This window comes from Vicia villosa, unplaced genomic scaffold (assembly GCF_029867415.1).
Source record: "Vicia villosa cultivar HV-30 ecotype Madison, WI unplaced genomic scaffold, Vvil1.0 ctg.002530F_1_1, whole genome shotgun sequence".
Classification (NCBI taxonomy): domain Eukaryota; kingdom Viridiplantae; phylum Streptophyta; class Magnoliopsida; order Fabales; family Fabaceae; genus Vicia; species Vicia villosa.
Window position 1 is genome coordinate 15,475 of NW_026705959.1, and position 72,089 is coordinate 87,563.

The 72,089-nt window shown below is 36.9% G+C and overlaps 2 protein-coding genes and 1 long non-coding RNA gene across 3 annotated transcripts; 2 read left to right on the forward strand and 1 right to left on the reverse strand.

Moving 5' to 3' along the window:
- Nucleotides 1-6,390: 6,390 nt before the first annotated feature.
- Nucleotides 6,391-7,623, reverse strand: LOC131639087 (F-box/kelch-repeat protein At3g06240-like). Its single transcript, XM_058909593.1, has one exon. The coding sequence runs from the start codon at nucleotides 7,621-7,623 to the stop codon at nucleotides 6,391-6,393; it is 1,233 nt and encodes a 410-aa protein (XP_058765576.1).
- A 27,373-nt stretch (nucleotides 7,624-34,996) lies between these two features.
- Nucleotides 34,997-35,998, forward strand: LOC131639093 (uncharacterized). Its single transcript, XM_058909601.1, has one exon. The coding sequence runs from the start codon at nucleotides 34,997-34,999 to the stop codon at nucleotides 35,996-35,998; it is 1,002 nt and encodes a 333-aa protein (XP_058765584.1).
- A 382-nt stretch (nucleotides 35,999-36,380) lies between these two features.
- LOC131639096 (uncharacterized) lies at nucleotides 36,381-38,783 on the forward strand. Its single transcript, XR_009294865.1, has 2 exons — nucleotides 36,381-36,550; nucleotides 38,562-38,783. It is a non-coding gene; the product is annotated as an uncharacterized LOC131639096 (long non-coding RNA).
- The last annotated feature ends 33,306 nt before the right edge of the window (nucleotides 38,784-72,089 follow it).

The window sequence follows — 72,089 nt, forward strand, 5'->3', positions numbered from 1 at the left end:
GGCTCAGTAGTCCGGTGCGTGCTATCTGGCCTTATTCGAGATCTCATTTTTTCGTGTGTGTACTGATGCACACAAGAAACCCTAATTTATAGAGGGACAATTAGGGTTTCATTTACAAGGGAAAAACATAAACAATAATTTTGAAGAATAAAAATTAGGGCCCCACATGGTGCCCATCTGTTTTCTGTCCCTAGCATGCGTCCGAAACGAGTTCCTGTACCCTAGCATGCGCCTGTAATGATTCCTGAAGCGATTCCTGATAGATTCCTGCAACGATTCCCCCTATCTTCATGCATGCAGCCCTATCTTTTGTGGCATGCATTAGTCATGTCAAAGTTACTATCTTGTGCAGAATTATTGCTTCATTTCTTGCATGCATTACCCTTGTGTAAGAGGTGGGGACGAGATTCTCTTGTGGCATGCATTAGTCATGTCAAAGTTACTATCTTGTGCAGAATTATTGCTTCATTTCTTGCATGCATTACCCTTGTGTAAGATTTCTTGCATGATATATAGGAACTACTTCACATACTATTTTTTACAACCATCACAACTTTCCCAAACATTTCTTCCTTTTACAACACAACACAATTCTCACATTTCTTCTTTCACAAACACATATCAAAATTATGGCATCCACCTCGCAGTTCAAAGTTCGTGTTCATATGAATGGTGAGACATACCACTGCGACACAAACGGTTTTCTATTTAGAAACACAAACTCAACACGTTTTGCTCTAAATAGACAATCAGATTTCTCTTATCTAAAAAGGAAAATCGAATCCAAAATAAGAGAACAAGTGTCTCAGATATTTTACCGACAACCCCTTCTTCAACCTAACAACTCAGTCATATTTTGTCAATCACAGATAACAACTGACTTAGAGGTTCAAAACATGTTCCTCACCCATGAGCATTTTGGTTATGATTATCTGGAACTGTACATAGTGGTTGAACAAAATGCTCCTTCGCAAAATATTCAGTCACAAGTTATTGATCCTGTTGTTGATGACGAACAACAACCCGAGCATGTCATTGACGAAGAAACTGATATAGAAGATGTTGTTGATGAGTTGGTGAATCGTGAATCCGAAGATGAAGGTGACGAAGAAGTTCCAGTACCGGATCGAGTACCGGATACACATGCATATTCACCTCCGGCACATTTCACAACGCTTAATTTAGGAGAGGACGAGCCATCGTTCGATATGTTCTACAATCCATACATGAGGTCAAGCGAGGAGTTAAAAGAGGGTGACACGTTTTGTTCGAAGGATGATTGTCTGTTGGCTATAAAAAATTGGCACTTAGCAAATTGTGTTGATTTTAAAGCCGATCGATCAAATCCAGAGAGAGTCACTATTGCATGCAAAAACCCGGAATGTGGATACATGCTGAAGGCATCGTTCAGAAAGAAGTTTAACGCGTGGGTGATACGTTCGATATCTCAAGCCCACACCTGTGTCACCACTAACATGGCGCAAGATCATCGAAAACTCAGTCATGACATGATATGTCATACCATCATTCCTCTGGTCGAAACTGACCCATCCCTGAAGGTGAAGACAATTATTTCTCATTGCGTTTCTGTGTTCAAATACAGACCTTCGTACAGAAAGGCTTGGTTGGCGAAACAGAAAGCAATTGAAAGAGTCTACGGCAACTGGGAGGAATCATACCAACAACTTCCTCGCTACCTGGCTGCACTGCAATTGTATTCACCTGGGACTGTTAGTATATTGGAGACACTGCCGGCACAGTCCCAGGACGGAACCCCTCTCGAAGGTAATGGAATCTTCCATAGACTATTCTGGGCGTTTCAACCATGCATCGTCGGTTTTGGTTTTTGCAAGCCGATTATTCAAATTGATGGAACGTGGCTGTATGGGAAATACAAGGGAACTTTGTTGATGGCGGTCGCGCAGGATGGAAATAGCAACATTTTTCCAATAGCATTTGCTTTGGTAGAAGGCGAAACAGCTGCTGCTTGGGGTTTCTTTCTGAAGAATCTCCGAGCTAGAGTCGCTCCACAACCTAATCTTTGTTTGATTTCTGACAGGCACGCTTCTATTGACAGCGCATACAACAATCCGGCAAATGGTTGGCACAACCCTCCGTCTAAGCATGTCTACTGTATTAGGCACATAGCACAGAATTTTATGAGAGAGATCAAGGATAAATTTTTGAAGAACCACTTGGTGAACGCGGGGTATGCCTTAAACCAACCTGGATTTCAATACTACCGCCGAGAAATAGCGTTGACAAATCCAGATGCAGGGAGGTGGATTGACAGCATTGATAGAGCAAGATGGACTAGGTCATACGACGATGGGGCTAGGTGGGGCCACATGACTACAAATCTTGTGGAATCAATGAACGGGGTTTTCAAAGGCATACGAAACCTACCTGTAACTGCCATTGTTAGTGCTACGTATTTTCGGATGGCAACTTTGTTCGCCACACGAGGTAAGAGGTGGAATTCAGTGTTACAAACACAACAGGTATATAGCGATGTCTGCATGAAATATATACAACAGGAATCTGCCAAGGGTAACACTCATCGGGTGACCGAGTTCGACCGTCATGGCCACACCTTCAGTGTCAAAGAAACAATTGACCATAACCAGGGGCTTCCACGACAAGAGTATCGCGTCAATATCCCAGGTCGTTGGTGCGACTGTGGCCAATTTCAAGCATATCGCATGCCTTGCTCCCATGTCCTTGCAGCATGTTCACACACTCACTTTGATGCATTATCTTTGGTATCAGAAATTTATAAAGTATCAACGTTGCTCAACGTATACGACAACTACTTTCCGGTGGTAGCAATGGAGGCATATTGGCCTGTGTACGAGGGGGAAACAGTTTGGCATAACGATTTAATGCGTCGGAATAAAAGCGGTCGACCAAATAGCAGGCGTATTAGAACCGAGATGGACGTAACTGAAAAAATGCAGAGGAAGTGTAGTATATGTCGTGAGGTAGGACATAATAGGACCAAATGTCCCAATCGTGGATCTAGTTCCACAACATAGTTATTAGTTTCGATGATGTTTGTAATTTACTTTTTCAATGAAATGAACTTTTTTTTTAAAAATTTTATGGGTTACAACACAAAAAAAATTACTAAATAAAAAAAAGTTCATGGTACATATTGAAAGAAATTACCAAATATTACCATGGAAAAAATATTTGGAACCAATAAAATTTACAAAGATTTAAGAGAAAATAGTACCGAAAACATTAATATTGAAAGTAAAAAATTACCTAAAATATAATACCATGAAAAAAATTAAGAGGAAATAATGAAAAAAATTACATTAATATTGAAAAAAAATTAAGAGGAAATAATGAAAAAAATTACATTAATATTGAAAATTACATTAATATTGAAAAAAATAATTAAGAGGAAATAATGAAAAAAATTAAGAGGAAATAATGAAAAAAATTAAGTGGAAATAATGAAAATAAGATTGAAAAATATTGAAAATTACATTAATATTGAAAAAAAATTAAGAGGAAATAATGAAAAAAATTAAGAGGAAATAATGAAAAAAATTACATTAATATTGAAAATTACATTAATATTGAAAAAAATAATTATTTATAAAATCCATTTTGAAATAATAATTGAAAAGTATAACATAAAAAAAAAGTTAAGAGGAAATAATGTTAAAGAAAAAAAATAACAAAAAAACAAAAGAAAAAAAAAATTAAGGGGGGGTGTTGTCGCCGGGGGGGTGGCGACAACACCTAAATATTGCATGTAGGCGCCAATGGGCCTGGCGACGACGTTATGGGCCAAGTGTTGTCGCCACCCCCCCTGGCGACAACGTGTTGCAGATAGCAAAAAAGTGACATTTGGGGAATTATTTTGAAAAGTTGGTTATTTCTGAAATTTTTTTAAAAAAAATGGATATTCAAAAAAAAAATTCCCATTTTTGAGTTCTTTATGGGTCCCACCAGCCATATCATCTCAAAATAATTTATTTAATATTTATTTTATTAGTGTAATTCAAATGGGTCCCACAATTTTACCTCATAAATTAATTTGATTGGGTACCACAATTTTTTACTAGTTGCATTGCAATGCAACTCTACTATGACATGGCATTTTGATTCAATATTTAATTATTATATTGATGTCTAGTTGGAGAACTCATTGAAAAATACCACCATTGGAGATGCTCTAAGGATCCTCTTTCAAATTTCATGCATAAAATCTTCATATCATAAAGAAGTAATTGCTTTGGTTCAAGCTAATTTTAGGATTTTGAGGACAACTATAGAAGCTAAGTTGGACTATTCAAATACAACAGAACTTCATAACAGATGTAAGACAGGATTTCAAAACTTATTTGGACACACCTGAGGTGATATTGAAATAAAAGAAAACAAAACTTATTTGGTTTGCATACACCCGAGAGAAAGAGTGGGAAAAACCTTTTCCTTTTGTCTTCAATATGAAGAAATGAGAGCAAGAGCGGGGAAACTTATTAAGCGTATCAAACAGTAACAATTTTTATAAATGTAATATGTAAGATAGTTCATTTGTGACAGAATCTTGAATATTGAAATGTGGGAATAATGAAGGAGTTTTCAGTACTAGTTTCTTTATTCTAATGTAATGTTTAACCATAGCTGACCTGCATGCAGTAAGAAAAGAACAATATTGTTAAGAGTAGGACATTACTCAATCAAAGTATTCCTTCTTCAGCAAAGATCCATAACTAAGTCAAAGTGGTTGTGACATTGATGTTGCTTGCTACTAATGGAAGCAATCCTATGTTGCAACAGGAGGCATATCTGCGGAAAACTCCAAAAAAATGGAAGAAACGGAGAGATAATAGGGAGGAAAAAGAAAGAAAAAAAAAGAGACAAAAAACTTGACCTGCAAAAACTTGAGAGTACTGAGAAGAGAGGTTGTGAGACGTGAGAGAAGAGGCTGCGATTTGCAAAGAGATGAAGAGGAAAGACCTGCATCAGCTCCAACCCCCTAACATTGCATGTGAACTTAACCACTCTCACCGCATCACTCGTTTTTGCCGTTCAGACGCTACTGAAAGCAAGGATTTTTTTTCTGCGCAGTAGAGATATTGCTATGAACTGTCACAATGAAAAAGAGTTACGGACATTTTCTGTACTAACATAAAGGCTAGTAATAACCATCCTGTATAACAATCCAGACCCCTCCTGAATGGATTTGAGCTTCTTTAAAAGCTGTTTATCCTAAAATGCCTTCATTCTTGAAAAAGCAGGATGTTGTTGCTTCTGTTACAAGTGAGCATACTAATATCCTCAAAAGTTGCCATCATAACAACTACCCTAATGTACAAGAAACCAGTCAAAGATAATGGTTAAGAGATCATAGGTTCATAACCACATCCATATCCTGCATTTTCTGATTTAAAAAGAGGGATTAACATCTTTGTATTCCAAAAATAATATGCGCTCGATATTCACGTGAGAGTTAGTGACATATGCAAAAATATTATTGTTGGTCCCCCAATTAGGCTCAGTAACTAAGTATAACAAATAAATAACTTGTTGTATTGTACTAGAACAGGCCCCAAATAATTCATAGTTAAAAAACTACGAACAAGCTACTTTATACAAAACTTACAAGTTTTAACACGCTAATAGTATTATAGATTAATATTTGTTTGTAAAAAGCTATAGCTTATATTTGTGATTAAAAAGGGAGCAAATTGGTTTGATTACCATTCTTATTTTCAACAGAAATAATAAAAACCTTCCATATAAGTTCCAGCAAGGATGGTCTCTCTTCATATAAAATCAAACTAACACATAGACAATCACAATTCAAAACCTCATAACACCAGTTTCCCTAAGAAAATCAATAACTGCTTTTACATAACTGTGATACCTTTGTTCTTTCTTCAAGTGAACAAAAATAGCAGGAATGTTTTCAAGAAAAAAGAATTTTGCTACTGTCTTCCCAACTTTGCACTTGCAGCCACAATAACCTATGCACTAGCATATTTATTGGTAAAATGCATCCTCAAAACATACGGTATGAGATATTTTGTAATACTGGGATTGGGATAACCATATCTAGCTTTCAATATAATATTGGCTAAAATAATAATACACATTAAATTGTTCACTTTTTTGTATTCAATATTTGGCATATCAAATATAACTTCAGAAACAATCAAATTTATGCCGCACTGGAAAACTGTAAATCAAACATGAAGCCCAATATTTCAACGTATTCTTAAATTACAAATTTATTTGCTGGTTTAAACTACCATGTATGTATCAAGCAAATGAAACTTGATGATAATTCTAAACTATATTTGCAATTGACAAGCCACTTGGATACAAGTAAAATTCTTTCCACTTGGGTTAAAATAAGAATAAAAAAAATTAAATACTCGTTCCTTCAAACGGAATAAGGTTTTCTCTATGAATTAGTATCTTACAAATTCCCTTTGATTTAATACCAAGTTCCTCAATCGTTTGGGTCGTTAAATTGAACAAAATCAGACGACCGTCTTTTATTCTGAACACCATATCACCGTTCCTTACTGCTCCGACGAGATACACAGGGAAAGGGACGTGTCCTACAATAAACATTTTAGTCCATGATTCCGTAACACTAACTTCACCCAAAACTGAAATCTGAAATGTACCCTCCTCAGTGAAATTTGAGATCAAAGCAATAGACCCATTCAATAGCACCAAGTGTCTCCTTACTAATGGCACAAAGTTGTCATCTATGTCTAAGGGTTCGTGTGTCTGAATGAAAACTTCATTGCTCCAGTCAAATGACAACATCAGATATATTCCGTCACGTGTTTCATATTCGCACATCCAATGGGAGAGTCCATCCAAGTACAATTGTCCTCCGTTCGTAAACTTGTGATGCATACTGAGATCGAGCATTCTCCAAGACTTAGTTCTTAGACTATATATCTCCCAAACATCTTTCATACCAAATATATGACTATGACATATCACTTTATAGTCGTCTGTGAGACGGTCATAACCAAATCCACGATGAATATGAGAAAAACGTTTTTCATTAACAAAACTAGGTGGAGGCGGAATGACCTTAAACTCATTAATAGATGGATTCCACAGAACGACATTATTCAGTAGGGATGCCGGGAGAAGACAGAGGATCCCATTAACACTACCTGAACCTAAAATATTAAAATTAGGAACATAACCAAACACATGTTCAAAAACAGTATATAAAGATTTTGACGGATCATACTTGACCCTTGGCCACTCTAATTTGACCTTTTTCTCAAACCTATCGCCAGAAATAGAAAACAACTCAAATTTTCCATCTTGATATGGAACTTCTAAAGGAGTGACCTTTCCATGTAGAAGAAGAGATGTATGATCACAATCAGGGTGTTCCTTTGTTAAGAAAACTTTGCGGTACGAAATCATGAAATTAGGATTATCAATCAAGAGGGACCATGATTTGCAAACACATTCAAATCGCTTCAAAGATTTAATAGACAATTTTGATAGAATGGAAAATGCAATATCATCGTGTATGTGTAATTCTTTTGGTAACTTTACCTTTTCATTCGTCCCTGCATCCATGAACGAACCTTGCTTGCAATTCGAAACCCTATAATCCATTAACGAGCTTTGCTTGCAACTCAAAACCTAATGTCAAGAATGAAGAAATATTATTATAGTTGCCAGGTTAAGAATAGTTAATGAAGATGCAGCAAATAAATTTAGAAAATAACTAAATCAACCCTGTTATTCTTAGGCACCTACTAAAATTTTATTTATGCCTCATGTTTTGTTTTTTGAGATATACAATTTTTGTTTTTTAAATTTGGTTTTTTTAACTACATTTATGAAAACATTTTAAACTACTATACATTTGAAAAAACTTTAAATTAATTCAGGAGTTTTTCCGCAGCTATATCTACAAAACGTTTTAGCGTCATAATATTTCGTAGACGTAGCTCAGAAACTATCTGATATACTTTAAACCAGCATGATCACTCATTCATTGTTGTTTTTCTTCTTCAACACTCACATTCATCAAGCTCATTTTTCACTCTAAAACTCTAACTTTTTGGTGCATGAAATCAAAGGGAGAATATTGAATTTCAGGTAAAGGTTCAACACTTTGTCCATTACATTGATCATATTAAGCATCAAATTATTGTAAAAAAATGTAACGTTGCTTTTGTAGGTGCAGCTACGGAACATGTTGAAGATGAACATGTTCCGTAGGTACATCTCCCGCACATGTTTGTGCTGTTTTTTCTAGCAGTTTTGTAATTTTGTGTTATTTTTGTTATTATTTACCAATAGGTATGGTGCATCCCGATAATATCTCAAGAATTAGTTTCTACAAACGATGTTTCTTCGAATGTTGAAGGGGTTGTCGTAAAGGCGATAGATGTCGGCAGTGACTTTAATAACAAGCAAGAGTTTGATGATCGTGATAGTATGCTCGCGTGAATTCATAGGAATACAACTAGCATTGGTTTGGGTGTGGTAATATAGAAAGACCATATAATGTTTCGGAAAGAAGAAACGCTTTTGTAACAATGTTGTGCGAAAGAAATGGGAAATACCATACTCCTCTAAGGAAGTTTAAAAGAGACAACACGGGTAGTAGAAAATGCGAGTGTCCATTTAAAATTCGTGGTTATATGTTGGCTAGCAAATAGTGGAAATTTAGTGTTATTTGTGGTTTGCGTGACCATGAATTGTGCTCAAAGTTACAAGGTTATCCTAGTGTATGTCGGCTCAAACCTGAAGAGAAGACATGTATTAGTGACATGTCCTTGAATATTTTCCAACTGAAAAATATACTTGACACATTGAAACGGAAGGAACCCGATAATGTATCAAATATAAGGAAGTGTATACATTTGGTACCGCGGTAACAAGGCGATTATCGGAGATAGAAGTGAGATGTAACAACTATTGAAATTGTTGGATGATAACAGTTACGGTCCGAGATATTTTTTGGACTTATCCAGATTCGATAAAGTTGTTCAACACGTTCTCGACATTGCTCATTCTGGATTCTACCTATAAGACCAACAAGTATAAACTTCCATTATTTGAGATGGTTGGTGTTACATCTACCGAGAAGACATACGTTGTTGGTTTTGCTTTTTTGGAGTATGAAAAAAAGGATAATTTTACATGGGCATTATAGGTGTGTCGCTCACTTTTGAAGGAACAAGTTGAGATGCCTAAGGCGATTGTTACGAACCGCGATATCATGTTGATGAGTGTGGTGGCAAAGGTATTTCCTTCTTCTAATGCATTACTTTGTTAATAACACATAACATGTAATGTGAGAAGTAAGGTTAAAATCGCGGTAAGGACGAAACAAGTAGAGTCCGAAGGTGGAAAATTGGTGAAGTCTGGTGTGATTGTTGAACAAATAATGGATGCATGGAATCGTATTGTAAATTCTTCGACAAAATAATTAGATGTCAATTTCATTATTCAATTTTAAAAAGTGTGTGGAAAGTATCTTGATTTATTGAAATATGTTGAAAGCACCATTCTTGTTAAGGTGAATGAGAAGTTTGTTTGTGCGTGGACTGATAATGTCCGACGTCTTGGGAATACAACCCCCAACAGAGTTGAGTTGACACATGCTAGATTGAAAATTTGGTTGGTTAGTAGCAAGGGTGACTTGTGTCGAGATTGGGACTCTGTAAATCTCATGATTAAAAACCAACATAATGAGATACAAACCACATTTGATCGGAGCATTATGGTGTTGGAACATTGGTTTAAGGACAACGTTCTTTATTCTTAATTGATCGGTAATATGTCTCAGCTCAGGCAGAACTATATTTTTCACGAGGTCAAACAAGGTGAAACTGTAGGTTCTAATAGTGCAAAATGTGGTTGCACTATTTCTAAAACATATGATCTCCCGTGTGCTTGTGTTATTGCTAAAAAGATGAAACTAGGTGAGCCAATAAGAATGGACGAAGTTATCCCTCATTGGAAAAGACTTAGTTTTGATGATGATGGTTGCATGGAAGGATAAAAATCGAATATCTCTATTTCTACCGAATTAAAAGCGATACAAGAGAGGTTTTTGAAGACCGGTGATGACATGATACTCCACATCAAAGAACAATTGCGGAAGATTGGATATTCCAAAACAACCGACATGAAACTGCCTTCTCAACTGTTAAATACAAAGGCTATTCCGAAGAAATTGAAGCCTACACCGAATGACAACTCGACTACACAGTCTACTTCTTATTGTGAGTATGTTGATAAACTTTTTCTCGACTCACCGACTCCTAAATCTCAAAAATCTCAAACAAGTTCCATCAAAGAGCTTGCATAAGCAAACTTCCTCCGACACCAATTCCACCAAAAATTCCATTCATCGACGAGATACTGCTTTTTATGCACAAATACATCGAGCGGGTCGTCAATGTTGAGGGGGGCGGTAACTGCGGTTACCAGGCCATCTTGGATTTGCTTGGTAAGAGAGAAGATAGTCATACGCTTGTCCATCATCAATTTATCCAAGAGTTGAAGACGCATAAAGACTCGTACATGCGATTATATGGAGAGAAAGATAAATTTAAAGTGGTTTACGAAGCTCTAGTTCCTTGGTTGAACGGTTACGCACCAATGTCAAAATGGATGCGATTTCTGGAAATAGGGCATCGTATTGAATGTGCATATAATAGGGTGTGCACTGACATGACGCGATACGGGTTTTCAGAAACATTTTTCCCGCTCTGCATCGTACCACCTATAAATCCAAATGGTTGCATCATGTGAATTTGACGGCTTGCAAAATGGAGTCATTTTGTACAAGTTTACTTGAAATCGGGATGCCCCATACCACCTACGTCATCGGAATGGGCGATTCATTCTAACGTAAATGTCGAGACGTGGCCGAATCTTTTTGTTGATAGGATGCATGAATTTGAACGATTGAACAACATCGAAAAGGAATCGAATGCGAAAAAGTCAAAGATGGAACCACCAATATATTTACTGGCGACAATTCTTTTGATTTGTTTTTAATTTTGAAAGTGTAATATAGTCACTATTTAACATTGCAATATAATTAATTTTTGTCATTCCAATATGCTAATGTTATTTATTATTCTGTTCTGTTGAAAAAAGTAATAGGGAAAGTTCTGTACATGTATCTACGGCAGGTTCTTAATTTGCAAACTCTCGATATTTTCCATAGATATACCTACGAAATCAAAATATCTAGGTTTTTTCTGTGGATATAGCTACGAAAATTTTTGTGACAGAACATGAGTGGTTCATATTCACCTAGGTTTTCTATAAATTTGGGGTTTCTTATGTTTTATTTCACATAAACACAAAAATGTATCAATATGATATCAACATTCGTTGATATGTCTCAAGTGTCTCCTACTACGACGGCAGAACACCCGGGCAGATGTTCGAACTAAACAATTACACCTCGCTCGACGATATCATTGATGAAATCCACTATCGTCTACCTCGCGGAGATAAACAAAAGGTCATAAAGCTCGAGTATCGTTCACCTTCAGTTGACAGCGAAGGGAACGTCTTTTACGACAACTTTGAGCTCAAGAACCGAGAGGATTTATTGGCGATGTGGCGAACGTATTTCAATTTCGAAGAGAAAATCTCGCTTGAGTTTGTTGCGACGGTACAAAAAACGGTCAAGCAAATCTTAGAGATGTATAAGCGTCCACCGGAATATTGAAATGTAATATTTAATTTTTTGTTGAAATCCTCAATGTAATTTCGATTTTAATCTATAAATATTGTTTTTATCGTTGTAGAGTTGATTTCCTGATTTTCTGTCTTTGGGTTTATTCCGTAAATATACATACGGACAGATTTCGTAAATGCACCTACGGAAAATTTTCACGCTAAGTAAAAAAAAGGGCGTCTAGAGAAACATCTCTGAAAGCAGAAGAGTAATTTTAGAAGCACGCATGGTGTCTAAGAAACCCAAGGGGGGATAAGAGTTTCTCTAAATTTATAGGGAAGAAAACTATGGTACTAATTTGTAGAAATATTTTTAAGGATTAACTAGGAAAATAGATTTTATTTATATATGAAAGTAAATTTGAAATAAATTATTTGTTTATAAAATAAATAATGATAATATGAACTCGGTTGGATTAAATAAACATACAAAAAGAAAAAAAAAATTGTGAAATAGAGAAATAGAGAAAGGAACAAAAATAAAAATTGTGTGTCTCAAATTAAAATAAAATAGGTATTTTGCTGATAGTAGCCAGTAAGAAAAAGAGAAATTTTGACATTAGTTTCATGTCTCAAATAAAATCATTTATTTATTAAAAATAAAATATGTATTTTGTTGATAGCGGCTCATGAAAAAAAAAATGAAATTTAGATATTTAAAAATACGAATTTTTTTATCCAAAATAAAGACAAATGTTAATTAAAATAAAATACGTATTTTGTTGATAGTGACCCGTGAGAAAAAAAGAAATTTTGATATTTGAAAATAAGAATTTTGCGTATGAAATAAAGACAATTGTTAATTAAAATAAAATATGTATTTTGCTGATAGCGACACGTGAGAAAAAGAGAAACTTTGACATTTAAAAAAAATTGTATCTCAAATAAAAATAATTATTAATTAAAATAAAATAGATATTTTGTTGCTAGTGATTTGTGAGAAAAAGATAAATTTTAATATTTGAAAATAAGAATTTTGTATGTCAAATAATAAAAATTAGGGTTAATACCTATTTTCACCCCTGCCATATGGGCTTGGTTTGAAAAATTGCCCTGCTAAAAAAAAGTTCCAAGAATGGCCTCAACAAATTTCAAAAGTTTCATTTTGGCCATTTATCAGGCCACATCATCAAAAAGTCTGATGTGGTAACTTTTTTTTTTTAATTTTTAAAATATTTTATTGTTTAGTTCTTAAAATGTTAAATTTGAAAGTTTAAAAAATTGGTCCCATGGGGTGTTGAACCCAGGACCCAAAGCATACATGAAAAACACCCTTACCACTAGGTTGCGCTTTGGTTTTTGTTCTACAAGTGCCTTAGCTAACATATAATAGTTAGTGTTAACGGTCTACTTTGTATTACTTCTTCTTTTCACATTCTGAGAAAAACAGTGCAACAAAAATGTCACTCTTATCTCTCTCTTTTCAAAATCTCAGCCTCTTCTCTCAGATTCTAACCCTATCCTCCCAATAGAACACCTCTGTTTTCAATCCCTAAAGTCTACCCAACAAAACTCAAACAATAATAGAAATAAACAAATAAGGGAAGTGGAACTCCGATCAAGCTTCGATTCGACAACAAAACATCAACAAACTAAACGCAAGCAAAAGAAAAATAAAGTGGCAAACATCAATTGAAAATGAATCAAGGAAAATACTGTCAGTGTCGTTCCGATAGCAAGCTGAAGTTGAATTTATGTTGAATGCTTCGATCGGATGTTGTAGTTGACATTGATCGGTTCAAATGAGCATTGTTACTGTGTGTTTGTTGAAGTGGTGTTCTTACTTGTTGAATCGCTGATGGCGAGCTGCTTTTGTTGTACGTTGTTGTTGTTGCGAGTTGCGTCTTCGCGTCGGCGTTGTGGGCTAATGATGATTGTCGTTGTGTTGTTCACGTTGCAGAAGGATTGCGAGAGGTAATGATGATGTCGCACATCTCGATTAGGATTTGAAGATTGGTGGAGATGGTGTGCTTCAGTGATGTTTGCGTGATGTTGAAAATGGTGAATTTTGAGGATTTTGCAAGTTTGAATTGTTGTAGCGTTAAAGTTACAGTGATTTGTGGATCTGTGGTGATGAATTTCGAAGCTGCAGTTAATGTGGTGGTTGAACGGCGATTTGAGGACGAGTTATTGAACTGTGAAATGTAGGTTTGTGGAAGAAGGTTGAAGGTAAGCTATGCGTATGAGGTTTGAAGGATTATTCTGGGTGATGAATCTGCTACTGTGATATGATGTAGGTTTAGAGTTATAAGTTCTGAAATGGTTATGAGGTAAAGGTAAGTGGTGAGAAATCATTTTAGAGTAAATATTATATGTTAGCTAAGGCAATTGTAGAACAAAAACCAAAGTGCAGCCTAGAGGTAAGGGTGTTTTTCATGTTTGATTTGGGTCCTGGGTTCAACATCCCATGGAACCAATTTTTTAAGCTTTCAAATTTAACATTTTAAGAACCAAACAATAAAATAATAATAAATATGCCACATGAAATTAAAATAAATAAAATAATAATAAAAATGCCACCTAAGCCAACCATGTCATTAAAAATGATAATAAAATATTTAAAAAATTAAAAAAAGTTGTCACATCAGACTTTTTGATGACGTGGTCTGATAACGGGTCAAAATGAAATTTTTGAAATTTGTTGAGGCCACTCTTGCAACTTTTCTTTAGCAGGGGTTTTTCAAACCAAACATATATGGCAGGGGAAAAAATAAGTATTAATCTTAAAAATTATTAATTAAATTTAAATAGATATTTTTCTGATAGTGATTTGTGAGATAAAAAATTAGTTGTGTATATGATCATCGAGTATCATCCAATTTCAAAATATAAACTCTTAATTTTTATTAAAATTTTAAAATAGATTAATTAATATTTTTAATAGTAATAAATAAATAGAATTGATTAAATCTATCGTAAAAATAAAAACTAAATACTTACATTGTATATATTTGTACACCAATTAATATTTAATAAGATAAATTTTATATTTGAAGAAAATGGTTTTGGGAGATTGGTGAAGGGGAAAGAGACAAAAGGGAATTTAAATTTATTTTGTCACGTGTCAGACTAAGATTGAATGACAAGTTAAAATATTTTGGATATTTGTCATTTACTTGTTAGTCCTTTTTCAGGAGTAAAATTTTAAAAGAAAAAGGGTATTTTAAGATATTTAGCGGTATATTCTTTTAGAGAATAGATAGTTAATAGTTGATACCTATTTTGTCCGAGGTTAAATTGGCGATTTTTGAAAAAATCAAAATATTTTTTTGACTTTCTTCCTTCCATAAATATTCAATGGTCAATGTAACACCCCTTTTATACCCCAAAATAAATAAGCATATAATCAGAGAATAAGCATGCATGTAATTCAAAAGGGCGTCACATCGATGTTTTCAAAAACTAAAAGATTTTAAAAAACCGACAACATTTATCTACAATATACAATACACCTGGTCATTTCAAATAACACCTAAACATTTAATCACAATTCACACAGAATATGCATTCACAGCGGAAAATACTAAAATACTCATGTATTTCATAAAATGATTCATGTCCCATACCATGATCATATCTCAATAATCATCTCAACTTAAAATAAACCATAATCAGAATATTTGGCTTAAAAGCCTCTCAACAACAAGTAGCCAAATAAACAGGTACTCAAGTCATAACATAATACATAACCAAATAGAAACATGAGTTCAACACGACTAGTCTACCTAGTGTTACATGACCAGAGCATCGACTCACTACCTAATCTCCAACAAACACGAAAGAATCTCCTGCTAGATCACGCACGAGCTACTAAACTCCAGAACCTGCATGTCGCCAAACGAGGGCAACATTAAAACAGAAGGTGAGAATACGAATCATTATGAAGAAAGTATAATAAAATATAATGGTTAAATCAACAATTATAGGAATCTATCACACCTTGCTAATCATGTAAAATAATACTAATCCATATATTCACATATATTAAGCATTCAACAAGTATATAAAAGTGTGATATTCCAATTTCAATACGATATTTTCCAACTATGCACATAACTATAATTATCACATATTCACACATTAAACCAAGTATGTATCCAAACATCACCCATTTCAATTATCAAGCTCATACACGTATCACAACAACATCAATTTCACATATTCAATTATCACATAACTCTAATGTGACTCAATGCAAGATATGTGACACTATGCATGTGGTACCTCAATGTGAACCCAAAATTTCACCGCTTTCCGATTCAATATCTAGAATCCAAGCCACGCTTCCGATCCGGACAATATCAAAGCCACCACGTATGTTTCCAATTAAGGATCAACGTATTCTACGTCTATTTCTATTCAAGGATCACCGTCTATTACCATGTGAACCCACCGTTTCACCGCTTCCACAATAAAGCCGACTATGCCATGAATGAATGTACAATTATCAACCAACTACACAATTAAGATTATCTCATCAATCTTAACTTACCGCATACCAACAATAATTCATCTATATGAATTATATATCACATTGTACACAACATTCACAACACATTGATACCAAACCACATAATAGAAACAGTATTCAATTACGGTTCACAAAATACAATTAACACTAGTAAATCATATCATCTCATGTTAATTCATATGGGTCAACAATATATAAGAACACACTTCAACACCAAGTATCAATTCGTTAGCATTTGACCAAAAATACAATTACGGTCAACTTTCCGAAATACCATAAGTTACTTATTAATATTCCAATCAATTATACTTATTAATATTAATTTAATTATTAAATAAATCAACTAATTAATAAATACACTTCTTTAGTTCTAATTCTAAGTTTCTAATTCATTTTCTATTCTAAAAACCAATATTTAATATAAAAGATATTTAAATCTACACTATTTCGGTCGGTTCGTAAATATCACATTTTCAACAAAATAACACCACCATGTTAATCTACTAATTAAACTTAGCTACCACGTAGATTTTTATCAAATTCCGGACAACTAATTATACCGCTTAATTCGGCTATTTTGATCAATCGGAACTGTTTCGAATTTTTTTTTTTAAACAACCTGCTATCATCCTAGTGTTTCTATTATTCATTTCCTCTCATAATATATATTACCAACAGTAGCCTAAGAAAATAAAAATGGAACAGGGCACACATGAACATGATAAATAAGGCCATAAACAGTAACACATACACGATGCAAAATGAAGATACATGGTCTACATTCCAATTACTTCTAACAACAACAACAGAAAATTAACAAGACAGTAATTAACGGAAAACAGCATCTCAAATCATGCTATTCACGGAAGATTTTCAGTTTCTAATAACAAAACCTAATCATGTTAATCTACCCATTGACCCAATTATACTAACCCATAATAATAGGGATTCTCCCCCTTACCTCTTCAATGTCTCCTCCAAACCCTAGCTCCCCTTGTTGTTCTTCCCCTTTTTCTCTTTTTCTCTTCTCTTCTATTCTCCTCTGCCTCTCTTTCTCTCGTGACAGGAAAAAAAAAGAATAGAAATGATACCTCACTCTCTAACCCTTACCTACTATACACTTTGGGCCTAATTATAACACCCCCTATTTACTCTTAACATCTCTAAATAAGCCCAATAAAATATATACTATTTAGTATTTCTATTTTAGTTACTAAATTAAATAACACCAATAATTAAATAGACACAAATATATATACCAAATTAATTAATATTGTGGACCTCCGTTTTTTATCCCGGGCCATACCTCTGTTCTGGAGAGATACGTGAACTGACTCTTTTTTATCGCTTAATGCTTTCGCATTTTTGAAAATTCACAGAGTCGCTACCGACCTTTTATTTTATCCAATTAAGGAAAGGTTTATAAAAGAAACAGAAAAAAGACCTTTAAAAAATTCTGGGTAAGGGGGTAGGTTATACAAAGGGAAGGTGTTAGCACCCTTTGTATCCATGGTTATCCATGGGCTCTTAAGTTTGCTTAGCTCACTTGTTTTTCGATCACTTTTCAATTGCTTTAGAATGCTCATATGTGGTTTCAAATACTTTTGTAAATTGAATTTTGTAATGATCCGTGTGTGGATGTATACAAAATGCTTGTTTATCTTTCGAAAGATGTTTTGAAAAAAACGTTAACTTTGTAATAATCCGTGTTTGGATGTATACAAAGTATTGTCTTTTTTGAAAGTTTTGTTTTGAAAAAACAACAGTGTATGAGAATTTGTTTGTTTTGATTTGAGCAAGCAAACTAGGAGGTCTACCTTGAGTTGTAAGGTCTTTATCCTTATTTCCTTTAAAAATCTATCCTTTCACCGGATATAAACAAAAGGTTCGATTTTGTACTCGAAACAGTAGAATTTTGACTTTGATTTTGAAAAGAATGAGAAGGGATTACCTTAAGAGGTGCAAGTGTGATTGTGTTTGTATTCAGATATTTTATCTTTGAAGTTAGTGATCTAACGGTCCAATTTTATCTTTGACATACACGCAGTTTATATTTGCTGGAAATTAAAATGCGGAAATATAAAGTGCGGAAAGTAAATCTACGCTATTACATCGATTGTGCAGGAAATGTAAACTAGCCTATTTACATGAATTTGACATCCTATACATTTATCTAGGAATTTAAATTGCAAGAAAAATAAAAGGGCATGTTTTTGGATTTTTTATGATTTATTTTAATTATAATTAATGCATAATTAATTAAATTAAAATGAAGAAAAAAAAGATGAAAATAGATTTAAACTTAGAAATTAAGTTTAAAATATGTACAAAATATTTGTTAATTAATTTTAAAACAAAACTAATTTTTTTGGAATTTTTGGAATTTATTTGAAATTGATTTAAGCTAATTAAAACATAATTATACAAATAATTATACAAATAATTAAAACTTAAAGAGAAAATTATTCAAAATATGTACAAAATTAGTTTATAATATATAAACAATATTTAATATAAAGAACAATTTTTTATGATTTTTTTGATTGGTTAGAATAATTAATAAGCAAATATATAAATATATACTAATTAATTATGCAAAATATTGAAATTTTGAAGGAAAATAAAATATTTTTATTTCAGAAAATAATATATTATTTTAGAAGTCTAAAAATATTTTTTGTGTATTTTTTGGATTTTTAAAACTATTTTAAATTAATTTAACAAAGAAATTAAAATAAAAAATAGAAAATAAAAAGGATACTGATCAGGTGTGGTTGGATTGAGAGTCCATTGTAAGGACTGCTTTGTCTGGCGCGTTGGATGAGCTGGCAAGTGGATCAGAAGGCCCAGATGGTGAGGGACCATGGCACGTGACGTACCTGCAAAACACTGAATCAAAAATTAATTTAAAAAACACGCGCGCGCCCTCCATCCAATCAGAGGACGCCACGCATCATCTTCAACCTTCAGATGGGCTTTTACACCGTTCATTTGCAGGTGGTGTAAAAACTCCAATCTTTTACACCTGTTAATAATGGCGAATACAAGCAAACATGAGTATAAATTTGGCGCGATGCCATGGTTAAGTTCGTATTGTTCATGCGATTTTGATGGTGCTGTTTAGAACTTCTAATTTTGCCTATTTCAGAAAGCCCTAAATTTTAGGTTATGAACCCTAAAATGGTAACTTCGTGTATAAGCGTCTAAAACTTAATTAAAGTTCCAGAAATGATCTACACACCACACCAAGTCCAAATGTATGTCTACATCGTGCTAGATATGCTTGTGTTATGAGATACAAGTCAGTTTTAGTTTGGACAAATCGTGACCTGTGTAGCTCGATTCAGTGATGTTTAAGACTTGCAATTGATTGGAATAGTTTCAGTGAAGCTCAGAGATGATGTTTGAATGCTTAGTTTGTATTGAAATGGACTGAAATTAAAAACTCGAATTTGAATTTTCTTTGAATTTTTTTCAAGTGGTTACAAGTGTATTATGAGTAAGGCTTTGTTTCTGAACTTGTCTCCTTTGTTACTGAAGCATGCTAGCCTATTTATAAGCATTGAGTGCTTAGAATTGAAGCTAAGAAGCAACTAGTTGCCTTTGTGGAATTCTTGCATTTTTTATATTAAAAAAGCTTTGAATTATTGACCAAGTCTTCTTGTCTTCAATGCACCTTCCTTGCTCTTCAATTCTCTGCAGAAAGATGAAGATTCCTTGGGTGAGTCATGCTTGGAAATCAAGCTACCCATTATCCATCCATTTTCCTTTTAATTTAATCTTAAAATAAGATAAAATCATGCCAAAAATGGATAAAAAAGGTGTGGGCCTTGTCTTGGTCGTGGGAGGCCCATAATATCATGGAAATGATGTTTGAATGCTGAAAACTTGGCCCCATTTGGAAAAAATACATTTTTGAGCAATGTTGATTTCATGCATTTTCCCAAAATTTAGCCAACTTCATCAACAAGGTGTAAATTCCTCAATTTTTGTCATATGAAGGAGATCTTGCACTTTTTGGAAACCTCAAAGAGTCCTCTAACCAATGCCTTTGGTCTCATGTCAAAATGATTTTTGAAGCTCCTTGTGTGTCCTTTTGAAAAAAGTGTCTTTTTGTTGACTTTGAAAATGACCTGTAATGTCTTTGGTCATATTTTTCAAATGGTGAATCCAATGACCATGGGATCAATGGCATTTGAAAGATAATTGAATTTCCTTCAAAATAAGCTTTGGTTTGAATTTTTTGGATGAAGGATGAGAGAGTTATGATCAGTCAAAGTTGAGTTGACTTTTCAGGTAAAAACCCTAATTTTGAATCTTAGGGTTTTGTTGATTTTTGATCTTTCCTTGATGAATTATGATCATCCAATGATCAAATGATGAATCCTTTGACAAAATATGGACTTTGACAAAAAAATTCATTTTTGACTGTCTGTTGACTTTTTTGGTCAAACGGGTCGTCTGTTGACTGTTTGAGCTGCTGACGGTGCGTCTGAGCGAATTGAAGTTTGAAAATTTGTATGATGGTACTTTGAGATATATGGATGTGTATGGAATCCATTTGAGCTCTCAAAAACTTGTTTCTCCTGTAAAAACAAGAAAACCCTAGTCAGGGACTGTTTATGTAGGAGACAGTTAAGCGTACCTGATTTTTGTGCAGTGTTGAGTCTCTGCTAATCGCGTGATATTCAGAAGACTTCTAGAACAAAAATCTTGGAATTTTGAATTGTGAAAGATTGATTTGATTGATGGTACAAAACACTGAGAATTGTACTGCCAGCAGTTTGGCTGTCAACTGACTGTTCAGGTATTGACGTAGCAGTTAGAGTGAAAAATCAACAGTCAAAGTTAATTTTCTTTTTTGTTGTTTTTGTTTTATGTGAAAAATGAAAGTTATTTACATGACTTGTTAAAAACACAGACATAATAAATAACTAATATTTACGGTATGCGGGCAAAATTACCGATAATAACCCTGAAAATCATTTAATGCACAGAAATAGGAATATTTGACTGGCAGAAAACACACAAAATATTATCTTAGTAATTAAGCAATATTATGACAAATAGTACAACATTTAATACTGACAATACAAATATTACATACTATATTGAACAGTACGACGAATAAACGGTACATTTAAGAAATAAGAAATACGGCAAATTTTAAGAATGACGGTTAATGACCCATGCTATGAACAATAACATGTAGATGATTGGGAGTGCAACCATTGCAGGTCCACACTCTTCAGGACTATGCAGGCAGAAGAAAGTCATGATCACCGTAGCAATGGTGATGACTGTAAGAAACAGTGTCTCTATCCACTTTGCCATTCTTGTCAGGGAAGAAGAGAAAATAGATATGAGGTAGGAATTTGAAAGATGAGTTAGAATTTGATGTGAGATTTTATGGAAGAAAATGGGAGGTATTTATAGAATGGAAAGAAGGATAGAGACGTTGGGGAATGATGTGATTCCGTACAAAAGGAAAATTTGAGTGGAAGTAAGATTTGAAAGAAAGAGTATGATAGTGTTGGGAAAAGAGAGATTTGATTTTTGAAAAAGAGATTTGAAAAGATTTTTGAAAATAATGGAATATAGTACAAAAATTAGTGGGAAACAAAAGATAATAATAATCTACTTGTTACCAGTACAGTCTGAGTTTCCTGATTCTGCGCCTGCAAAAAGATTTAACTCTGTACCAATTGTGTCAGTACTATTTATCTGTAAATAAATAAATAGCATGTGTGAAGTAATAAACAGTATTTGGCGTTTGCGTAAGAATAAATTCAACTGCAAGCCAAATTACTGTATAAGAAAAATTCTGAAAACTAAGTGTTTCATATGTTAGGATATTTGTTGAAATAATCCATAATTATATGAGACTCTTAATTTTCAGATTGGAGTTTTCTTGAAAAAAGATGTGGGCAAATTTTGGGGTATAACAGTTGCCCCTATTCAATCTTCTTAAACCTGAAGAGATTGTCTGAAATCTGAAGGTAGAAGATGATTGAATATTTAGATGCCCTGAAAATTTGCACTTACCTTGATCAGAAGAGATGTTGGAAGTTGCATTTGAATTTCGTCTGTGAAATGTTGTTGGCAGATTGACACATTACCTGAGATGGGCTTTCTGGTGCCACCTGGTGAATGGGTTGATGGTTTGTTCATCAGAATGAATCCATTGATTATATCTTGATGAAGGATTTGAAAGTCTTTGTGTTGACTATTTCAGAACCGTCCAAGGTTACCGCTTTAAGTCTTGGAAGATAATCGTTACGGAACTTGTCCAAAGTTTTTCCGATTTAGATTTTGGAAGTTGATCATTGCGGAACCGTCTGAGGTATCGCTTTAGATCTGCAATGTTAGATCGTTTTGGAACCGTCTGAGGTATCGCTTTAGATCTGTAATGCTAGATCGTTCTGGAACCGTCTGAGGTATCGCTTTAGATCTGCAATGTTAGATCGTTTTGGAACCGTCTGAGGTATCAACTTTAGATCTGTAATGCTAGATCGTTCTGGAACCGTCTGAGGTATCGCTTTAGATCTTTGATGCTAGATCGTTCTGGAACCGTCTGAGGTATCGCTTTAGATCTGCAATGTTAGATCGTTTTTGGAACCGTCTGAGGTATCGCTTTAGATCTGCAATGTTAGATCGTTTTGGAACCGTCTGAGGTATCGCTTTAGATCTGCAATGCTAGATCGTTCTGGAACCGTCTGAGGTATCAACTTTAGATCTGCGAGGTTAGATCGTTCTGGAACCGTCTGAGGTATCAACTTTAGATCTGCGAGGTTAGATCGTTCTGGAACCGTCTGAGGTATCACTTTAGATCTGCAATGTTAGATCGTTTTGGAACCGTCTGAGGTATTGCTTTAGATCTGCAATGCTAGATCGTTCTGGAACCGTCTGAGGTATCGCTTTAGATCTGTGATGTCCTTTTTTTTTTTGAGTTGGTTAATGATCAGAATGAATCTTCGGCTTGATTATATCTGAGAGAACCGTTCATGGAATTCAGGTGAACACTGCATGTGATTGAGAACATCTTTGTCGAAGATATCCGTCCACCTGAAAAATCAAGTTAGTGATATGCAATGTTTATGATGCATGTAATGTGAGATATTCCCGGAGAAATATGCATGTGATGTTGTGTATGAATATGCGTATGATGCATGATGTATGAATGTGAATATGAATGTGTGATGTATGAATATGATGTATGAATATGAGATGTCGAGCTTCTATTTGGGAAAATAAATTTCCGCCAGTCATCTGGATATGACTATATTGTGATCGTTGATGATCTTTTGTCTTGTTTGAGTACCCTTGGCTGGGGAAATTCTTTGAGAACCCTAGTACTCTGTTGAAGGATCTTTGAATATCTCTTGGGAATGAAAGGTAGCTGGAAGTTCTGATGCTCTTTCAAATGGGAATGAGGAAGATGCATAATCCTCCGATGCACTATCTGACAAAGTCCGGGTGCGGGGATCACACCTTCTGAAGATAGTAATCTGGAACAACCCTGCTGGGGGATAAGACTTCTTTTGAAGAGAAAATCTTTTTGAGGAATTTGCTGAGAAATGCGCTTCTCTTGGGGATTTTCTTCTGATGGGATGATGTCCAGATAATTGGGACATTTCCTGAATGCTATTCCTGTTTTTCCTGGTAAACATCAATCATATTCAAATGCACATGTTCATTCAAAATTATCATTGGGACGCTTACGTATTTAAAACAGAAAAAGTGAAAATAGTGATTTTTGAGCCTAAGCTGCATTGATTTTTTTTGAAAAAGAGCCATGATAGGCTGGTTAGCACAGGGAGACAACAATCCTAGAAGTAGGAAACTGTCAGAAAGTTTTGGAAAATATTTATAGAGATAAATAGCTATGTGAAAACGATCCAGTCAAGTTTCAACTCTGCTATTGCCAATCTGTCTTCGAGCATCTCATCCCTCACTTGTTGGAAGAAAGTGATTGGACTGATCGGTGTCTTTTGAGGTGTTGAATCTTGATGGTGAGTAGGCAGCTGAACGGAACACTGTTGTATGCTTCATTCCCTAACTTTTGCCTAGGCCGCCCTTTCAGGTTTTCAGCCTACCGGGATAGTATTTGTTTAGTCTCTAATTTTTGCCTGGACCGCCCTTTCGGGTTTTCAATCCACCGAGACGCTCATTTTTTTTGCCTAAGTTGCCCTTTCAGGTTTTCAACTTAGCGAGCTGTTTTTTTTTCTTTTTAAGAGAAGTATTTTTTGACTATGTCCGCATTCACAGGGTGTGGGAAATCCTCGCCATCCATGGTGGTAAGCAACATGGCGCCGCCGGAGAATATTTTCTTGATTATGAATGGTCCCTCGTAGGTGGGAGTCCATTTGCCTCTGGGATCACCTTGTGGTAAGATGATGCGTTTGACAACCAAGCCACCAGTTTGGTATGCTTGACTTTTGACTTTTTTGTTGAAGGCTTTGATCATACGCTTTTGGTATAGCTGACCATGACAAATAGCTGGGAGCCTTTTCTCATCAATCAAGTTTATCTGGTCCAACCGTGTTTGAATCCAATCGTCTTCGTCTAGATTGGCTTCTTTCATAATCCTTAGGGAAGGAATCTGAATTTCAATTGGAAGAACTGCCTCCATACCATAGACTAAGGAGAATGGAGTTGCCCCTGTTGAAGTACGCGCAGATGTTCGATAACCATGAAGAGCAAAAGGCAACATCTCATGCCAGTCTTTGTAGGTTACTGTCATTTTTTGTATGATTTTCTTGATGTTCTTGTTGGCAGCTTCCACCGCGCCGTTCATCTTTGGTCGATATGGAGAGGAATTATGATGCTTGATCTTGAACTGTGTGCAAAGTTCAGTAATCATTCTGTTGTTTAGATTTGTGCCATTGTCCGTGATAATCCGTTCAGGGATACCGTACCGACAAATGAGATTGTATTTGATGAACCGGGCCACCACATTCTTGGTAACAGAAGCAAATGAAGCTGCTTCTACCCACTTTGTGAAGTAGTCAATAGCGACCAGGATAAAGTGATGTCCGTTGGAGGCAGTAGGTTTGATTTCTCCAATCGTATCAATACCCCACATTGCAAAAGGCCAAGGAGCCGTCAGGACGCTTAATGGAATTGGAGGTACATGTACTTTGTCAGCGTATATCTGGCATTTGTGACATGTTCGGGAGTGATGATGGCATTCTGTTTCCATGGTAGACCAGTAATAACCTGCTCTCAGGATCTTTTTAGCCATTGTATGTCCACTGGAATGAGTACCGAAGGCACCATTGTGTATTTCTTCCATGATCTGTTCTGCTTCCTTCTTGTTTACACAGCGAAGTAAAGTCGAGTCATGGTTGCGTTTGTATAGGGTTCCATTGCTTAGAAAGAATTTGGCAGCAAATCTCCTTAGAAACTTTCTGTCGTTAATGGATGCCCCTTCAGGGTACTCCTGAGCTTCGAGATATCTTTTTACTTCATGGAACCATGGTTTTTCCTCGGTTCCTTCGGTATTGATCTCATTGCAATAGGATGGTTCATCTTGCCTGTAAATGGTGATCATAGGTGCCTCGTTGTCCCATCTGACTTTGAACATGGATGACATGGTAGCTAAAGCATCAGCTAGTTGATTTTCCTCGTGTGGGATGTGTTTGAAAGTGATTTCTTCGAAGTAAGGAATCAAACTCAGCACATATTCTTTGTAAGGAATTAGATTCGGGTGCTTCGTGTCCCATTCCCCTTTGACTTGGTAGATTACCAAGGCCGAGTCTCCGTAGACTTCCAGGAATTTGATTCTTAGATCGATTGCAGCTTTGAGACCCAGAATACATGCTTCGTATTCGGCTATATTGTTAGTGCAATTGAAGCATAATCTGGCAGTAAACGGTGTGTGACTTCCTGCGGGGGAAATGATCACAGCTCTGATGCCATTGCCAAGTGCATTAGAAGCTCCGTCAAAAACCATAGTGTTAGAAAAAGATTTGTTCTGATCAATTATCTTAGTTTTGATGATAACAATAATATGAATTTTGCTTAAGATAATATGGTACTCTAATCCAATGCAATTTCCTTTTCAGGAAATATATAAAGAGTATGCATAATTCAGCGCTCAGAAGCTTTGTCTCAAAGGGTTCAGCATGCAACATCAGAACATGGTCTGGCAAGACATCAGAAGATGGTCGATGCAGAATCAGAACATGGGTCTATGGAAGCATCAGAAGAACATGAGATCAGAAGCACTGAAGTTCTGATGGTATCACGCACAGAAGCACTTCAAGGTCAGAAGATCAGAAGATGCTTTGCACCAAGCTGTTTGACTCTGATGATATTCAAACGTTGTATTCACAAACATCAGATCAGAAGGAAGTACATGTGGCAGGCTACGCTGACTGACAAAAGGAACGTTAGAAGCTATTAAAGGCAACGTCAGTAGACACAGCGTGAACAAGGCTCGAGGTAGTTGACAAAAGCGTATAACATTAAATGCGATGCTGTACGGAACACGCAAAGCATTAAATGCACTCAACGGTCATCTTCTCCAACGCTTATAAATATGAAGTTCTGATGAGAAGCAAGGTTAACGACTCTGAACAAAACAACTCATATTAACTTGCTGAAACTCTGTTCTATTCAAAGCTCAGAATCTTCATCTTCATCAAAGCTCACTACATTGCTGTTGTAATATATTAGTGAGATTAAGCTTAAACGTTAAGAGAAATATCACAGTTTGTGATTATAGCTTTTAAGAAGCAATTGTAATACTCTTAGAATTGATTACATTAAGTTGTAAGGAACTAGAGTGATCGTGTGGATCAGAATACTCTAGGAAGTCTTAGAGGTTATCTAAGCAGGTTGTAACTAGAGTGATCGTGTGGATCAGAATACTCTAGAAAGTCTTAGAGGGTATCTAAGCAGTTGTTCCTAGAGTGATCAGTGTGTGATCAGAAGACTCTGGAAGACTTAGTTGCTGACTAAGTGGAGAACCATTGTAATCCGTGCGATTAGTGGATTAAATCCTCAGTTGAGGTAAATCATCTCTGCGGGGGTGGACTGGAGTAGTTTAGTTAACAACGAACCAGGATAAAAATAACTGTGCAATTTATTTTTATCGGTCAAGTTTTTTAAAGCTACACTTATTCAAACCCCCCCTTTCTAAGTGTTTTTCTATCCTTCAATTGGCATCAGAGCGCCGGTTCTAAGGTGCAAGCACTTAACCGTGTTTAGAAAAGATTCAGGAAGAGAAAAACGCTTCAGTAAAAGATGGCTGATGAAACTGCAAAGTCTACATCTACATCTGGCTCTGCTGAGCAACACAACGGTAACAATGGTTATACTAGACCGCCGGTATTTGATGGTGAAAACTTTGAATACTGGAAAGATAAACTGGAAAGTTACTTTCTTGGTCTAGATGGTGATCTATGGGATCTTCTGATGGATGGTTACAAACATCCGGTAAATGCCAGTGGCGTAAAGCTGACAAGGCAAGAAATGAGCGATGATCAGAAGAAGCTTTTCAGGAATCATCATAAATGCAGAACTGTTTTGCTGAATGCTATCTCTCATGCTGAGTATGAGAAGATATCTAACAGGGAAACGGCCTATGACATATATGAGTCCTTGAAAATGACTCATGAAGGAAATGCTCAAGTCAAGGAGACTAAAGCTCTCGCTTTAATCCAGAAGTATGAAGCCTTCAAGATGGAGGATGATGAAGACATTGAAAAGATGTTTTCAAGATTTCAAACTCTTACTGCTGGATTGAGAGTTCTTGACAAGGGATACACAAAGGCTGATCACGTAAAGAAGATCATCAGAAGCTTACCCAGAAGATGGGGTCCTATGGTGACTGCATTTAAGATTGCGAAGAATCTAAATGAAGTCTCTTTGGAAGAGCTGATCAGTGCCCTGAGGAGTCATGAAATTGAACTGGATGCAAACGAGCCTCAAAAGAAAGGTAAGTCTATTGCATTAAAATCCAATATCAAGAAATGCACTAACGCTTTTCAGGCTAGAGAAGAAGATCCTGAAGAATCAGAATCTGAAGAAGAAAATGAACTGTCCTTGATCTCCAGAAGGCTAAATCAACTCTGGAAGAACAAGCAAAGGAAGTTCAGAGGCGTCAGAAGTTCAAAGAAATTTGAACGTGGAGAATCTTCTGATGACAGAAGATTTGACAAGAAGAAGGTCATGTGCTATGAATGCAATGAGCCTGGACACTTCAAGAATGAATGTCCAAAACTTCAGAAGGAAAATCCCAAGAAGAAGTTTCATAAGAAGAAAGGTCTTATGGCAACCTGGGATGAGTCAGAAGATGATTCAGACTCTGAAGATGAGCAGGCTAACTGTGCGCTGATGGCGACAGAAGATGACGGATCAGAATCTACATCAGAATCAGATTCTGAAGAGGTATTTTCTGAACTTACTAGAGATGAGTTAGTTTCCGGTCTAACAGAACTTCTGGAATTCAAGTCTCAGATTAGTCTCAAATACAAAAAGCTGAAAAAGCTATTTGAATTTGAAACAAAGAAGCTTGAGTTGGAAAATTCTTAATTAAAAGAAAAACTTTTAAAATTATCCAATAATTTTGGATCTCCTTCTGATTCAGAAAAATCCACTCCTAGTCTAAACCATATTCTGAAAGAATATGATTTAAGTTTCAGGAAGTTCTTATCTAGAAGTATTGGCAGAAGTCAGCTAGCTTCTATGATATATGCTGTGTCTGGAAACAAAAGAGTTGGCATTGGTTTTGAGGGTGAAACCCCATACAAACTTGAACCTGTTGATGAAATGAAATTCACATACAAGCCATTGTATGATCAGTTCAAGTATGGCCACTCCCATGATATTAGGCACACTTCACATGCTCAAAGTTTTCACATAACACACACTAAGAAGCATGTGACACAACCTAGGAAATATCATGAAACTCATATTAAGAATTATCACGCTGTTCCTCCTTCTGCTTACAATGTTAAACCCAAGTTCAATCAGAACTTGAGAAAATCTAACAAGAAAGGACCCAAGAAAATGTGGGTACCTAAGGATAAGATTATTCCTATTGCAGATATCCTTGGCTGCAAAAAGGACAAAGCACAACATGTCGTGGTACCTGGACTCTGGATGCTCACGACACATGACAGGAAGAAGGTCTATGTTCCAAGACCTGGTGCTTAAGTCTGGAGGAGAAGTCAAGTTTGGAGGAGATCAGAAGGGCAAGATAATTGGCTCTGGAACTATAAAGTCTGGTAACTCTCCTTCCATTTCTAATGTACTTCTTGTAGAAGGATTATCACATAACCTCTTATCTATCAGTCAATTGAGTGACAATGGTTATGATATAATCATTAATCAAAAGTCTTGCAAGGCTGTAAATCAGAAGGATGGCTCAATCCTATTTACAGGCAAGAGGAAGAACAACATTTATAAGACAGATCTGCAAGATCTTATGAGTCAGAAGGTGACTTGTCTTATGTCTGTTTCTGAAGAGCAGTGGGTCTGGCACAGAAGATTAGGTCATGCTAGTTTGAGAAAGATTTCTCAGATTAACAAACTGGATCTTGTCAGAGGACTCCCTAATCTGAAATTCAAATCAGATGCTCTTTGTGAAGCATGTCAGAAGGGCAAGTTCTCCAAACCTGCATTCAAGTCCAAGAATGTTGTTTCTACCTCAAGGCCATTAGAACTCTTGCACATTGATCTGTTTGGCCCAGTCAAAACAGCATCTGTCAGAGGGAAGAAATATGGATTAGTCATCGTAGATGATTATAGCCGCTGGACGTGGGTAAAATTCTTGAAACACAAGGATGAGTCTCATTCAGTGTTCTTTGATTTCTGCATTCAGATTCAATCTGAAAAAGAGTGTAAAATCATAAAGGTCAGAAGTGATCATGGTGGTGAATTTGAGAACAGATTCTTTGAAGAGTTCTTCAAAGAAAATGGTATTGCCCGTGATTTCTCTTGTCCTAGAACTCCACAGCAAAATGGAGTTGTAGAACGAAAGAATAGGACTCTGCAAGAAATGGCCAGAACCATGATCAATGAAACCAATATGGCTAAGCATTTCTGGGCAGAAGCAATAAACACTGCATGCTATATTCAGAATAGAATCTCTATCAGACCTATTCTAAATAAGACTCCTTATGAATTGTGGAAGAATATAAAGCCCAACATTTCATATTTCCATCCTTTTGGATGTGTATGCTTTATTCTGAACACTAAAGATCATCTTGGTAAGTTTGATTCCAAAGCACAAAAATGTTTCCTTCTTGGATATTCTGAACGCTCAAAAGGCTACAGAGTATACAATACTGAAACATTGATTGTAGAAGAATCAATCAATATCAGGTTTGATGATAAGCTTGGTTCTGAAAAACCAAAGCAGTTTGATAATTTTGCAGATTGTGATATTGATATATCAGAAGTTGTTGAGCCAAGAAGCAACGCATCAGAAGCAGAGCTTCTCAGAAGCAAAGAATCTGAAGATCAAGTATCAGCTTCTCTGGAGAATCTAAGCATTTCTGAAGAACCATCTGTCAGAAGATCATCCATACTCATTTCTGGTCATTCAGAAGATGTCATTCTTGGAAAGAAGGATGATCCAATCAGAACAAGAGCATTCCTTAAGAACAATGCAGACTGTCAATTAGGTCTTGTATCTTTGATCGAGCCAACTTCTGTTGATCATGCTCTAGAAGATCCAGACTGGATAATTGCTATGCAAGAAGAACTGAATCAGTTTACAAGGAATGATGTTTGGGATCTTGTTCCTAGACCAGATGGATTCAATATAATCGGTACAAAATGGGTCTTCAGAAACAAGCCCAGAATGAGAAGATGAGAAGTTCTTATGTATGAGTATCTTCTGAAATGAAATTTTTTTATAAGAAGTTCTGATTGAAATCAATTAGAAATTGTGATTCAGTTATTACTAACGTTTCATTGTCTAAGTTGATTCAGAATCTCTTTAAAAGCAAAACAGCTGTAACTGGCTATCCAGATGATAAACACGTGTTCACTATTTCTGGACAAGCGTGCGTGCAGTTGAGGGGACGTCTACTTAGGTAACTGTGCAAATCACGTCTTTTGTCATTATTATCTCTCCTCACGTCACGTAACATTAAATGCTTTTCATCATTTACTCTCTTTCAGTTTTCTTTTTATATTCTTCAAACGTTTCTTTTCCCTCTTATATTTCTCTCACTTTGCATTCAGTTTCTTTTTCGTTCTCTCTTTGCATTCATATCATAAACCCTAGCAGTTTCCAATATCTGCAACTTCATCATGAATTCATCGTCAAGCTCTGGGAATCAAGATAATGATCGGAAACAAAAGAGAAAGGCAACTGCTGAACCAGAAACCAAACCAAAAAGAGTAAGGATCACCTATGACCCTCTCAAAGTGAACCCGTTTGAAGCTATGATGTCTAGAAATTACTCTAGACGTGTGTATCAACCCCTTGACGGTACCCCTCAATCACCTCCCTCTTCACAGACCTCCATCACCTCTTCCTCCTCATTCATCCTCTCGGAACCACCTTCTTCACCATCTGATATCTCCTCTCCTTCAACCCATCCATCAGATATTTCTTCATCTCTCTCACACCCTTTTCCCATCAGAACACCTAACCCCTATAGTGTTGTTTTTCCCGACTCCAGGTTCACTGTCAACCCTCCAACCCCTACCACTCAATCATTTCTGGAGCTTTTACATTCTGATGTAAATGGCTGGTTGGAGATTCTGGGTGCTGCTCACCTTAACCATCTGGATGAGTATGCTACAAGCAACCTTTGGGATACCTTTCGTCAGGATTTTCTGGTTAGGGCTACAGACACTCAGAGAAGGATCATGTCTGAAGCTCCTGGTGTTCGTGGTCTTCGGTTGGAAGTTGGTGAAAGCAGCTATCACCATCTCATCAGGAACAGAAGTGTTCTTGAGGAGAAGATACCTGCAGATGAGTTGGAAGAAGAAAATCTCTGCAGAGACATCGTGGTGTGGAGACCATGGTTTCCTGTGCTGACTGGAGATTTTCAGTGGCTGTTTAACTGGTTCAGAATGAACCCTTCTGAAAAAGCACCTCACATGGTCTTTCCAGTAGTGGTTTATCCTGCTGAAGTTGCTGGTCCTACTCCTCCAACAAACCTAGCAGCTATTCTTCAAGCGTTGGAAGTTGGAACTTCTGAGCTGCCTGAACCAGAATATGCTAAGGCTACTTCTGAGTCAGACTCAGATGAGGAAATGGAAGATGCACAAGCTGAAGATCTTCCAGAAGATCACCCTGCTGAGATTGCTGTCCCTTTTGGCAGAAATACTGGTGCCTCTTCTTCTGGTGAAACCTCAGCTCTGATGGAGACCTTGGAAGCTCTTCATCAGAATCAAGCTATGCTGGCTTCTCGTTTGGACGCGCAAGAAGTAGCCAATGCTGAGTTTCGCTCCTTCATGGCAAGGCAAGCTACAAGCACTGACGGGATTCATGATGTTCTGGGATTTTGCGTAGGCTAGGATCTTAGTCCTTTGGTCTTTGTAGTTTTCTTTCCTTGTTGCATCTGTTTTCCTGCATTCCTCTCTTGTAATCTTTCTTGTTGAAATCAATGAAAAGTTATTTGTGTTTCTTTCCTTTTGTCTCTTGCTTTGCATCTGAATCTTTTGAAATATTCTTTTTGATGTTATGACAAAAAGGGGGAGAAGATAAATGGTAAATGATTTGATTAATCTATCAGTTGCTGGGTAAAGCTCCCACACATTTACTAACAAGAACTGCAAGTTCTATATGGTTTAAGTGTTTTTGCAGGTATAAAGAAGTGAAGAGAATCTTCAAAGCAAACACAAGAAGCAAAACCATAAGAAGTGTTATTCTGTAAAAAGAATAAGCTCATGGAAACTGAAGCAAGCTGAGTGCTGTCAAGCTTCAGAAATCAGAAGCAAGAAAGAAGAATGAATCAGAAGCACTGATAATAGAATTTGATCCATATTTGTCTATTTGCTCTGACAACATTCTATTTGCTCTGATACATTATTTTAGCCTATATGGCTCTGATACATATTTTGTGTTCTGATACACATCTTATGTTCTAACTCGTTCATGCTGACTTTTGTCGTTTAGTTTTTGTTCTGTAACATTTCAGGATGTAGAGATGCTCTGATGATGCTCTGGTACATTCAACAATGTTCTGATACAAATCTAGCATGAAGTGATGTTGGTAGAAATTCAAAGCTCTGAAGCTATCCGAGGGAAGCAGAAATCAGAAGCTGTGAATGTTCTAAAGATCCAGAAAACTCAAGCTCTGAAGCTGTCCTAAATGGAAGCAGAAATCAGAAGCTGTGAATGTTCTGAAGATCAAAGAAATTCAAGTTCTGAAGCTGTCCTAAATGGAAGCAGAAATCAGAAGCTGTGAATGTTCTGAAGATCAAAGAAATTCAAGTTCTGAATTAATGAAAATATTCTGTTGAGATGTTTTGAATTCATAAAAATGTTATTTTTTATTCTTTTGAATTTTTGAGACTGTTGGCTACTCTTGGACATCGTTAAGGGTTGCTTGGAATGATTTAAAGGATTAAAATCAATTTTGATTAATTTTATTAATTTTGACGAGAGATGAATATGTATAGAAAAATGTTGATGTTGTGCATGATTATTATGTTTTCTAATTGAATACTTGTTGATTTTATAAGTATATTATGGTGGTTGACCGATGGTGAGTATGTGATGTCGAATGATATTAAAGTTGCTGTTGTGTTGTTGGATAATAGTTCGAGTAGGGTGAACTATTATCGTGGGTCAATGCATGTTGTTTATTGTCGGGAGAAGACTTTAAATCTTATGTTGTTATTGCATTGATGTGTTTTGACATGCATTCATGACGTCGTTGTTGTTGTTGGTGAAAGAGGCGAGTTGCAATCCGAGCAGGGTGGATTGGTGACTTGTCACGAATCCGAGCAGGGTGGATTCGGGGTTCGAGCAGGGTGAACCCGGTTCCCAAGTGAACCAATTTTTGATGATATGGTACCACATATGCATATGCATAGAGTTGCATAGACGAGTTTAATTACATAACGAGTCATGTGTATATTTGTTGAATTATAATTATTGAGTTGGGATTGATTGGTGTGTTGGGTGCAAGAGTGTAATTGATACATATGATTAAGATTATGTAGAATATATTATGTGTTGATATCCTACCTTGTAGTATTTGCCTTTGATTATTGATTGTGATTTCTCACCCCTTCTGTTTGAATGTTACCTCTACGTGGGTAACGTGCAGGTGACAAGGAATCGAGTAGCTGAGGTATGGAGCGATGCCTAGTATTGCGTAGTTCGAGTCGGGTTCTGCTCTGATATGTAACACTCGGGGATGAACGCTTGTTTTTGCAATTCTTTTATTATGATTCGTTTTTGGGAAGTTTTTGAGATGATTATGAACTCCTTGATTGTGTTGAAACTGTTGGTACTTTCCGTCCTTTTTAAAGACGATAATTACTATGCATTAGTTATTTCCGTTGTGTTAATAAAGTGAAGTTGAACAATAATATAATTTTGATGTCGGTTCATCCGTGCTAATGTGTTATGTATCTTTATTTAAACATCTGAGCATAAGTTTGTGAAAAGTTGATGATGTAGCATCCCATTATTTGTTTGATTAAATTTTTACTCACTCTGATTATTTATTTAAATTTATGATGGGGAAATGGGGTGTTACAATTGGTATCAGAGCAGGTCGGTCCGTCCGGCCAGTTGTCGAGTCGTAGTTAGTTAACAATCGAGTGTTGTTAATTACTTTTATCTGACTGTTGTTTATGTTGTAGTGCTTAGTTGAGATGGCTGGTAGAAACGATGCTGCGATTGCTGCTGCTTTGGAGGCTATGGCGCAGGCTTTGGCAAATCAGCCAAATGCTGATGAGAATGCAGGATCTCGCAGTTTAGCAACCTTTCAGAGAGAGAATCCGCCGGTCTTCAAAGGCAAGTATGACCCTGATGGTGCATTGGAGTGGTTGAAGGAGATTGAGAGGATATTCCGTGTGATGGACTGCACTCAGGCGCAAAAGGTTCGGTATGGAACTCATATGCTGGCAGTCGAAGCTGATGACTGGTGGTTAGAGACTCGTCAGAGATTGGAGGTTGCTGGTGAAGAGATCACTTGGATTGTTTTCCGCAGAGAGTTTCTGAGGAAGTATTATCCTGAAGATGTTCGGGGTAAGAAGGAGATTGAGTTCCTTGAGCTGAAACAGGGGAATATGTCAGTGACAGAGTATGCTGCAAAGTTCACTGAGTTGGCTAAGTTCTACCCGTACTATGAAGGAGCAGGTGCTGAATTTTCAAAGTGCATCAAGTTTGAGAATGGGTTGCGCTCAGAGATCAAGAAAGCTGTTGGATATCAGAAGATCCGTATCTTTGTTGATTTGGTTGATAGTTGCCGGATTTATGAGGAGGATAGTAAGGCTCACTACAAGATCATAAGTGAGAGAAGAGGTAAGCAACATCAGAACCGTGGGAAGCCTTACAACGCCCCAACTGATAAGGGAAAGAATAACGCAGTTGATGCAAAGAAGCCAAGTGGGGGAGGAGCTCCTACCTCGGTCCAATGCTACAGGTGTGGTGTGATTGGTCATCGTGCCAATGAGTGTCTTAGTGTTGAAAAGAAATGTTACAAGTGTGGAAAAATGGGACATCTCCTGGCTGACTGTAAAAGTAATACCGTGACTTGCTACAACTGTGGGGAGGAAGGCCATATTAGCCCTAATTGTCAAAAATCTAAGAAGGCTAAGTTTGGAGGAAAAGTCTTTGCTTTGACTGGTTCGCAGACCAACCAAGAGGGATGATTGATTCGAGGTATGCATTTCATTATTAGCCACCCTTGTAGTGATAATATTATCGACTTGAAAGATTGTTAGTTAGAGTGTGGAATGAATATCCGAACCTGAAATTTTCGAGGACGAAAATATTCTAAGTGGGGGAGAGTTGTAACGCCCCGATATTTACTTATTTTATTTAATTAAATACTTTTGAATTATTTTTGGGATTTGTTGGAAATATTTATTTAAGTTGGCATGTTGAATTAATCGGATTAATTTAGTTGAGTAAGTGGTAGAAAATAATATTAGAAATAAGACTAGATATAGAATTGGCTTATTCTATGGTGTCATGAAGTAAAAGTGGGGTGTAGGTATTAGGTCCAATTGGTTTATTAGAAAAATAGAATAATAGAGTTATTATAAGAGAATGGGAAAAATAGAATTAGGTTTTTAGTGCTGTCAGAAGAAAGAAACATAAAAGGTTGGAGAAGAGAAAAGAAGAACGTAGAATTTGGGAAAGAGAGAAAGCTGAGTGAGGTGGAATTTCAACGGCAAGAAAACTCAACGAACGATTTCGAGGTAAGGGGGAGAATAGCTTTTAATAAAAGGGCTCATGCATGTCGGGTAGGGTAGAGGAGTCCTTAACCTCCAATAGAAATTTGGTTAATTGATTTGAATTCTTTAATTGATGATTGAATTACTATCATGTGATGAATTTTATGTTGAAATCTGTGAATTGATGATTGGTATATTATTTTGTTAAATTGTGTTGTATTATGTTCACCAATCGATGGTTTATTCTTGATGATAAAATATATGACTCCTTGTACATAAAAGCTTTTACCTTTAATTTTTGAATTTTATTAGTTTAAATGTGGTTTAATTTGATGAAGGGAAACTGAGTCGTAGAGATTAATTATATTTAACTTGTTTCAGTTGAGGTCGAATTCAAAGGGGTAGATGAGTGAACTGTATTTTTATTTGAATTGATATGCAGGTATTAGTTTTTCTGAATTTCATATGGCTGCATGTTCGGTCTAAAAGTTCTACTAAAATTGCATATGATTATCCGACTCTGATGTACTGTGCCTATATTAAAAAGTTTAGTTACTATGAAATATCCATGAATTAAGTATAATAATCAGCACAAAGGCTTGGCATGGAATTGATTTTACTTCTTTTGTTTATTGACTTGTAGCTGCTACGAGATTGCGATATTTATGGCTTACAATTTTCATAAAATAAACTTTTACATATAAATTTTTATGAAATAACACTTTTTAATGAACTTGGTTCTCTTATTAAAATTTGTTGCTTTTCCTTGAGATCCTATATTAATAGATGGAACTGTTATCACCGTTATTTGAAAATTATAAATTAAGTCTTTTTGGATCTACTGAGTATTATTGTATTTGTAGTTGGGATTTTGAGTTTGGGTTTTACTTGATTTTATATGTTTAGAGTTGTCAGATATATTTTCGAGTTGTTTAGAGTTAAATCTGGCGAGTAGGAAAATTAAAGGTATTTGACCCTTTAGAGTTGTTTTATTATTACTTGAGTCAGACCATTAGCCAATTAAGCTCATAGGAGTTATTTTTATATGCAAGAGTTGTCAGTAGAGTAATTTTGAGCACTTTAGAAGTATTTTAGAGTTGTAGGAATTATTCTAGAATTGTTTAGAGCTCTTCGGGAACTCTGTTGAGTTATAATTATATATTGTTATAACTTTTTTTTATGAGTTAATAATATAGAATAAATTAATGAAAATATTCTGTTGAGATGTTTTGAATTCATAAAAATGTTATTTTTTATTCTTTTGAATTTTTGAGACTGTTGGCTACTCTTGGACAGCGTTAAGGGTTGCTTGGAATGATTTAAAGGATTAAAATTAATTTTGATTAATTTTATTAATTTTGACGAGAGATGAATATGTATAGAAAAATGTTGATGTTGTGCATGATTATTATGTTTTCTAATTGAATACTTGTTGATTTTATAAGTATATTATGGTGGTTGACCGATGGTGAGTATGTGATGTCGAATGATATTAAAGTTGCTGTTGTGTGGTTGGATAATAGTTCGAGTAGGGTGAACTATTATCGTGGGTCAATGCATGTTGTTTATTGTCGGGAGAAGACTTTAAATCTTATGTTGTTATTGCATTGATGTGTTTTGACATGCATTCATGATGTCGTTGTTGTTGTTGGTGAAAGAGGCGAGTTGCAATCCGAGCAGGGTGGATTGGTGACTTGTCACGAATCCGAGCAGGGTGGATTCGGGGTTCGAGCAGGGTGAACCCGGTTCCCAAGTGAACCAATTTTTGATGATATGGTACCACATATGCATATGCATAGAGTTGCATAGACGAGTTTAATTACATAACGAGTCATGTGTATATTTGTTGAATTATAATTATTGAGTTGGGATTGATTGGTGTGTTGGGTGCAAGAGTGTAATTGATACATATGATTAAGATTATGTAGAATATATTATGTGTTGATATCCTACCTTGTAGTATTTGCCTTTGATTATTGATTGTGATTTCTCACCCCTTCTGTTTGAATGTTACCTCTACGTGGGTAACGCGCAGGTGACAAGGAATCGAGTAGCTGAGGTATGGAGCGATGCCTAGTATTGCGTAGTTCGAGTCGGGTTCTGCTCTGATATGTAACACTCGGGGATGAACGCTTGTTTTTGCAATTCTTTTATTATGATTCGTTTTTGGGAAGTTTTTGAGATGATTATGAACTCCTTGATTGTGTTGAAACTGTTGGTACTTTCCGTCCTTTTTAAAGACGATAATTACTATGCATTAGTTATTTCCGTTGTGTTAATAAAGTGAAGTTGAACAATAATATAATTTTGATGTCGGTTCATCCGTGCTAATGTGTTATGTATCTTTATTTAAACATCTGAGCATAAGTTTGTGAAAAGTTGATGATGTAGCATCCCATTATTTGTTTGATTAAATTTTTACTCACTCTGATTATTTATTTAAATTTATGATGGGGAAATGGGGTGTTACAGAGATTATTTATCTCAGGGGGAGATTGTTAATCTCAGGGGGAGACTGTCGCTACCGCGAAAAATGGAATCAGAGTCGCCACTAATATATTTATCCCATCAAGGGAAAGGAATACCAGGAAACCTAACTCAGAACAAGAACAAGGTCTTTCGACCAGAGAATAGGGCACGGGAGTCGGTTACGCAAGGGGAAGGTGTTAGCACCCCTCACGCCCATCGTACTCGATGGTATCCACCTATGTTTGTTTCTATTTAAAGGGTGTATCTATGTCTAAACCTAAATGCGAATGAATGCAAAAGAAATACGGGGAAAAGAAGGAATTATTTACAAGTGTGCTCGCTTAGGCCCCGCGACCCAATGCCTACGTATCCCTTACAAGGAATCAGAGCTACCGTAGTTCGGCTCCATAGTTTCCATTTGTTTTGTGTTTTTTAGTTGAACAGCGGTTAAGGTCACAATCCACGATGCTCGACCTTTGGAGACTTATACGCCTACTTTTGGAAAGGACTTAACTTGTTCTTAGGCGCCTAACAAGGCAAAAGAGTGAACTTGGGTTTGTGTTTTTTATGTAACTACATGATGAACAAAACCCAATACAAGGTTTCGCACCACTTCGTCACTTTGTTTTAATTCGAGCCTTTATTAAATGTTTTAAGTGTTTTTGGTTGAGTATTTTTTAAGGGGAATTTACTTTGCGATTTGAATCACATAAAATGTATAATGATCGAGAAGCAGATTAGGGAATGAATCCCACTCACTTCTATCCCATTATATAATGTTCAAGAAATAGATTAGGGAATGAATCCCACTCATTTCCATCTCATTAATTAATGTTTGAGAAACAGATTAGGGAATGAATCCCACTCATTTCTCTCCCATTAAGTAGTGACCGAGAAACAGATTAGGGAATAAATCCCACTCATTTCTATGCCACTAAGTGATTGAGAAACAGATTAGGGAATGAATCCCACTCATTTCTCTATCACTTTCTTGATGTGATTCGCATCTTTATTTATTAGTGTTTTAATGTTGAAAAGAAAAGGAATGAACAAAGGGGAACTAACCTATTCTCTAGTCTAAGTTATTCTAATCTACAAATGGCCCTAAGGTCAAGGATAAGGGATCTCTACCTATGTTATCATGCATAGATTACAACCTAAGTTGTTCTATGTGACTAATCTTAAGGAAGATTGAAGTCACCGCCCTAAGGGAACATGGTAAGCATATAGTAAGAGATAAGAAAAAGCAACAAGCAAGGTGGGTGACTTAATGAAGTCCCTAATCAAGTCTACTCCTAAGAGAGACTACACACAATGAATCCCAAGAGAAAAAAAATCCATAAAAGGTGGAGGAAGAACAAACAATCGTCGCCTCTTAAACTAACAACAATCAAAGCATATAAGAAGAGGCAAAGCATGAGAAAGAGGGAAGAAAGCCCTAGGGCAGTAGCAAACCAAGGAAATTAGTGTCCTAAATCAAACACAAAAGCATCGTGGCATTACACGAAAATATTCACAAGAAGTTACCAAAGTATCGCATGAATCGTTACTTAACAATTAGCAAATGTGTATCAATTAGTCAAAACAAAAAGCGGATGAAAACGTGAGCTAAACTTGAGGTCAGTAGCATATTATATCATTTATAGATCTAAGGCTTTGTACCAATCTATGTTAGTCAATTAGCTTGAAACAACACAAAGTTCTAACAAAAACTAGACAAAACTAGGTCAAAACTAGTTAGTAAGTTCAAATGGTGAATGAAGTTAGAAAAATGCAGTCAATTGATGGAAGTCAGTAGCTAATATCCTCTAATAGGTGTTTAAACAACCATAAAATCATGCCAAGAAGTCTCATACAAAATTCTAGGTCGTTTGGACAAGTTATGATACAATCGTTAGCCAAAAGCGAGTTATGTACATGTAAGAAAGGAAAATTCAAGTAAAAAGAGAAGACATGATTTAAAAATCTAATTCCAGGTCCTAAAACCTCTTAAACAAACCTAGGGATGTCCTCAAAAAGTATTAAAAGCATTGTACAATTACATCATCATTTACGGGCAAAAACAAACAACAAACGTACACAAACGCACACTAATCAAACGCTAAAGGAACTAGCCTAAAAATCATACCAAAATTTAGAATCAAGACTTCCTCTTTGATACATGACATTCTACATACCTCTACTGAATGTACACAAAAAGAAGTGGAAAAAATCAGTTTGCAAGTCATTCAACCAAGCCTAAACGCACAAGGTACCTAGACCGAAACAAAATCGACTACACTTTAGAAAATAGTCCATTAAAAATACTAAGATAAGTCCTAAAATTCTTAGAAAAATATTAAAATTATCTACACACATTAAACTATCTAAAATATATTTTTTCACATTTTTATTCGAGTTAAGACTGGTTAATGAGTAAAAAATTAGAAGGGAAACAACTTTAAAACACAAAAAGAAATCTGTCTAACAGGGGTGCAAAAGTAATAACATTTGAACTGGAGTTAAACTCATGTCATTGTTGGACCACGAATTGGGGGTGCGGGAAGCATCTAATTGCTAAGCCCAATTATCATATCATTCTATTATCCAAGGCTCTTCTCCTTAAATCCACATTCCATTTTATTTACTTCATTATTTCTATTTCATTACAGCATGTTACATTACTATTATGTCATTCATTTCCTTATAAAATGTAACGTGACACTCCAATGCCCATACATATATCAATTAGTCAATGGTGCAATTAAGTTAGATAAGACAAAAGAAAAGTTTCAACCAATCAGATCCCTCCACCACGTTTTGTAACCATTTCAATAAAACAAAAGAAAAAGATAATAATAAAGATGGAGAAAGCATGCTGACGTGAACAGTACCATGAGGGTACTGTTCATCGTCTCCCCCAACGAACTACCGCCCCCTGCGGCGGCGCCGGCGGCGTCCGGTTCCCAGAAACGATGAACGAGGCCACCGTTCTCCTTGTTCTTTCGCGTAGAACCTGAATATGACCTTAGATTTCTGTTTTGAAACTTCTAACATCCTAACCGAACAAATCTAAAAAAGCTCTAACTTTGTAACTCTTCGCAAAGCACACGCTAATGACGACGAAATGATCCGCACGCCATACACACCTCAAATATACCATCAATCATTCAGTCATACATCGTTCAAAGCACAAACGAGAATCAATTTCAAAACTCTATAAGCTTCACATAGATGCAACACACACAATATGAATACATGGTGGTTCTAATTGTCCTAACCCAATCCCTGATGACGGGTTCCAGGCCTATACATGCTTCTAAGTGCAAGGAAAAGAAAGCTTACTTGTTTAAGAATCTTGATTCAAAGAACTGAGAGAGAACTCCAAGAATCTTGAAGTTTCTTGGCGGTGATGGCGACGTCGACGATAGCTTCTTGATGTATGATTCTTCCACTGAGAAATAAACTCAGTGTGCAATGGTTCTTGAAACTTGTAGCAAAATGATGGTGATGAAGTTCCTTGAAGTATTGAAGATGTGGATCCAGGTTTGTGTGAGTTGTTGGGGTTGATGAAGATGGTGGAGGTGAAGGTTTATGATGGTGGTTGAAGGTGATGAAGAAGTTGGTTATGGTGGTGGTGGAAACCGTTAGAGTTTGTTAGAGAGAAAATGAAGAGAGCATCTGAGAGCAATGGGAGTGTGGAAGAGAGGAGAGAATCAGAAAAATGGAAAAAATGAATCCCCTTTGAAAGAGTGAGATGAAAGTTTTTATAATGAGGGGTGAGTGTGTATCATGATTATGGTGTGCAGCTTCCCAGTGTAATATTTTCTTCCCTAAACTTAGTGAACAAGTGTTTCCTCTAATAGCAAAGTTTGCCCTCTCTTTTATTCTTGCATGAATGGCATGGTTTAATGAAGTAATGATAGTGATGGCTATTAAAAATGCTGCTAGTTCTGCCTTGAATCTTACTGCATGCATGACTATACTTGCTTGCAACAAACAGTCAATGCCCTCACTTTTCATGCCAAGACCTCCCACTACCATTCATCATTTGTTTCGATTTTACTTCGGCGTCGTAGAGGACCTGGAAATGAACAAGACTCGTGTTGAAACTGTAAGGTGGAAACACTTGTAGCTCATACAAGATTGCTTAAAACATGATACCATGCAACTTTGTAGGGTTCACGCACGCATGCCCAGGATATTGGCTTGTGCTTAGGTCAACATTCATCTTTCTCGACAAGTGACTTAGGAGCTTCGTATCTTATGCAATAGGTCATCAATTTCCATGAATCTTGGACAATTGAAAAGAGGTTATGGGATGGAATAGCTTGGCATTGGTAACAATTCAAAGAGTTATCCACAATTCTCTAAAATTGACCTCACATCTAGCGTGCCACCTGTTCGAAGAAATGCTCGCGTATGACTTGGATCCTGGCCCTTATCTTTGGTCAGGAGTATCTTGGCAAGGTTATGACTTTAAGACCATTTATCTTGACAACCACTTAACAAAAACCCAAGGTCCCTAGTTTATTGGATGAAGGACATGGAGAAGAGTATTTTGATACCAAACTTGAATTCATGAAATGCTTATAACTCTCTAGAACTCATCTTGAAAGTGGTACGCCATGTGCTTGATCAATTGCCTACTGCTGCCCAGAAAACTTGCCCAGCTTTTTGCTTCGTATACAGTGAGATTTTGCCAACTTCTCCCTTCAATAACTCTCAATCCATATGTCATATGAAAAAACTCCCAACTACAACATTGTAGAGGGCCATGAGATGGACACTTTTGGTGTTGAGCTTGTTTTGATTTGAGGCTTGTATCCACGTGTAAATTAGGCTCAAAGTCAGCTGCTTGACTATTTTCAAATCCTCAAATATTTTTCTAAGTGTTTTTTCTTTCTATTTATGGAAGTTTCACATTTCATCTAACTTTCCATATTTGGCAACTTTGGTTATTTTCTTGATTTTATTTATTTCTTTGACTTTCTTTGACCGATTTTCCACCAAAAGTCAACATTTAACCGTTGACTTTGACTTTGACCAAAAAGTCAACATTTTCTGATTTTTCTGATTTCAGATGAATTTCCCGATTAATCCGTTTCGGAACCAATTCTCAATCAACTTCCAACCAAATAAACTCCAGTGAATGATATTTCTTCAAGACAGCCATATCTCACGTCCACAAACATCTCCTGATTAAATCCTGACCAGAAAGTCAACAGGGTTGAATTTGGTCAAAAACCCTAATCTGAAAGCCCTGATGAACCTACAATTTGTATCTTTTAACCAGAGCTTTGACTCGGAGAGAATGAAACCCTGATTTTAGGAGTATGCCAATGGAGATGATCCTCTTCAATAAGGCCTCAGATCTGATTCTTCTTAACCAAGAATTTCCCCAACCTCGGCCTCTTTTTGTCAATTTTCTTGAGCAATAACTGTGATATGGATGAATGTGTTAGATGAATGACCTACATGCGGTATGTACATGAATGTGATATGAAAGCCAATTGGATATAAATAAATGGGAAAATTTTGGGGTGCAACAGCTGCCCCTATTCAATCTTCTTGAACCTGAATGTACGAACGACACAAGTTCTGGACATGAGAGGTGTAAGTGGATTGAATACCCGAAAGTACCATCAAAATTTGCATTCTGCGGTAAATCAAAGAGTGTTGAATGTTATCAAAGGATACCAGCCAAAGGTGGACCTTAAACAGGTTGCTAACCTCAGTTAGACTTCAAAAAGAGACACAGCCGAAGGGTGACTCGATAAAGGATGAAACCAGCCGAAGGGGAATCCGATCCTAGTTTGCTAACCTCAGTTAGACTTCAAAAAGAGACACAACCGAAGGGTGACTCGATAAAGGATGTAACCAGCCGAAGGGGAAACCGATCCTTGTTTGCTAACCTCAGCTAGACTTCAAACAGAGACACAGTCGAAGGGTGACTCGATAAAGGATGTAACCAGCCGAAGGGGAAACCGATCCTAGTTTGCTAACCTCGGTTAGACTTCAAAAAGAGACACAGCCGAAGGGTGACTCGATAAAGGATGTAACCAGCCGAAGGGGAAACCGATCCTAGTTTGCTAACCTCGGTTAGACTTGAATAAGGAGACGTAGCCGAAGGACGACTCCAAAAGGAAGAAACCAACCGAAGGGGAATCTTACCAAATTGCTAACCTCAATTAGACTTCAAAGAGAGACACAGCCGAAGGGTGACTCGATAAAGGATGTAACCAGCCGAAGGGGAATCCGATCCTATTTGCTAACCTTAGTTAGACTTGAACAAAGAGACGTAGCCGAAGGACGACTCTAAAAGGAAGAAACCAGCCGTAGGGGAATCTACCAAACTGCTAACCTTAGTTAGACTTTGAAACAGAAGACACAACCGTAGCGTGACTCCACAGGGAAGAACCATCCGTAGATGAATCTACCAAATTGCTAACCTTAGTTAGACTTTGAAAAAGAAGACACAACCGTAGCGTGACTCCACAGGGAAGAAACCATCCGTAGATGAATCTACCAAATTGCTAACCTTAGTTAGACTTTGAAAAAGAGAAGACACAACCGTAGCGTGACTCCACAAGGAAGAACCATCCTTGGACGACTCTACCAAACTGCTAACCTTAGTTAGACTTTGAAAATGATTGCTAACCTTAGTTAGACTTTGAAAAAGAGACACAACCGTAGCGTGACTCCACAAGGAAGAACCATCCTTAGACAACTCTACCAAACTGCTAACCTTAGTTAGACTTTGAAAATGATTGCTAACCTTAGTTAGACTTTGAAAAAGAGACACAACCGTAGCGTGGCTCTGGATCTAAAGAGGTATGCCAATAGTTATTGGACTTTATTGAACTCGGCAAGTGGAAAATAACCAAAGAGACCATGATCTTGATGAAGACTAACGTGGTATCCAATCCACATTGGGGAGGGAAAGTGAGACTTCTTCTGGGGATGTATTACCTTGTGCCTTCGAAGCACATACAAACTTGGCTTATGCATTGATGCATGTTTGAATTTTTCCATGGCGTAATGCTCCATATTCATGGAAATGCAACGCGTTTTTTATAGATGCAATGTGAATGCAATGATTACTATATGCAGAGATAACGAGGGCCCTTTAGAGAATATTCCCCTGAATTGTCGATTGAGCTTCATCTTTGACCTCGGGAGAGGTAAACACCGGGGAGAATCCCCTTAGTGTTAAGAATTCTGTGGGGGTGCCAATAGACGTTGGACTTTAACTTTGCAAGATACACTTCTCTTTTGACTTGAAGAATACTTCTGACTTCTCACCATGTGCCATTGCTTGGATAATTTTCAGCTTGATGAGATTCCCTCGACTCACCTTTTTGGGGATGAGAAATCCGGATAAGGAACTCTTTATGGGATGAATGGAACAACTCCGAGGAGAAATAAACTCCTATACTTGGGGAGAGAATGCATTCTCAAGAGAAATAAACTCCTATGCTTGGGGAGAGACTTATTCCAGGAGAAATAAACTCCTATGCTCGAGGAATGGAACCAACTCTCAGGAGAAATAAACTCCTATGCTTGGGGAGAGAATAACTTTAGGCATCTTGCTGGGGGAAGTATTATGATACTCATCCATTTTGTGATGGCTAACTGCACTTTACAAGTGAATAGCGGTTCCTTCAATACAAACCAAAATATTGTGCCCCAGGTTGCCTAACTTACGAAGATATTTCTCTCAAAAGGATCTTTACACCACGCTTACTTGACATAATTTGCCCCAGCATATTCAATTATTTGAAATGGTCCTTCTTGATCAACGGGTCCTTGAAGAGATTTGTCGAATCTCGACGTAATTGTCCAGATTGAGTGAGCTTGAGAGATTCCTCGACGTCACTACTTCAGATTGATTGAAATCAAGAGAGAGATTCCTCGACTTGATTAACCCTGATTGGTCGAATTTGAGATGTCAAACCTTGATTTGCTTGCCCCAGGTACGCTGAACTCACGAGAGAGATTCCTCGTCGTGACTGCCCCTGATTGCGTACATCTTATTAGAATCTTCAAGTTTACTTCCCTTGAAGTCAACCAAACTGTGGAAGCAACTTTATCATACTCGATGGAGTCTTCAAACTCTTCCCCTCAGGGTACTTAATCAAAATGCATCTACTCAACAGAGTATTCAGACTTCTCCCCCCGAGGTAACCAATAAAAAAACATTCTCAAACTGATCAGGCTCAATGGAGTCTTCAGGCACTTGTCCTTTAATGATCAAACAACAAGGGCATCAAACTGCACATGCTAAATGGAGTATTCAGACAACTTGCTATGATAATCAGTCTCTGAAATGATTACTTTTTACTCTACGGAGTCCTCAAGTCTCTTTACTTTGACATGATCAATCTCTTCATGGATTCTCATCATGGAAACTTCCTTGATGTTTAAGCAAATGTTTTGTATGTAAAAGAATGTTAATTCTAAGAATGATAATTCTAATGCAAAGCCTATGCTAGTCTTGAAGTTTACAACTTTTTATGCAATGAGGTGGCCACCTCTTGTGAATGAAATATAAAGCGGGCATACAATACCAACATAGACATATGTGTTACGCTTCATTGGGAGTCAGCTAAACGCTATCTCATCGGAGTGCGTTTTTGAAATAAACCCTACTTCAATTAGGACTTTTGAGGGTTGTAACTTGGCCAGGTTCATGGTTTTTCAGAAACAAAGGGTTTTTTGGCTCAAAATTATTTGGTGCCCACCCCCTTCGTGATGTTCTCCACTCCTAAGTTCAATTAACTCAACAAGAGTTTTCATACCTCACAAGGAATTTTGAAACGGTCGAGGAATCAATAAGGTTTTTCGGACATGGCAGACGCTCATCTTTTATTCTTCTGATTCATTATCACACGACTTCGTTCTTGCTTTACTTTCACTATCATTTTTCTTTTTATTGATATATTCTTTTCTTTCATCACTTTTTTCTTCCCTTTTTTCATTTTTTTTCATTTTTTTTCTCTTCTTTTTTTTGAACAAGTCGTGTGACCTCGTATTGTCTTTGATTCGTTGGAAGTGATTGCGACTGCCTCATTCCATGATTGATGAAGAATTACCATTATGGTATCGTCATCTTTTGACCTCTTGGTAGGTGAAGGATAACCATTACGGTTTTGACTTTCCTCAACCTTTTGAAGGATAACCATTGTTGTATCCTTGGATGCATATCCTTTATGAGTTTTGAACACTTGGTCAGATTAACTGAACACTGCCCTACCCCAGGGTAAAAAATAAAGGGTTTTTTTTTATCAGGAAAGAAACTCCTACTTCAAGGCTCAAAGGGGTTAACGAGGGTCTATCTCCCTTATATCTCCGGTGTTTGGGGATTTGAAACAATGCCTGTACGTCATCAGCAGGGTTTTATTCAAAAACACACAATTAAGGATTTTACATTTTTTGTCGTCATTCTCCCTCCGCTCCTTGCCTAAGCAAGTGATTAGTAAAGTTGGTATCGTAATGCCAAAACCTTTTTATGAGTGAAAACGAATGGATTACTTCAAGACAAACATAAACAATGCATTATGATTTTCATTCAGAAATTAACAAATTTTTACATGCTAGAAATGCTTAAATAAACAATGAAATATTACAAATGAGAATGCAATAAAGAACTAAATGAATGCCATTGTTGAGGAGACTTGACTCCGTATGGACTTATTGCTCTCGAATGCCTTTTGTAGTTTTAATACCTCATTGAGACTTCAATTTGTGCATAAAACCTCTTGGAGTGGATGTGGTTGTTCTGAAGTAAGCGAGGACCTGACTTTTGCCTTTGAATGTCCTACCACCTTCAGTTGAACGGCTAGGTGCCCCAATATGGTAGCCACTTAACATTATCATATGTTCCTTCCACACACTTTAGATTACTTCCCAAAAGAAAATTCCAACAAAGGCGTACAAGAGTGGTGCAATTTGCCTTACTTTAGGGATTCGAGCAATGCAAATGATGCAATACTCAAGATAGACAATGTCTTGCTTATCCCTCGGTCGGGAGCCCCAAATATAGATGCTAAAACTGTAATCACCATCGTAAATGGAAGAAGCTAGTATGATCATCAAACTCAGGAGAACTATATGCGGTAAGTAAGACCCATAACGCCAACTGAAATACCAACCATTAGGGATATAACTGAGCACAAGGCACTTGCATTACATTGTTATGTTTCTCATATTCTTTTTATCTATGTTGACAAGCAAAGGATTCTGAGAAGAGAATTCCAGGAAGAGATGGCACATGATATGAAGCAACAGCTTGAAAATGAGGAATGCCTTTGCAGAACACTCTTGATTACCACATGGCAAAAGATTCTGACCGAGTCACATAAGAATTTGTAGTGCATTAGGGATTCGAACAATGCGAATGGCGCAATGCTCAAGATAGACAGGGTCTTGCTTATCCCTCGGTCGGGAGCCCCAAGCAACTTCCACATATGTACAAGAGATGATTATCACTTTAGCTTCAATATCCAAACCATTCGGAGTGAGAGTAAATGATCCTTGCAGTTTTTTTTTTTTAATATCAGGCACTAGGTACAAACACACAATGTCTAACTCAACGGAGTCACGACCTTTTATGATTTTCAACCTTTTCTCCAAGAGGTGGAACCTTTTTTCATTTCAATGATCGAAAACTTGAAGACTTCAATTTCTAAATTATTCTCATGATGTGTTTCCTCCTTACCAAGAATAGGAATCTCAACATTATTTCAGACATTCTGATTCGTAAGACCTTCTCATGGGGTGAGATTAACATTCGCATTTGGCCTCTAAGGAACCTGTCTCAATTCTTCTTGTCAAAGAGAAAAGGCTTGAATAACCTCCATACACTGATTCATGTTAATCCCCATTTCTGTTCTCATCTCAGTCAGAAACCTCACGGAGTCATTCCAATACCAACTTTCGAGCACATAACGGTGAGAAGTCAGATTTTGTTGTTGAAGTCAGAATTTGAATGGGAAGGGCCCCCATAAGCTTCTGATAGAACCATGAAATGCATGATAGTATGAATGCATGTTTCATTTCTAAGGGATCCTAAAGTCTTTTCATCAACTTTTATTTCTCTTTTATTCTCCTTTTTTTTGCATATAGTATCTTTTCTTTTTTCTTTTCCATCTTTTCTGTTTTTCTACTTTTTCCGTTTCCTTTTTTTTTTGGAAATAGACTTTAGAATCCCCCACAAATGAAGTGAATAAAGTGATAATGTTATGCAATGCAAAAGCATGGGATCAAGGTCCATATAATCTTAGTAACCACTGTACAATCCTCTGAATAACTGATGTAAAGCCTCGGTAGGTCAAATGTCATGAGATCAAAGGTTCGACACCTTTTTGAATACCAGGAGAACCAATAGTCACCAACAGAATAGAATAGTCACCAATGGTACCTGTCATGTATATCCCACCCCACTCACAGGTGAATCTAGGTCAAGGTAGGTCAAAAGGTCTCCAGCGTTAACAACTCTCCTGAAACACCATCATTGTTGCAAATACATGCCAACAACGGTATCCCATTCGAGTCTCGGCTGGTCGTGGGTCTCATGATCGCAATCAACAGAACCTGACATTCTGTTGGCGTCATGACTATCCACTCTATCCTAGGTATCCTATGTGTCAACTCTGGCCTGGGTATTGGGCCTTTTACCTCATAAAACATCCCACCCAACCTGCAAAACAAAGCAGAAAATATGTGGTCCCCACGGGGACCCATAATATAGTCCAGATGCATGATATGCAAGCGGAAAATAAACATGATGCGCAAGCATATATACAACATGTAAACATATAAACAAACAAACAAAAAAACACCCAATAAACAAACAAACAAAGGCTAGGATCGACTCGCTAAGAACGGACCAGCACAGGTCTAGCAACGTCCCCAGCAGAGTCGCCAGCTGTCGCTACCGCGAAAAATGGAATCAGAGTCGCCACTAATATATTTATCCCATCAAGGGAAAGGAATACCAGGAAACCTAACTCAGAACAAGAACAAGGTCTTTCGACCAGAGAATAGGGCACGGGAGTCGGTTACGCAAGGGGAAGGTGTTAGCACCCCTCACGCCCATCGTACTCGATGGTATCCACCTATGTTTGTTTCTATTTAAAGGGTGTATCTATGTCTAAACCTAAATGCGAATGAATGCAAAAGAAATACGGGGAAAAGAAGGAATTATTTACAAGTGTGCTCGCTTAGGCCCCGCGACCCAATGCCTACGTATCCCTTACAAGGAATCAGAGCTACCGTAGTTCGGCTCCATAGTTTCCATTTGTTTTGTGTTTTTTAGTTGAACAGCGGTTAAGGTCACAATCCACGATGCTCGACCTTTGGAGACTTATACGCCTACTTTTGGAAAGGACTTAACTTGTTCTTAGGCGCCTAACAAGGCAAAAGAGTGAACTTGGGTTTGTGTTTTTTATGTAACTACATGATGAACAAAACCCAATACAAGGTTTCGCACCACTTCGTCACTTTGTTTTAATTCGAGCCTTTATTAAATGTTTTAAGTGTTTTTGGTTGAGTATTTTTTAAGGGGAATTTACTTTGCGATTTGAATCACATAAAATGTATAATGATCGAGAAGCAGATTAGGGAATGAATCCCACTCACTTCTATCCCATTATATAATGTTCAAGAAATAGATTAGGGAATGAATCCCACTCATTTCCATCTCATTAATTAATGTTTGAGAAACAGATTAGGGAATGAATCCCACTCATTTCTCTCCCATTAAGTAGTGACCGAGAAATAGATTAGGGAATAAATCCCACTCATTTCTATGCCACTAAGTGATTGAGAAACAGATTAGGGAATGAATCCCACTCATTTCTCTATCACTTTCTTGATGTGATTCACATCTTTATTTATTAGTGTTTTAATGTTGAAAAGAAAAGGAATGAACAAAGGGGAACTAACCTATTCTCTAGTCTAAGTTATTCTAATCTACAAATGGCCCTAAGGTCAAGGATAAGGGATCTCTACCTATGTTATCATGCATAGATTACAACCTAAGTTGTTCTATGTGACTAATCTTAAGGAAGATTGAAGTCACCGCCCTAAGGGAACATGGTAAGCATATAGTAAGAGATAAGAAAAAGCAACAAGCAAGGTGGGTGACTTAATGAAGTCCCTAACCAAGTCTACTCCTAAGAGAGACTACACACAATGAATCCCAAGAGAAAAAAAATCCATAAAAGGTGGAGGAAGAACAAACAATCGTCGCCTCTTAAACTAACAACAATCAAAGCATATAAGAAGAGGAAAAGCATGAGAAAGAGGGAAGAAAGCCCTAGGGCAGTAGCAAACCAAGGAAATTAGTGTCCTAAATCAAACACAAAAGCATCGTGGCATCACACGAAAATATTCACAAGAAGTTACCAAAGTATCGCATGAATCGTTACTTAACAATTAGCAAATGTGTATCAATTAGTCAAAACAAAAAGCGGATGAAAACATGAGCTAAACTTGAGGTCAGTAGCATATTATATCATTTATAGATCTAAGGCTTTGTACCAATCTATGTTAGTCAATTAGCTTGAAACAACACAAAGTTCTAACAAAAACTAGACAAAACTAGGTCAAAACTAGTTAGTAAGTTCAAATGGTGAATGAAGTTAGAAAAATGCAGTCAATTGATGGAAGTCAGTAGCTAATATCCTCTAATAGGTGTTTAAACAACCATAAAATCATGCCAAGAAGTCTCATACAAAATTCTAGGTCGTTTGGACAAGTTATGATACAATCGTTAGCCAAAAGCGAGTTATGTACATGTAAGAAAGGAAAATTCAAGTAAAAAGAGAAGACATGATTTAAAAATCTAATTCCAGGTCCTAAAACCTCTTAAACAAACCTAGGGATGTCCTCAAAAAGTATTAAAAGCATTGTACAATTACATCATCATTTACGGGCAAAAACAAACAACAAACGTACACAAACGCACACTAATCAAACGCTAAAGGAACTAGCCTAAAAATCATACCAAAATTTAGAATCAAGACTTCCTCTTTGATACATGACATTCTACATACCTCTACTGAATGTACACAAAAAGAAGTGGAAAAAATCAGTTTGCAAGTCATTCAACCAAGCCTAAACGCACAAGGTACCTAGACCGAAACAAAATCGACTACACTTTAGAAAATAGTCCATTAAAAATACTAAGATAAGTCCTAAAATTCTTAGAAAAATATTAAAATTATCTACACACATTAAACTATCTAAAATATATTTTTTCACATTTTTATTCGAGTTAAGACTGGTTAATGAGTAAAAAATTAGAAGGGAAACAACTTTAAAACACAAAAAGAAATCTGTCTAACAGGGGTGCAAAAGTAATAACATTTGAACTGGAGTTAAACTCATGTCATTGTTGGACCACGAATTGGGGGTGCGGGAAGCATCTAATTGCTAAGCCCAATTATCATATCATTCTATTATCCAAGGCTCTTCTCCTTAAATCCACATTCCATTTTATTTACTTCATTATTTCTATTTCATTACAGCATGTTACATTACTATTATGTCATTCATTTCCTTATAAAATGTAACGTGACACTCCAATGCCCATACATATATCAATTAGTCAATGGTGCAATTAAGTTAGATAAGACAAAAGAAAAGTTTCAACCAATCAGATCCCTCCACCACGTTTTGTAACCATTTCAATAAAACAAAAGAAAAAGATAATAATAAAGATGGAGAAAGCATGCTGACGTGAACAGTACCATGAGGGTACTGTTCATCGTCTCCCCCAACGAACTACCGCCCCCTGCGGCGGCGCCGGCGGCGTCCGGTTCCCAGAAACGATGAACGAGGCCACCGTTCTCCTTGTTCTTTCGCGTAGAACCTGAATATGACCTTAGATTTCTGTTTTGAAACTTCTAACATCCTAACCGAACAAATCTAAAAAAGCTCTAACTTTGTAACTCTTCGCAAAGCACACGCTAATGACGACGAAATGATCCGCACGCCATACACACCTCAAATATACCATCAATCATTCAGTCATACATCGTTCAAAGCACAAACGAGAATCAATTTCAAAACTCTATAAGCTTCACATAGATGCAACACACACAATATGAATACATGGTGGTTCTAATTGTCCTAACCCAATCCCTGATGACGGGTTCCAGGCCTATACATGCTTCTAAGTGCAAGGAAAAGAAAGCTTACTTGTTTAAGAATCTTGATTCAAAGAACTGAGAGAGAACTCCAAGAATCTTGAAGTTTCTTGGCGGTGATGGCGACGTCGACGATAGCTTCTTGATGTATGATTCTTCCACTGAGAAATAAACTCAGTGTGCAATGGTTCTTGAAACTTGTAGCAAAATGATGGTGATGAAGTTCCTTGAAGTATTGAAGATGTGGATCCAGGTTTGTGTGAGTTGTTGGGGTTGATGAAGATGGTGGAGGTGAAGGTTTATGATGGTGGTTGAAGGTGATGAAGAAGTTGGTTATGGTGGTGGTGGAAACCGTTAGAGTTTGTTAGAGAGAAAATGAAGAGAGCATCTGAGAGCAATGGGAGTGTGGAAGAGAGGAGAGAATCAGAAAAATGGAAAAAATGAATCCCCTTTGAAAGAGTGAGATGAAAGTTTTTATAATGAGGGGTGAGTGTGTATCATGATTATGGTGTGCAGCTTCCCAGTGTAATATTTTCTTCCCTAAACTTAGTGAACAAGTGTTTCCTCTAATAGCAAAGTTTGCCCTCTCTTTTATTCTTGCATGAATGGCATGGTTTAATGAAGTAATGATAGTGATGGCTATTAAAAATGCTGCTAGTTCTGCCTTGAATCTTACTGCATGCATGACTATACTTGCTTGCAACAAACAGTCAATGCCCTCACTTTTCATGCCAAGACCTCCCACTACCATTCATCATTTGTTTCGATTTTACTTCGGCGTCGTAGAGGACCTGGAAATGAACAAGACTCGTGTTGAAACTGTAAGGTGGAAACACTTGTAGCTCATACAAGATTGCTTAAAACATGATACCATGCAACTTTGTAGGGTTCACGCACGCATGCCCAGGATATTGGCTTGTGCTTAGGTCAACATTCATCTTTCTCGACAAGTGACTTAGGAGCTTCGTATCTTATGCAATAGGTCATCAATTTCCATGAATCTTGGACAATTGAAAAGAGGTTATGGGATGGAATAGCTTGGCATTGGTAACAATTCAAAGAGTTATCCACAATTCTCTAAAATTGACCTCACATCTAGCGTGCCACCTGTTCGAAGAAATGCTCGCGTATGACTTGGATCCTGGCCCTTATCTTTGGTCAGGAGTATCTTGGCAAGGTTATGACTTTAAGACCATTTATCTTGACAACCACTTAACAAAAACCCAAGGTCCCTAGTTTATTGGATGAAGGACATGGAGAAGAGTATTTTGATACCAAACTTGAATTCATGAAATGCTTATAACTCTCTAGAACTCATCTTGAAAGTGGTACGCCATGTGCTTGATCAATTGCCTACTGCTGCCCAGAAAACTTGCCCAGCTTTTTGCTTCGTATACAGTGAGATTTTGCCAACTTCTCCCTTCAATAACTCTCAATCCATATGTCATATGAAAAAACTCCCAACTACAACATTGTAGAGGGCCATGAGATGGACACTTTTGGTGTTGAGCTTGTTTTGATTTGAGGCTTGTATCCACGTGTAAATTAGGCTCAAAGTCAGCTGCTTGACTATTTTCAAATCCTCAAATATTTTTCTAAGTGTTTTTTCTTTCTATTTATGGAAGTTTCACATTTCATCTAACTTTCCATATTTGGCAACTTTGGTTATTTTCTTGATTTTATTTATTTCTTTGACTTTCTTTGACCGATTTTCCACCAAAAGTCAACATTTAACCGTTGACTTTGACTTTGACCAAAAAGTCAACATTTTCTGATTTTTCTGATTTCAGATGAATTTCCCGATTAATCCGTTTCGGAACCAATTCTCAATCAACTTCCAACCAAATAAACTCCAGTGAATGATATTTCTTCAAGACAGCCATATCTCACGTCCACAAACATCTCCTGATTAAATCCTGACCAGAAAGTCAACAGGGTTGAATTTGGTCAAAAACCCTAATCTGAAAGCCCTGATGAACCTACAATTTGTATCTTTTAACCAGAGCTTTGACTCGGAGAGAATGAAACCCTGATTTTAGGAGTATGCCAATGGAGATGATCCTCTTCAATAAGGCCTCAGATCTGATTCTTCTTAACCAAGAATTTCCCCAACCTCGGCCTCTTTTTGTCAATTTTCTTGAGCAGTAACTGTGATATGGATGAATGTGTTAGATGAATGACCTACATGCGGTATGTACATGAATGTGATATGAAAGCCAATTGGATATAAATAAATGGGAAAATTTTGGGGTGCAACAGAGACATATTCACATGCTTATGCTATAGCTGTGTAATTTGTCTTTTGCCGTCTGCTCTTTCTGATCGCAAATTCATATCATTTATATATGTTTTTGTCATCATCAAAAAGGGGGAGATTGTTAGAACAAGATTTGTTCTGATCAATTATCTTAGTTTTGATGATAACAATAATATGAATTTTGCTTAAGATAATATGGTACTCTAATCCAATGCAATTTCCTTTTCAGGAAATATATAAAGAGTATGCATAATTCAGCGCTCAGAAGCTTTGTCTCAAAGGGTTCAGCATGCAACATCAGAACATGGTCTGGCAAGACATCAGAAGATGGTCGAAGCAGAATCAGAACATGGGTCTATGGAAGCATCAGAAGAACATGAGATCAGAAGCACTGAAGTTCTGATGGTATCACGCACAGAAGCACTTCAAGGTCAGAAGATCAGAAGATGCTTTGCACCAAGCTGTTTGACTCTGATGATATTCAAACGTTGTATTCACAAACATCAGATCAGAAGGAAGTACATGTGGCAGGCTACGCTGACTGACAAAAGGAACGTTAGAAGCTATTAAAGGCAACGTCAGTAGACACAGCGTGAACAAGGCTCGAGGTAGTTGACAAAAGCGTATAACATTAAATGCGATGCTGTACGGAACACGCAAAGCATTAAATGCACTCAACGGTCATCTTCTCCAACGCCTATAAATATGAAGTTCTGATGAGAAGCAAGGTTAACGACTCTGAACAAAACAACTCATATTAACTTGCTGAAACTCTGTTCTATTCAAAGCTCAGAATCTTCATCTTCATCAAAGCTCACTACATTGCTGTTGTAATATATTAGTGAGATTAAGCTTAAACGTTAAGAGAAATATCACAGTTTGTGATTATAGCTTTTAAGAAGCAATTGTAATACTCTTAGAATTGATTACATTAAGTTGTAAGGAACTAGAGTGATCGTGTGGATCAGAATACTCTAGGAAGTCTTAGAGGTTATCTAAGCAGGTTGTAACTAGAGTGATCGTGTGGATCAGAATACTCTAGAAAGTCTTAGAGGGTATCTAAGCAGTTGTTCCTGGAGTGATCAGTGTGTGATCAGAAGACTCTGGAAGACTTAGTTGCTGACTAAGTGGAGAACCATTGTAATCCGTGCGATTAGTGGATTAAATCCTCAGTTGAGGTAAATCATCTCTGCGGGGGTGGACTGGAGTAGTTTAGTTAACAACGAACCAGGATAAAAATAACTGTGCAATTTATTTTTATCGGTCAAGTTTTTTAAAGCTACACTTATTCAAACCCCCCCTTTCTAAGTGTTTTTCTATCCTTCACATAGTCCACCGGGATCCTGGCTCGGGTCCTTTTTCTGGTCCTGGTTGTTTGTAGTCATTGACTAGCATAATGTCTTCGTCTGGGAAGTCAAAGTTCAATGCTTGATAATCATCCATTGCTTGATGAGCCAGATGATCAGCTACCACACTTCCTTTGATTGCTTTTTGTGAAGTGTATTGAATGTCATATTCTGTTAAGATCATTTGCCATCTCGCTATTCTTCCAGAGAGAGCAGGTTTTTGGAACACGTATTTGATGGGATCCATCTTGGAGATTAGGAAAGTGGTGTGATTTAGCATGTACTGTCTTAGCCGGCGAGTTGCCCAAGCTAAGGCACAACAAGTTTTTTCGAGTAGTGAGTATCTTGTTTCACAATCGGTAAACTTTTTGCTAAGATAGTAGATTGCGTGCTCCTTTCGGCCGGATTCATCATGTTGTCCTAGTACACACCCCATTGAGTCTTCTAACACAGTTAGGTACATTATTAGAGGTCTGCCTTCCACAGGTGGCAACAAGATTGGAGGTTTTTGGAGATATTCTTTGATTTTGTCAAAGGCTAACTGGCATTTGTCATTCCACCTTTCCACTTGATCTTTCTTCAACAGTTTGAAGATCGGCACACAAGTAGTAGTCATGTGGGCAATAAATCGGGCGATGTAATTTAGACGTCCCAAGAATCCTCTGACTTGTTTCTCGGTACGAGGTATAGGCATTTCTTGAATGGCTTTAACCTTGGCGCGATCAACCTCAATACCTTTGCTGCTGACGATGAAACCTAAGAGTTTGCCGGATCTTACTCCAAAGGTACACTTATTTGGGTTCAGTCGCAACTTGTATTTCTTGAGTCTGTCAAACAACTTGTGTAAATGACCCAAATGTTCTTCCTCGGTGTTGGATTTTGCAATCATGTCATCGACATACACCTCTATTTCTTGATGAATCATATCATGAAATAGCGCTACCATTGCAAGTTGATAGGTTGCTCCTGCGTTTTTCAGACCAAAGGGCATTACTTTGTAACAAAAGGTTCCCCAGGGTGTTGTGAAGGTTGTTTTTTCCATGTCTTCGGGTGCCATCTTGATTTGATTGTACCCTGAGAATCCGTCCATAAAGGAGAATACCTTGCATTGTGCGGTATTGTCAACCAGTACATCGATGTGTGGTAAAGGGAAATCATCTTTGGGACTTGCCCGGTTCAGATCTCTGTAGTCCACGCACATTCTGACTTTCCCGTCTTTTTTAGGTACAGGGACGATGTTAGCTATCCAAGGAGGATAACTTACAACTTTTAGGAATCCGGCATTGAACTGTTTTTCAACCTCGTCTTTGATCTTTTTTGACATATCAGGCCTACTCCTTCGTAGTTTCTGTTTGACTGGAATGCTACCTTCTTTGATTGGCAGGCGATGAACTACAATGTCCGTGTCAAGGCCTGGCATATCTTCATAGGACCAGGCGAATATCTCGACATAGTCTCGCAGCATTTGAATCAGTCTTTGCTTGACGCTGTGTTCTAAATCAGCCCCTATTTTGACTTCTTTCTTTTCTTCGTTGCTGCCCAAGTTGATGACCTCAATTGGCTCCTCGTGAGGCTGTATGGCCTTGTCTTCTTGTTCTAGCAGCCCTGCAAGTTCTCTTGGCACTTCACAATCTTCCTCACTTTCGTCCTCAGTTTGGTAGATCGGATTTTCAAAGTCATGACGGGCAATAGCAGAATCGTTGTTGACTGGATCCAGAGTGTATGTGAATCTGCATGTTAATTATGTGAGTGTGTGTGAAGAAAAAACATAGCTATTAGAAAGCGAAGAAAGAAAGAAAAAGGATCACAAAATTTAAATATGCAAGCGTCCCATGATTTTATTGAATGCACATGATCATGATATGATAAGCCCTTATAGAAGGACCAGTGTGCTAAGGCACACGGCTTTCAAGCTCATGGTTCGATTGTTCTGGAACCATTTTTATCTTTGCACAGTATACACAAAGAAAACAGGAAATGGCATTTACTCCTGGTCAAAGGAGATCACATCCTCAGCTTTCCAGTTGTTCAATCCATTGTTGTGAGCAGGGAGTATCCAGCTGTTCTAGTTGCAGTTGTCTTCTTCATCTTCCACAGCATTGATTTCATTAGTGGGAAAATGAGCCGGTGATCCTTCGGGATAAGGGATATACTCTGCTGGATACGAGAGCCCAGGCTGAGATATCTCTGTTGGCTAAGCGAGATGCTCGATAAGGCCGTCCCATGCAGTCGGGATGATGTTTTGAATAGAGACTTGTGCATCCTGATGAGGAGTGTATGCTGACAGAAAGCAACCCTCGTTATTTGGTATTTCCCTGGCTTTTTCAAGAGCGAAATTGTCATCGTACTGTTCATCCCATCCAGTTGGGACAATGTCCTCCATAGGAATTTGTGAGCTCGAAGGAGCGGAGTATTTCACCATATAGTCATATTTGCCGCTGGGTTCTCCTAGCGTGTCCCATACTTCTTTGGGTGGATTTTGATATTGCTCAGTGACGGGACTTGTGAAACTTTCGTCATTTCCAATTTGATCACCCCATCCAGTCGGGGTAATGTCTTCCACAGCAATATAAGAATTCTGAGGTGTGGTATACTGATAGTTATACCCGCCGTTTGGTTCTCCCACAGCATCCCACATTCCCATGGAAATAGGTGGGATTTCATCTGGATATGGCTGAAGGATATGGTTCAAGAACACTCCTTCATCTTCAATAGCGTTTACTTCTTGGATGACGAAGTGTGACATCAATCCTTCAGAACGAGGACTTTGATCATTCTTTTGATTTTTACTATCATAGCCCAGACCTAGCTTGTCAGACTTGTATGGTATATCGGGAAGCTGTCCCCATACTGTGCAATCACCCTGTTCAATCATGGCTTTGGCATCTTTGAGAGAAGCCATAGCTGTAGTTGGAGTAGCAGGAATATGCTTGGTGGTAGAGACATCTGGAGATACCACCTCAAATGATTGGCATGGAGTTTCGATGAATTCGTCCTCCAACTCAACATATTTGGAATTGCTTAGGTGACTAACCACATATCCCTCTTCGCCATAGACTGTGACAATCTTTCCTTTTACTGGATATTTTAACTTCTGATGCAGAGTAGAAGTTACAGCGTTTGCCCCATGTATCCAAGGGCGTCCAAGTAAACAGGAGTAGGCTGGGTGAATTTCCATTACGTAAAAGATAGAATCAAAGATTTGAGAACCCACTCTGATTGGGAGATTCACTTTTCCGTATACCGTTCTGGTTGACCCGTCAAAGGCTCTTACCACAACATCACTTGGCTGTAACACAATTCCTTCGAAGTCAAGCTTTTCTAGTACTGTTTTCGGTAACACGTTCAGAGAAGAACCGTTATCTACTAGCTCATGAGATAGAGTGGTGTCATTACATTCAATGGAGATATGTAAGGCTTTGTTGTGATTTTTTCCAGCAGGGGTTAGATCCACATCAGAGAAACCGAGACCATTGCTCACGGTTAGATTGGCAACACAATTCTCAAATTGGTCGACTGAGATCTCTTGAGGCACATGCGCAGCTTTAAGGAACTTCATCAGAGCTTTGGCATGAGCTTCTGAATATTTTAGCAGAGATAGCATTGAGATTTTTGAAGCGGTGTGCCCCAGTTGCTCAACAATATTGTAATCACTCTTGCAGATGATTTTCAATATTTCCTCCATTTCTTGCTTTGATGGATCCTCAGCAGTGATCTCCACCGGGGTTTGAATTTGTTCAACTTGTGGCTCTTTTCCTCGAGCGTTGACATTTTGATTAGGAACTGGGACTCGGACTGGACCAGCAGCAACATTTGGAGAAATTTCTGGTGAAAAGATTCTTCCACTTCTCGTGATCTTGCTGGTACCCACAATATTACCCACAGTTGGAGTAGTTAACTTTGCGGTCTCTTCAGTCGAGGTACCCTGCTTAACTCCATGAACATAAACATTAGTGTCATATCCCCATGGGACAGCTTTGTCTGAGGAGTATGGAAATGGAGTTGGACTAGCAATGACTACTGATGCCACTTTGAGTGTAGCAGAAATTTTGAATGGAGCCTTGGCAGAGATTTTGAATGGTAAGCTGGAGATCACTGAGGCATCCTCTATTCTCATCCCGTTTGTAAAGACTTCGCACAGCACGTCCATAGAAGGGAGCCTCTCAAACATAATGATACGGCGATCCATCCATTTTTGAATTCCCATCCTCAGATTTTCACAACCATTGGGCAGGCAGGAGCAGTAAAAGCAATCGGGGTCACACCCTGGAAAGTAACCAGCTCGGATTAGCTTTCCTTTGACTTCGCAGAGTGGAGTTGATAATTCGTTCACATCATAGATGTAAACAGTGTCCAGGATAGCGTTAACAGTTTTGTCATGCTTTGACATAGGTGCAGTAATGACATTTGGAGTTTCTGGAGGATCGAACTCAATTTCCCCAGCATCTATCATATCTTGTATTTTATTTTTCAGGGCCCAGCAGTGATCTGCGTCATGTCCTGGACAGTTTGAGTGATAGGCACATGTCGCATCAGGGCGATAATTCGGAGAGGAAGTGTTGACATTCTTTGGAGGACCTTTTAATGTGATCAGATCTGCTTTTAGCAAGTGCTGCAATGCCTGAGAGATTGGCATGTTGATTCTGGTGAAATTTCTTCTTGGTGCATCTGGTCGATGCGTATATTTTGGCTGTTGATCTTTTTGAGGTGCAGATGCGGAGATCAGAACTGCCCCTACAGATTGATGCTGCTCACTTTTGCGACTTTTCTGAATTTGTGTTGCATTGACCTCATTTCTCCCGCTGATGGGCCTTTTTGTAGTACCAGAGGAGGAACCTATTTGAATTTTTCCATTTTGAATGCCACTTTCGACACGTTCTCCGGTCAGTATCAGGTCAGTGAAACCTGATGATGAGCTTCCCAGCAAATGGCTATAGAAAGGGCCAGTTAAAGTGCCCATGAACATGTCAACTAGTTCGCGATCAGATAAGGGTGGTTGAACCCTTCCAGCCATATCTCTCCACTTTTGTGCATATCCTTTGAAACTTTCTTTTGGTCCCATAGACATGCCCCTTAGTTGAGTACGAGTTGGTGCAAGATCAGCATTGTATTGGTACTGTTTGTAAAAAGCAGCAGCTAATTCTTCCCAAGTATGAACCTTGGTATTTTCCAGCTGGTAGTACCACTCGAGTTGTGTACCCGACAGACTTTCTTGGAAGAAGTGAATCCACAACTTGTTATCCGTTGTATGAGGTTGTATCTTCCTCACATAGGATCTCAGATGTAGTTTCGGGCAAGAAACTCCATCATATTTTGCAAAGACAGGAACTTTGAATTTTGGAGGGATAACAACATCCGAGATGAGCCCCAGATCATTGAAATCTAAGCCAGGTATTTTTTGTATCTCCATAGCTTTCATACGGTCTTCCAGCTGTTGGTATTTGTCATCATCCGGTTCGTCCCCAGAATGATCATTTTCTTCATTTGAAGAGAGAGAGGGCTTAGCAGAACCCTGGTTGCTTTGATTGTCTTCTTGTTCATCATCACCGACTGTTTCAGGGATCGGTGGCTTTTTGAACTTTTTGACTGGGATTTTGATCTTCCTTTTCAGGTGACTCACGCCTACAGATCCTTTGGGCTTTTTTTTCTTCTTGATTATCAGGGCTTTCAGTTCTTGCTGCCCCTTTGCCAGTTCCAGAATTGCCACTTGAACTTGGGCATTCTGTGCTTCGAGGTTCTTGATGCTTGTCTCGGATTCCATCTCTTCTGACTGAAATAAACAGCGAGAAGATGAGAAATCCGTCATGTGAACCTGTTATGCAATGTGTATGACTGGATGCCATGTGTATGCAATGTATGAAATGTATGTGTATGAAATGTATATGCAATGCATGAAGTGAAATGTGTGTGCAATGTTTCAAGGATCTTAGAGTTTAGATTTGTTAAAGAAGAAACAAACGTTAGTTAATCAATTTATTTCTTTTTTTTTTTGCTTTTTCTTTTCTTTGCCTCATTTGGGTTTACAAGACAGAAATAAAATAAATGATCCTTCAGGTCTCCCGTGGACGCTTTCTCTTTGCCCCCAGGAATGTGTTGATCTGCTGTTCTTCTTGAAGCTGTCCGGTGAGCTCCAATATCCTTCTCTCATAGTCTTGACAGTATGATTTGAAGGTGTCTCTTTCCTCTTTGAGTTGAACCCAAGATTTTTGCAACTCTTCTAGGTCAGTTGGCATGTCCGGGTGTAGAATAACTTGAGGTTCATATCCTTCGACCTCTGGTTCAATAGTCACAGGTAGAACAGCAGGATATGGCATAAGGAGTTTCTGAGCATGAGTGCGGACCCATCTGAGGTAAGGTTCCATAGGGATAGAATTCCATTGCCCCAGAGTTTTGCTTTCTATTCTATAGACACTGCCCCATGCATGTATGAACCTTCGTCGGTGTCTATGAGAATCATTCTCGTAATCAAACACAATGCCATGGATAATCATGTCATGAGGACCGTTGCTCCTTGCATATCCGAATTGGCGTAGAGCTAAAGAGGGATTGTAAGTGATGCCTCCTTTGATGCCAAGGAGTGGCACATTAGGGTACTCTCCACAATGATCAATGATAGTAATGTCTCTTTGAAAGAAGTTGTTCCACCGGATATCTGAATGAGACAAAGACATAATCCTGTGAGACCATTGCATTCTTTGTTCATTTCTCAACACTGATCGGGGAAGATGAAATGTAAACCACCTAGCCAGTAGTGGTATACAGCACATGAGAGTTCCTCGTTTCTTTATGGTACGAGTGTGTAGAGAATGTAGAATGTCTCCCAGCAATGTTGGTACCGGGTTACGGATTAGGAAAAGGTTGATGATGTGTACACTTATGAACTGGTCGGGATTTGGGAATAAAACCAACCCATAGATCAAAAGTGCCATAACTTCCTCAAAAGCTGGATAACTTTTGTTTTCTAGCAGTAGTCGAGCCTTTTCCAACAAGAACTTGGCAAGCAAACCCTTAACTCCACTCTTTGTTTCCCAATTGGACTCGATTTCTGATTTCCGCAGATGTAAAGCAGCAGCAATGACTTCAGGTTTTGGAATCCTTTCTAAACCAGTGAAAGGTAATTGATTTCGAACAGGTAATCCCATTAGTTCAGAGAATTCTTCCAAAGTGGGTACCAACTGGTAATCAGGAAAAGTAAAGCAATGATGTTCAGGGTCAAAGAACTGGAACAGGACCCGTATCATATCTTCTTCAAATTTTGAGGTAACCAAATGGAGCAGGTGACCATGCCTTTCAGTGAATTGAACATTCCTGGGGAATTCTGACACTAAGTCTTTTAGTTCAGATGGTACCGTTGAGATGTTGATTCGGATGTAATCTTTGGTGGCGGGAGCCATTACCTGCAAAAACAAAGGTAAACTCTTTGATCCTTGAAGTGTTTGGTGCAAAAAATGATATGCTTATGATGCAAACATGTGGCACACAAAAACAAATCAAACAATAGCCTTAGGTTTAAAGGCTTGCATGAAGCTGATAGGTGATACCCTCCCCACTGAAGTTGAGTTGGTTAAAACCTGTCCTAGAATAGTATTCGGGTTCTATGATCCTTGGAAGTAACATCTCAATGCGGCGCTCGAGCGGCCGATCAAAATATTCCTCGAGGATAACTAACTTCGATCAATTTCAAAGCTAGCCACTTAGTAGGCCACAAGTCAAGTTCAACAAAAAGTTTCTAAGACAAATTAGTGTTTAATGACATTTCGGAAGCCTAATATACTCCTTGATCGTTTTCAAGGGACATCAGTATAAACCAAAGTATCGCACTAACGATGACTACCAGATCAACCGTATCGGTACATGCCGTACAGTTTCCTTGGTCTATTGTCATATACTTAAGGTATCTCGAGATTCGGGTTAGAATCTTTCACACAAGCAAAATACCCAAACAAACCTTTGAAAAATAGAGCAATCAAGTCAATCAATTGAAAACATCGAAGTGATCTATTCTCTTAAGGTAACCCCTTTTGAAAACATTTTGTTTTTTGAAAGTATTCCCCAGCAGAGTCGCCAGTTCTGTGGACCTCCGTTTTTTAATCCCGGGCCATACCTCTGTTCTGGAGAGATACGTGAACTGACTCTTTTTTATCGCTTAATGCTTTCGCATTTTTGAAAATTCACAGAGTCGCCACCGACCTTTTATTTTATCCAATTAAGGAAAGGTTTATAAAAGAAACAGAAAAAAGACCTTTAAGAAATTCTGGGTAAGGGGGTAGGTTATACAAAGGGAAGGTGTTAGCACCCTTTGTATCCATGGTTATCCATGGGCTCTTAAGTTTGCTTAGCTCACTTGTTTTTCGATCACTTTTCAATTGCTTTAGAATGCTCATATGTGGTTCCAAATACTTTTGTAAATTGAATTTTGTAATGATCCGTGTGTGGATGTATACAAAATGCTTGTTTATCTTTCGAAAGATGTTTTGAAAAGAACGTTAACTTTGTAATAATCCGTGTTTGGATGTATACAAAGTATTGTCTTTTTTGAAAGTTTTGTTTTGAAAAAACAACAGTGTATGAGAATTTGTTTGTTTTGATTTGAGCAAGCAAACTAGGAGGTCTACCTTGAGTTGTAAGGTCTTTATCCTTATTTCCTTTAAAAATCTATCCTTTCACCGGATATAAACAAAAGGTTCGATTTTGTACTCGAAACAGTAGAATTTTGACTTTGATTTTGAAAAGAATGAGAAGGGATTACCTTAAGAGGTGCAAGTGTGATTGTGTTTGTATTCAGATATTTTATCTTTGAAGTTAGTGATCTAACGGTCCAATTTTATCTTTGACATACACGCAGTTTATATTTGCTGGAAATTAAAATGCGGAAATGTAAAGTGCGGAAAGTAAATCTACGCTATTACATCGATTGTGCAAGAAATGTAAACTAGCCTATTTATATGAATTTGACATCCTATACATTTATCTAGGAATTTAAATTGCAAGAAAAATAAAAGGGCATGTTTTTGGATTTTTTATGATTTATTTTAATTATAATTAATGCATAATTAATTAAATTAAAATGAAGAAAAAAAAGATGAAAATAGATTTAAACTTAGAAATTAAGTTTAAAATATGTACAAAATATTTGTTAATTAATTTTAAAACAAAACTAATTTTTTTGGAATTTTTGGAATTTATTTGAAATTGATTTAAGCTAATTAAAACATAATTATACAAATAATTATACAAATAATTAAAACTTAAAGAGAAAATTATTCAAAATATGTACAAAATTAGTTTATAATATATAAACAATATTTAACATAAAGAACAATTTTTTTATGATTTTTTTGATTGGTTAGAATAATTAATAAGCAAATAAATAAATATATACTAATTAATTATGCAAAATATTGAAATTTTGAAGGAAAATAAAATATTTTTATTTCAGAAAATAATATATTATTTTAGAAGTCTAAAAATATTTTTTGTGTATTTTTTGGATTTTTAAAACTATTTTAAATTAATTTAACAAAGAAATTAAAATAAAAAATAGAAAATAAAAAGGATACTGATCAGGTGTGGTTGGATTGAGAGTCCATTGTAAGGACTGCTTTGTCTGGCGCGTTGGATGAGCTGGCAAGTGGATCAGAAGGCCCAGATGGTGAGGGACCATGGCACGTGACGTACCTGCAAAACACTGAATCAAAAATTAATTTAAAAAACACGCGCGCGCCCTCCATCCAATCAGAGGACGCCACGCATCATCTTCAACCTTCAGATGGGCTTTTACACCGTTCATTTGCAGGTGGTGTAAAAACTCCAATCTTTTACACCTGTTAATAATGGCGAATACAAGCAAACATGAGTATAAATTTGGCGCGATGCCATGGTTAAGTTCGTATTGTTCATGCGATTTTGATGGTGCTGTTTAGAACTTCTAATTTTGCCTATTTCAGAAAGCCCTAAATTTTAGGTTATGAACCCTAAAATGGTAACTTCGTGTATAAGCGTCTAAAACTTAATTAAAGTTCCAGAAATGATCTACACACCACACCAAGTCCAAATGTATGTCTACATCGTGCTAGATATGCTTGTGTTATGAGATACAAGTCAGTTTTAGTTTGGACAAATCGTGACCTGTGTAGCTCGATTCAGTGATGTTTAAGACTTGCAATTGATTGGAATAGTTTCAGTGAAGCTCAGAGATGATGTTTGAATGCTTAGTTTGTATTGAAATGGAGTGAAATTAAAAACTCGAATTTGAATTTTCTTTGAATTTTTTTCAAGTGGTTACAAGTGTATTATGAGTAAGGCTTTGTTTCTGAACTTGTCTCCTTTGTTACTGAAGCATGCTAGCCTATTTATAAGCATTGAGTGCTTAGAATTGAAGCTAAGAAGCAACTAGTTGCCTTTGTGGAATTCTTGCATTTTTTATATTAAAAAAGCTTTGAATTATTGACCAAGTCTTCTTGTCTTCAATGCACCTGCCTTGCTCTTCAATTCTCTGCAGAAAGATGAAGATTCCTTGGGTGAGTCATGCTTGGAAATCAAGCTACCCATTATCCATCCATTTTCCTTTTAATTTAATCCTAAAATAAGATAAAATCATGCCAAAAATGGATAAAAAAGGTGTGGGCCTTGTCTTGGTCGTGGGAGGCCCATAATATCATGGAAATGATGTTTGAATGCTGAAAACTTGGCCCCATTTGGAAAAAATACATTTTTGAGCAATGTTGATTTCATGCATTTTCCCAAAATTTAGCCAACTTCATCAACAAGGTGTAAATTCCTCAATTTTTGTCATATGAAGGAGATCTTGCACTTTTTGGAAACCTCAAAGAGTCCTCTAACCAATGCCTTTGGTCTCATGTCAAAATGATTTTTGAAGCTCCTTGTGTGTCCTTTTGAAAAAAGTGTCTTTTTGTTGACTTTGAAAATGACCTGTAATGTCTTTGGTCATATTTTTCAAATGGTGAATCCAATGACCATGGGATCAATGGCATTTGAAAGATAATTGAATTTCCTTCAAAATAAGCTTTGGTTTGAATTTTTTGGATGAAGGATGAGAGAGTTATGATCAGTCAAAGTTGAGTTGACTTTTCAGGTAAAAACCCTAATTTTGAATCTTAGGGTTTTGTTGATTTTTGATCTTTCCTTGATGAATTATGATCATCCAATGATCAAATGATGAATCCTTTGACAAAATATGGACTTTGACAAAAAATTTCATTTTTGACTGTCTGTTGACTTTTTTGGTCAAACGGGTCGTCTGTTGACTGTTTGAGCTGCTGACGGTGCGTCTGAGCGAATTGAAGTTTGAAAATTTGTATGATGGTACTTTGAGATATATGGATGTGTATGGAATCCATTTGAGCTCTCAAAAACTTGTTTCTCCTGTAAAAACAAGAAAACCCTAGTCAGGGACTGTTTATGTAGGAGACAGTTAAGCGTACCTGATTTTTGTGCAGTGTTGAGTCTCTGCTAATCGCGTGATATTCAGAAGACTTCTAGAACAAAAATCTTGGAATTTTGAATTGTGAAAGATTGATTTGATTGATGGTACAAAACACTGAGAATTGTACTGCCAGCAGTTTGGCTGTCAACTGACTGTTCAGGTATTGACGTAGCAGTTAGAGTGAAAAATCAACAGTCAAAGTTAATTTTCTTTTTTGTTGTTTTTGTTTTATGTGAAAAAATGAAAGTTATTTACATGACTTGTTAAAAACACAGACATAATAAATAACTAATATTTACGGTATGCGGGCAAAATTACCGATAATAACCCTGAAAATCATTTAATGCACAGAAATAGGAATATTTGACTGGCAGAAAACACACAAAATATTATCTTAGTAATTAACCAATATTATGACAAATAGTACAACATTTAATACTGACAGTACAAATATTACATACTATATTGAACAGTACGACGAATAAACGGTACATTTAAGAAATAAGAAATACGGCAAATTTTAAGAATGACGGTTAATGACCCATGCTATGAACAATAACATGTAGATGATTGGGAGTGCAACCATTGCAGGTCCACACTCTTCAGGACTATGCAGGCAGAAGAAAGTCATGATCACCGTAGCAATGGTGATGACTGTAAGAAACAGTGTCTCTATCCACTTTGCCATTCTTGTCAGGGAAGAAGAGAAAATAGATATGAGGTAGGAATTTGAAAGATGAGTTAGAATTTGATGTGAGATTTTATGGAAGAAAATGGGAGGTATTTATAGAATGGAAAGAAGGATAGAGACGTTGGGGAATGATGTGATTCCGTACAAAAGGAAAATTTGAGTGGAAGTAAGATTTGAAAGAAAGAGTATGATAGTGTTGGGAAAAGAGAGATTTGATTTTTGAAAAAGAGATTTGAAAAGATTTTTGAAAATAATGGAATATAGTACAAAAATTAGTGGGAAACAAAAGATAATAATAATCTACTTGTTACCAGTACAGTCTGAGTTTCCTGATTCTGCGCCTGCAAAAAGATTTAACTCTGTACCAATTGTGTCAGTACTATTTATCTGTAAATAAATAAATAGCATGTGTGAAGTAATAAACAGTATTTGGCGTTTGCGTAAGAATAAATTCAACTGCAAGCCAAATTACTGTATAAGAAAAATTCTGAAAACTAAGTGTTTCATATGTTAGGATATTTGTTGAAATAATCCATAATTATATGAGACTCTTAATTTTCAGATTGGAGTTTTCTTGAAAAAAGATGTGGGCAAATTTTGGGGTATAACAAATATAATCAATTATTATATTATCTAACAACTAATTAATTAATCAACACACCAAATAAAATCAAATAAAATAGTATAATAAAATAAATACTGCTAAAATCCTCTAATAACTCAATGTCTCATATTTCCGGTCAAATCTTAATTACTCGGAAAATTCCCAAAACGCTAAATATTAATTTATTAATATTTCTAATACTAAAAATATTTAAAATTTTCGATTAAATATCGATCCGCTATCCCGAACTAATACCGACTAAATCGTCCCAAAACGTGAAAATTTCAATAAACATCACAAATGACTAAATTAAGAAAATAATTATTTTTCCGGGCGTTACAGTCAACACATGAGAATCTTCATATGAAGAAGAATTCACACTTTTTTTACAAGAGGTTTTTCAAAAATCACCAATTTATATCTTTAATATAAGAAAATTAGATGAATGGAAAACACTTTTTTGCCTTTTCCTCTAAATCTGCCACCTCACATTGTTCAATTATAAGTTATAACTACATGTTTATTGTATTATGCCTTTACTTGTTAGGTTTGGATCAATTGGTGATGTCACGTGGTGCTATTTGGTTCCAAATCATCCAATCCAATACAACTTTTCCTCTTTTTCTTTTTTTTTCAATGTTAGTTTTTCTTCTGCTTTCCCCCAAAAGTTGCAAGTTCATATTCTCTCTCTTTGTCTTCTTATTTCTTCTCTCATTTGTTGCCTCTATCTCCATCTTATTCTTTCTTCTTTCTTATGTTGCCTCTTTTTTCCTCTTCTTATTTATTTTCTGTCCCTTTTCTTCACCAAAGACTACTGGGTTCTCAGAGGTTTTACAGAGATCTATGAATCAAAGTTTTTCAAGATAGATATTGGGTTATGAAAGAAATTTGAGATGAAATTAAACATAAAGCTCAAGATTTGTGCTTTTTATCCTTATTTTCTTAAATCTACAAAACTCCGACGACATGTATGACATTTCAGGTGGTTTTAAGGTGGTGGGCGGTTTGATAGTGGTAGATATATGGTGGCAGCAACGCGTTTCCGACGGCGAGTGTGGTTGTGGTCATATTCGAATTGATTTCTGTGTGACTTTTTCAATTTATCTTTTGTTATTAACTTATTCTCCCTTAAACACTAAGTTTAGGTTTTTTTAATGATTTTTTGTATAAGAAAACGATGTTAATAATTATAGTTATGTTCTTTTCATAAATAATAGTTCTATTCTCTTTTATTTGATTTTTTTAGGTTTTGAACTTTGGGAAACCAACATTTACTTTTAGGCATTTGGCCTTCAATTGTGAAGGTGATGATTATTGATGAAATGATTGTTGTGTTTTATCGAATATAAATGATAATGGGAAAGATATCTTATCTCATAGTGTTTTTTTACTTAGTATAGTGAATATGGTTAATTTAAGTTACTCATATTGCTAGTTGTTATGATTGATTAATATGACAGGAATAAACGATGAATATTCAAGAGATATTTGATGCACAAAATGCATCCATTGATGCTTGTGAGATTTTGGATCGAACTCTAGTATGGCCGAAGGGTAGCTTCTTGGTTCAACAGGGTTAAGCATGAAGTCGAAGGTTGTTCACATGCTTGTGTCGA

Excerpts from the sequence above, each read along its gene's own strand:
- LOC131639087 (XM_058909593.1), bottom strand. The coding sequence starts at position 7,623 with ATGGATTATAGGGTTTCGAATTGCAAGCAAGGTTCGTTCATGGATGCA.
- LOC131639093 (XM_058909601.1), top strand. The coding sequence starts at position 34,997 with ATGGCTGGTAGAAACGATGCTGCGATTGCTGCTGCTTTGGAGGCTATG.